This window comes from Pseudophryne corroboree, chromosome 8 (genome assembly GCF_028390025.1).
Source record: "Pseudophryne corroboree isolate aPseCor3 chromosome 8, aPseCor3.hap2, whole genome shotgun sequence".
NCBI classification, from domain to species: Eukaryota; Metazoa; Chordata; class Amphibia; order Anura; family Myobatrachidae; genus Pseudophryne; species Pseudophryne corroboree.
The window spans coordinates 24150709-24222797 of record NC_086451.1 but is presented as its reverse complement, the minus strand read 5'-3'; the positions used below and the strand labels follow the sequence as shown (position 1 = coordinate 24222797).

Genomic DNA, 72089 nt, shown 5'->3' with positions numbered 1-72089 from the left:
AGGCTGTTGCTGACATTGTGCATGCCAGGCCATGTGGTGTCTTTTTTATTGGTTGTGTTGACACACTGGTTGTGTTACATATTCTCTCAGCATGTGGCTGTGTATTGTTAATGCCGTTGGCTGGCATTCTATGGAATGCCTCGTTCTGCGGTATGTGTGTGGTGTGAGCTGGTATGACACTCACTGTGTTTAAACAATAAATACTTTCCTCAAAATGTCCGTCTCCCTGGGCACAGTTTTCTAACTGAGGTCTGGAGGAGGGGCATAGAGGGAGGAGCAAGTTCACACCCATTCAAAGTCTTTTTAGTGTGCCCAAGCTCCTGCGGATCCCGTCTATACCCCATGGTCCTTTTGGAGTCCCCAGCATCCTCTACGGACTAGGAGAGAAGGATTTACCGGTAGGTATTAAAATCCTATTTTTTTGAGCAGTGTATATATATATAGATATATATAGAGATATATATATATATATATATATATATATATATATATACAGGTTGAGTATCCCATATCCAAATATTCCGAAATACGGAATATTCCGAAATACGGGTTTTTTGGAGTGAGAGTGAGATAGTGAAACCTTTGTTTTTTGATGGCTCAATGTACACAAACTTTGCTTAATACATAAAGTTATTAAAAATATTGTATTAAATGACCTCCAGGCTGTGTGTATAAGGTGTATATGAAACATAAATGGATTCTGTGCTTAGACTTCGGTCCCATCACCTTGATATCGCATTATGGTATGCAATTATTCCAAAATACGGAAAAATCCCATATCCAAATACTTCTGGTCCCAAGCATTTTGGATAAGGGATACTCAACCTGTATATAGATATATTATAGTATAAAATTTTCTGTGTATGAATTATCGCATAGCTTCAGTCATTTGGATTACAGTTGCTTTTGGGCTTTCTTTTCAGCTATGTGTTCATTCTGGCTGCCTGTTTTGCCCCCATTTTTTAACAATGTAGGAACCAGACTTATCGCTTAACACCACATAGAGGAAAAAGCTTCATTTAATCTGTCCTACATTTAGAGCAGGGGTGGGGAACCTTTGGCCCTCCAGCTGTTGTGGAACTACATATACCAGCATGCCCTGCTACAGTTTTCCTATTTGGCCATGCTAAAACTGTTGCAGGGCATGCTGGGATATGTATTTCAACAACAGCTGGAGAGCCGCAGGTTCCCCATCCCTGATTTAGAGGATCTTCACTGATTCTCCCCCCGCCCAGGAATTGGACTCTTCTGTGCGAGCGTTTGTCATACTGAGGCCTAAACACCTATACCTGACCCAGGCAACGTCGCGCGTGTGCAATGCGTCCGCCGCGCATGTGCATTTCCGACCTGTTTGCACCGCAGCGAAGAACCGCTGCGTGCGAACGGGTCAGAATTACCCCCATAGTCTCTGTGGCTGTGGATCTGTGTCTGAGAATGCAGCCGTGACCCTTTCATAACACCCATGAGGTGGCCCTTTTTAGCATGTCACTTCAGGCCGCCGCCCAGGAATGCTCATGGTTTTCCCTCGTCCGCTCTCTACCATTGCACATGCGGGGTCCTATTCTCTTATATGTCATTACTAGGTGATTCATCGCGCCCTACGGGCGCTCTTCACACCGTCGTAACGGGCTACGCCCCCCTTAACCCCTGCACACCCTTGTGGCGTGCAGTATTTTTATTATATGGAGCATTACCTCCAATCATAATTGTGTGAGTGGTTAAATATTGCACGGACAAAGGGCGTGCAATGGTAAAGGGGTCGAAGCCCCTTGCAACGGCGTGAACAGCGCACGCAGGGCCTGATGAATCACCTAGTAGGTGCTGTGGTTGGGGGAGTGGCGGGTGCGGGGAAGACACGGATGGGATCCGGGGGTGCCGCGGGAGGGGAAGGGGTGGTTGCGGTTGAGCCGCAGGTGGGGGAGGGGCTGTTGCAGTGGGGGAGGGGGTGTGGGTGCCGCGGGTGGGGGTCCGAAGGCACCTCGGGTGGGGGAGGAGCAGTTGCGGAGGTGCCCCGGGTGGGGGAGGGGCGGATGCGGTGGTGCGGGTTTGGTGGGGGAGAGGGTCCGGAGCTACCGCAGGTGGTGGAGGTGGGGGTGCCGTGGATGGGGCCCGGAGGTAGCGCGAGTGGGGGAGGGGCGGGTAATGCTTCTCCTCCTGTCAGCAGCTAAGCTACTGTCCTCCCTTTGGCAGTGGCTCTCCCGGAGACTCGCACAGCAGCCAGTCACTATTGTTAGAGCCGGTGTCCCAACGCGCCGCATTACAGGGAAGAAGATGCACTCAATAAACTACAGCTCCCAGCAGCCCTAAGGGCCAGAATGCTTCGGCGCTAAGGGCTGCTTTGAGCTGTAGTTTATTTAGTGCGTCTTCTTCCCTGTAATGCGGCGCGTTGGGACACTGGTGCTAACAATAGAGACTGGCTGGCAGAACTGAGTGACTGGCTGAATCAATGTAAAGGGTGAGAGTGCTGTGCAGTGTCAGATGACACTGCACACAGGCCCGGTGCTAGCCGCTCAGCAAAGGGATGCAGTGCAGGGAGGCACCAGGAAGGAGAGGCGTTCTCCCTGCTCTGCATCCCTGTGCTGAGCTGCTGCTGCTATCCCGGCTGCTGCCGGCTGCTGTCACACATGCAGCGGCGTCAGCAGCACAAAACCTCCTCTCCCCCTCCCCTCCCCTGTGTCCGGACAGGAGCCAAAGGGGGTGGAGCTAGGTGGGAATAAGGGGCGGAGCTAGACGGGACCATGCTGCTGCAGGAGGATGAGCTGCTACAGCTTTGGCCAGCCAGACTTCATTAGATAAGTGTCTGGAAAGAGAGTGAGTGTGTGTGTGTGTGTGTGTGTGTGTGTGTGTATATACAGTGTCTGTGTATACTGTATATATGTGTGACTGTGTATGTGTGTAATGTATGTACAGTGTGTGTGTGTTTGTTTGTATATATATATATATATATATATATATAGAATAGCAGAGACCTAGGCGCTTCAGTACAGATGTGCAGTGTCAGTTGTTGTAAGTGACACTCCTTAGCTCTTTTAAGAGTAGCTGCTCATAATACAGAATAAGTGTAAGGTGTACACTTAGAAACAAAGATAAGTAGTGGAGAGAATAAGCGCTTGGGAGTGCAATAACAAAATTTTAAAAGGGGAACAAAATCAGATGGGTATAGTTGAAACCAAGAACACTTATCTGGTTTTACAAGAATTTCCAACGATTGTTGATCAATTGAGATTCACATGTAAAGAAAAAACATAACAAAGCATAGTGTGTACCGTTTTCACAAAGAAGTGTCATTAAACAATAAAGGGCAATAAATTAGGGAACGTGCTTATTCCCAATTGTATATATTTGACAGCCCAGACATTTTGAAGGTAAACAAATTAGCAATTTAATACAAAAGACATACAAATGGCTACACTAAAAACGTACAAGATAAAAAGGTATATTGAGGCTTATCTGTCCATCTAAAAAGGACTCCGCAGCAGACTGTCCCGATACATATAAAATAGCCAAAATACATGCGTACAGGAATTTAAATGTTCAATCGCTTATCTGTCCATTAGAGGAATTTCAGCAGCAGAATGGTCCCAACGCGTTTCGTCCATTCAAAAGCCTGGACTTGAAGAAGTCCAGGCTTTTGAACGGACGAAACGCGTTGGGGCCATTCTGCTGCTGAAATTCCTCTAATGGACAGATAAGCGATTGAACTTTTAAATTCCTGTACGCATGTATTTTGGCTATTTTATATGTATCGGGACAGTCTGCTGCTGAGTCCTTTTTAGATGGACAGATAAGCCTCAATATACCTTTTTATCTTGTACGTTTTTAGTGTAGCCATTTGTATGTCTTTTGTATTAAATTGCTAATTTGTTTACCTTCAAAATGTCTGGGCTGTCAAATATATACAATTGGGAATAAGCACGTTCCCTAATTTATTGCCCTTTATTGCTTAATGACACTTCTTTGTGAAAACGGTACACACTATGCTTTGTTATGTTTTTTCTTTACATGTGAATCTCAATTGATCAACAATCGTTGGAAATTCTTGTAAAACCAGATAAGTGTTCTTGGTTTCAACTATACCCATCTGATTTTGTTCCCCCTTTTAAAATTTTGTTATTGCACTCCCAAGCGCTTATTCTCTCCACTACTTATGTTTGTATATATATATATATATATATATATATATATATATGTGTGTCTGTTGTGTGTGTATGTGTGACTGCGGAATAATGTGTGTAAGCGTCTCTGGTACAGGGGGTGTTACGTGTGTAAGAGGCACTGGTACAGGGGGCGTTACGTGTGTAAGCGTCACTGGTACAGGGGGCGTTACGTGTGTAAGCGTCACTGGTACAGGGGGGGGGCGTTACGTGTGTAAGCATCACTGGTACAGGGGGCGATACGTGTGTAAGCGTCACTGGTACAGGGGTCGTTAGGTGTGTAAGCGCCACTGCTACAGGGGGCATTACGTGTGTAAGCGTCACTGGTACAGGGAGGCGTTACGTGTGTAAGCGGCACTGGTACAGGGGGCGTTACGTGTGTAAGCGTCACTGGTACAGGGGGCGTTACGTGTTTAAGCGTCACTGGTACAGGGGGCGTTACTTGTGTAAGCGTCACTGGTACAGGGGGCGATACGTGTGTAAGCGTCACTGGTACAGGGGGCGTTACATGTGTAAGCGTCACTGGTACAGGGGGCGTTACTTGTGTAAGCGTCACTGGTACAGGAGGCGTTACGTGTGTAAGCGGCACTGGTACAGGGGGCGCTACGTGTGTAAGCGGCACTGGTACAGGGGGCGTTACGTGTGTAAGCGTGACTGGTAAAGGGGCGATATGTATGTGTAACCATCACTGGCAGTGGCGTAAGTTCGTCCCAGTTGCCCGGAGGCAAGATAAATGTTGGTGCCCCCCTATTTCCTATATTAAGATAAATATATATGTATGTATGTATGGAGTGTTCTGTATTTATACATTTAATTGTCTTTTATTTTAAATCACACATTTCATAGCAGTCATACCCAGGATTAGAACCCATGACCTGTTACACTGGCAGCAGACACTTTACTGATGGAGCTCTTTGCTGCTGTACAGGAAGCATGAGAATTCTAACTATATGAAGTTACGTGTAATTGTCAGAGAAGTGTCTTCATATAGTTAAAATTCTCATATTTCCTATACAGGAGCAAACAGCTTCATCAGTAAGGTGTCTGCTTCCAGTGTAATAGGTTGTGGTTTCTAATCCTGGGTGTGATACTTGTAAAATATGTATATACAGTATAATAAAACAGGGTGTGATTTGTAAGGTGCAGGGACCAGTGAGGAAGTCGGCCACTGAAAAGATAGTGGCAGCTACTGTATCAATTAACTTAATTCAATGAAGTCACAGAATGGGAGGAGAGGTGCCCCCCTTCAGAGCAGGAGCCCGGCGGCAGATGACTCCGTTGCCTCCCAGAGTTCTGCCTCTGGTCACTGGTACAGGGGGCATTACTTGTGTAAGCTTAAGCTTAGAATGTAAGCTCTCACGAGTAGGGCCCTCTTCCCTCATGTGCTTATCCTTTTCTTACTTTAATAATCCTCAACTGCCCAAATCAAGCAGTTTTTTGGCCACCTGGAACTTCTCTGTCATTTACTGGTGTAGTTATGCTTAGTTACCCTGTACTTGTCCTAAATTGTCATCAACTGTAAGTCACTGTTTTCCTGTTTTGATTATGTGCATATGTACTCTGTAATTGGGCGCTGCGGAACCCTTGTGGCGCCATATAAATAAAGGATAATAATAATAATAATAATAATAAATAAGCGTCACTGGTATAGGGGGCATTATGTGTGTAAGCGGCATTGGTACAGGGGGAGCATTACGTGTGTAAGCGGCACTGGTACAGTAGGCGTTACGTGTGTAAGCGTCACTGCAAACGGGGCGTTACGTGTGTAAGCGTCATTTGTACAGTAGGCATTACGTGTGTAAGCGTCACTGCTACAGGGGGCGTTACGTGTGTAAGCGTCATTGGTACAGTAGGCATTACGTGTGTAAGCGGCACTGGTACAGGTTGCGTTACGTGTGTAAGCGTCATCGGTACAGGGGGCGTTACGTGTGTAAGCGTCATTGGTACAGGGGGCGTTACGTGTGTAAGTGTCACTGGTACAGGGGGCATTACGTGTATAAGCGTCATCGGTACAGGGGGCGTTACGTGTGTAAGCGGCACTGGTATAGGGGGTGTTACGTGTGTAAGCGGCACTGGTACAGTGGGCGATACGTGTGCAAGCGGCACTGGTACAGGGGGCGTTACGTGAGTAAGCGGCACTGCTACAGGGGGCGTTACGTGTGTAAGCGTCATTGGTACAGTAGGTGTTACGTGTGTAAGCGGCACTGGTACAGGGGGCGTTACGTGTGTAAGCGTCATTGGTACAGTAGGCGTTATGTGTGTAAGCGGCACTGGTACAGGGGGCGTTACGTGTGTAAGCGGCACTGGTACAGGGGGCAATACGTGTGTAAGCGGCACTGCTACAGGGTGCGTTACGTGTGTAAGCAGCACTGGTACAGGGGGCGTTACGTGTGTAAGCGGCACTGGTACAGGGGGGTGTTACGTGTGTAAGCGTCTCTGGTACAGGGGGCGATACGTGTGTAAGCGTCTCTGGTACGGGATCCGGTCTGAAGATCGACAGTGTCTAGGTCGACAATGTTTAGGTCGACCACTATAGGTCGACAGTCACTAGGTCGACATGGATGGAAGGTCGACAGGGTTTCTAGGTCGACATGTGCTAGGTCGACAGGTCTAAATGTCGACATGAGTTTTTCACATTTTCTCTGACGTCCTAGTGGATGCTGGGGACTCCGTAAGGACCATGGGGAATAGCGGCTCCGCAGGAGACTGGGCACAAAAGTAAAGCTTTAGAACTACCTAGTGTGCACTGGCCCCTCCCCCTATGACCCTCCTCCAAGCCTCAGTTAGATTTTTGTGCCCGAACGAGAAGGGTGCACACTAGGTGGCTCTCCTGAGCTGCTTAGTGAAAAGTTTAGTTTTAGGTTTTTTATGTTCAGTGAGACCTGCTGGCAACAGGCTCACTGCATCGAGGGACTAAGGGGAGAAGAAGCGAACTCACCTGCGTGCAGAGTGGATTGGGCTTCTTAGGCTACTGGACATTAGCTTCAGAGGGACCGATCACAGGCCCAGCCATGGATAGGTCCCAGAGCCGCGCCGCCGGCCCCCTTACAGAGCTAGAAGACAGAAGAGGTCCGGAAAATCGGCGGCAGAAGACGTCCTGTCTTCAACAAGGTAGCGCACAGCACTGCAGCTGTGCGCCATTGCTCTCAGCACACTTCACACTCCGGTCACTGAGGGTGCAGGGCGCTGGGGGGGGGGGGCGCCCTGAGACGCAATAAAAACACCTTGGATGGCAAAAAATGCATCACATATAGCTCCTGGGCTATATGGATGAATTTAACCCCTGCCAGAATACACAGAAACACGGGAGATAAGGCCGCCGAGAAGGGGGCGGAGCCTATCTCCTCAGCACACTGGCGCCATTTTCCCTCACAGCTCCGTTGGAGGGAAGCTCCCTGGCTCTCCCCTGCAGTCACTACACTACAGAAAGGGTTAAAAAAGAGAGGGGGGCACTAATTATGCGCAGTATTAAAAATACAGCAGCTATAAGGGGAAAAACACTTATATAAGGTTATCCCTGTATATATATAGCGCTCTGGTGTGTGCTGGCAAACTCTCCCTCTGTCTCCCCAAAGGGCTAGTGTGGGGTCCTGTCCTCTATCAGAGCATTCCCTGTGTGTGTGCTGTGTGTCGGTACGTTTGTGTCGACATGTATGAGGAGAAAAATGATGTGGAGACGGAGCAGATTGCCTGTAATAGTGATGTCACCCCCTAGGGGGTCGACACCTGAGTGGATGAACTGTTGGAAGGAATTACGTGACAGTGTCAGCTCTGTATAAAAGACAGTGGTTGACATGAGACAGCCGGCTACTCAGCTTGTGCCTGTCCAGACGTCTCATAGGCCGTCAGGGGCTCTAAAGCGCCCGTTACCTCAGATGGCATATATAGACGCCGACACGGATACTGACTCCAGTGTCGACGGTGAAGAGACAAATGTGACTTCCAGTAGGGCCACACGTTACATGATTGAGGCAATGAAAAATGTTTTACACATTTCTGATAATACGAGTACCACCAAAAAGGGGTATTATGTTCGGTGAGGAAAAACTACCTGTAGTTTTCCTGATTCTGAGAAATTAAATGAGGTGTGTGATGATGCGTGGGTTTCCCCCGATAACAACTGATAATTTCTAAAATGTTATTGGCATTATATCCTTTCCCGCCAGAGGTTAGGGTGCGTTGGGAAACACCCCCTAGGGTGGATAAAGCGCTCACACGCTTGTAAGAACAAGGGCTCTACCCTCTCCTGAGATGGCCGCCCTTAAGGATCCTGCTGATAGAAAGCAGGAGGGTATCCTAAAATGTATTTACACACATACTTGTGTTATACTGCGACCAGCAATCGCCTCATCCTGGATGTGCAGTGCTGGGTTGGCGTGGTCGGATTCCCTGACTGAAAATATTGATACCCTAGATAGGGACAGTATATTATTGCCTATAGATCATTTTAAAGGATGCATTTCTATATATGCGTGATGCACAGCGGAATATTTGCCGACTGGCATCAAGTCTAAGTGCGTTGTCCATTTCTGCCAGTAGAGGGTTATGGACACGACAGTGGTCAGGTGATGCGGATTCCAAACGGCATTTGGAAGTATTGCCTTATTAAGGGGAGGAGTTATTTGGGGTCGGTCTTTCAGACCTGGTGGCCACGGCAACAGCTGGGAAATCCACGTTTGTACCCCAGGTCGCCTCTCAACATAAGAAGACGCCGTATTATCAGGCGCAGTCCTTTCGTGGGCAAGCGGGCAAAAGGTTCCTCAATTCTGCCCCGTGACAGAGGGAGAGGAAAAAGGCTGCAGAAATCAGCCAGTTCCCAGGAACAGAAGCCCTCTCCCGCCTCTGCCAAGCCCTCAGTATGACGCTGGGGCTTTACAAGCAGAATCAGGCACGGTGGGGGCCCGTCTCAATGAATTTCAGCGCGCAGTGGGCTCACTCACAATTAGACCCCTGGATCCTTCAGGTGATATCTCAGGGGTACAAATTGGAATTCGAGACGTCTCCCCCTCGCCGTTTCCTAAAGTCGGCTTTACCGATGTCTCCCTCTGACAGGGAGGCAGTTTTGGAAGCCATTCACAAGCTGTATTCCCAGCAGGTGATAATCAAGGTACCCCTCCTGCAACAGGGAACGGGGTATTATTCCACACTGTTGTGATACCGAAGCCGGATAGCTCGGTGAGACCGATTCTAAATCTAAAATCTTGAACACTTACATACGGAGGTTCAAATTCAAGATTGAGTCACTCAGAGCAGTGATTGCGAACCTGGAAGAAGGGGACTACATGATGTCTCGGGACATCAAGGATGCTTACCTTCATGTCCCAATTTACCCTTCTCACCAAGGGTACCTCAGGTTTGTGGTACAGAACTGTCACTATCAGTTTCAGACGCTGCCGTATGGATGGTCCACGGCACCCCGGGTCTTTAACAAGGTAATGGCCGAAATGATGATACTCTTTCGAAGGAAGGGAATTTTAGTTATCCCTTACTTGGACGATTCCCTGATAAGGGTAAGATCCAGGGAACAGTTGGAGGTCGGTGTAGCACTATCTCAGGTAGTGTTGCGGCAGCACGATTGGATTCTCAATATTCCAAAATCGCAGCTGATTCCGACGACTCGTCTTCTGTTCCTAGGGATGATCCTGGACACAGTCCAGAAAAAGGGGTTTCTCCCGGAGGAGAAAGTCAGGGAGTTATCCGAGCTAGTCGGGAACCTCCTATAACCGAGCCAAGTCTCAGTACATCAATGAAAGGGTTCTGGGAAAAATGGTGGCTTCCTACGAAGCAATCCCATTCGGCAGATTCCACGCAAGAACTTTCCAGTGGGACCTGCTGGACAAATGGTCCGGGTCGCATCTTCAGATGCATCAGCGGATAACCCTGTCACCAAGCACAAGGGTGTCTCTCCTGTGGTGGTTGCAGAGTGCTCATCTTCTTGAGGGCCGCAGATTCGACATTCAGGACTGGGTCCTGGTGACCACGGATGCCAGCCTGCGAGGCTGGGGAGCAGTCACACAGGGAAGGAATTTCCAGAGCTTATGGTCAAGCCTGGAGACATCACTTCACATAAATATCCTGAAGCTAAGGGCCATTTACAATGCTCTAAGCTCAGCATGACCTCTGCTTCAAGGTCACCCGGAGTTGATCCATTCGGACAACATCACGGCAGTCACCCACGTAAACAGACAGGGTGACACAAGAAGCAGGAGGGCAAGGCAGAAGCTGCAAGGATTCTTCGCTGGGCGGAAAATCATGTGATAGCACTGTCAGCAGTATTCATTCCGGGAGTGGACAACTGGGAAGCAGACTTCCTCAGCAGACACGACCCCCACCCGGGAGAGTGGGGACTTCACCCAGAAGTCTTCCACATGTTTATAAAACTCGACAAGTATTGCGCCAGGTCAAGGGACCCTCAGGCAATAGCTGTAGACGCTCTGGTAACACAGTGGGTGTACCAGTCAGTGTATGTGTTCCCTCCTCTGCCTCTTATACCCAAGGTACTGAGAATTATAAGATGGAGAGGAGTAAGCACTATATTCGTGGCTCCGGATTGACCAAGAAGGACTTGGTAACCGGAACTTCAAGAGATGCTCACGGAGGATCCGTGGCCTCTACCTCTAAGAAGGGACCTGCTCCAGCAAGGACCCTGTCTGTTCCAAGACTTACCGCGGCTGCGTTTGACGGCATGGCGGTTGAACGCCGGATCCTGAAGGAGAAAGGCATTCCGGATGAAGTCATTCCTATCCTGATCAAAGCCAGGAAAGATATAACCGCAAAACATTATCACCGCATTTGGCGAAAATATGTTGCGTGGTGCGAGGCCAGTAAGGCCCCGACGGAGGAATTTTCAACTAGGTCGATTCCTACATTTCCTGCAAACAGGAGTGTCTATGGGCCTGAAATGGGGGTCCATTAAGGTTCAAATTTCGGCCCTGTCAATTTTCTTCCAAAAAGAACTAGCTTCAGTCCCTGAAGTTCAGACGTTTGTGAAAGGGGTACTGTATATACAGCCTCCTTTTGTGCCTCCAGTGGCACCTTGGGATCTAAATGTAGTTTTTGGGTTCCAAAAGTCACATTGGTTTGAACCACTTAAATATGTGGAGTTAAAATATCTCACATGGAAAGTGGTCATGCTGTTGGCCCTGGCCTGGGCCAGGTGCGTGTCAGAATTGGCGGCTTTATCCTGTAAAAGCCCGCATCTGATTTTCCATTCGGACAGGGCGGAATTGAGGACTTGTCCTCAGTTTCTCCCCAAGGTGGTTTTCAGCGTTTCACCTGAATCAACCTATTGTGGTGCCTGCGGCTACTAGGGACTTGGAGGACTCCAAGTTGCTAGACGTTGTCAGGGCCCTGGAAATATAGGTTTCCAGGACGGCTGGAGTCAGAAAATCTGACTCGTTGTTTATTCTGTATGCACCCAACAAGCTGGGTGCTCCTGCTTCTAAGCAGACTATTGCTCGTTGGATTTGTAGTACAATTCAGCTTGCACATTCTGTGGCAGGCCTGCCACAGCCAAAATCTGTAAAAGCCCATTCCACAAGGAAGGTGGGCTCATCTTGGGCGGCTGCCCGAGGGGTCTCGGCTTTACAACTTTGCCGAGCAGCTACTTGGTCAGGAGCAAATACGTTTGTAAAATTCTACAAATTTGATACCCTGGCTGAGGAGGACCTGGAGTTCTCTCATTTGGTGCTGCAGAGTCATCCGCACTCTCCCGCCCGTTTGGGAGCTTTGGTATAATCCCCATGGTCCTTACGGAGTCCCCAGCATCCACTAGGACGTCAGAGAAAATAAGAATTTACTTACCGATAATTCTATTTCTCGTAGTCCGTAGTGGATGCTGGGCGCCCATCCCAAGTGCGGATTGTCTGCAATACTGGTACATAGTTTTTGTTACCAAAAAATCGGGTTATTGCTGTAGTGAGCCATCTTTTCTAGAGGCTCCTCTGTTATCATGCTGTTAACTGGGTTTAGATCACAAGTTATATGGTGTGATTGGTGTGGCTGGTATGAGTCTTACCCGGGATTCAAAATCCTTCCTTATTGTGTACGCTCGTCCGGGCACAGTATCCTAACTGAGGCTTGGAGGAGGGTCATAGGGGGAGGGGCCAGTGCACACCAGGTAGTTCTAAAGCTTTACTTTTGTGCCCAGTCTTCTGCGGAGCCGCTATTCCCCATGGTCCTTACGGAGTCCCCAGCATCCACTACGGACTACGAGAAATAGAATTATCGGTAAGTACATTCTTATTTTTTTTTCTTTTTTTGAATTTTTTCATACTTAACGATCCACGTGGACTACGATTGGAACGGTAAAATGTGCCGAGCGAAGCGAAGGCACCATGCCCGAAGCATGGCGAGCGAACGCGGTGCACTAATTTGGGATCCCGGTCACTCTACGAAGAAAACGACACCAAAAATAAATAAAAAATCCTCATGTCGACCTTTAGACCTGTCGACCTAGCACATGTCGACCTAGAAACCCTGTCGACCTTCCATCCATGTTGACCTAGTGACTGTCGACCTATAGTGGTCGACCTAAACATTGTCGACCTAGACACTGTCGATTTGATGAACCACACCCCTCTGGTACAGGGGGCGTTACGTGTGTAAGCGTCACTGGTACAGGGGGCGTTACGTGTGTAAGCGTCTCTGGTACAGGGGGCGATACGTGTGTAAGTGGCACTGGTACAGGGGGCGTTACGTGTGTAAGCGTCACTGGTACAGGGGGCAATACGTGTGTAAGCGTCACTGGCACAGGGGGGGCGTTACGTGTGTAAGCGTCACTGGTACAGGGGGCGTTACTTGTGTAAGCATCACTGGTACAGGGGGCATTACGTGTGTAAGCGTCACTGGTACAGGGAGCGTTACTTGTGTAAGCATCACTGGTACAGGGGGCGTTACGTGTGTAAGCGTCACTGGTACAGGGGGGCGTTACGTGTGTAAGCGTCACTGGTACAGGGGGGGGGGCGTTACGTGTGTAAGCATCACTGGTACAGGGGGCATTACGTGTGTAAGCGTCTCTGGTACAGGGGGCGTTACGTGTGTAAGCGGCACTGCTACAGGGGGCGATACGTGTGTAAGCGTCTCTGGTACAGGGGGTGTTACGTGTGTAAGCGGCACTGGCACAGGGGGCGATACGTGTGTAAGCGTCTCTGGTACAGGGGGTGTTACGTGTGTAAGCGTCACTGGTACAGGGGGTGATACGTGTGTAAGCGTCACTGGTACAGGGGGGCGTTACGTGTGTAAGCATCACTGGTACAGGGGGCGTTACGCGTGTAAGCGGCACTGGTACAGGGGGTGATACGTGTGTAAGCGTCACTGGTACAGGGGGCGATACGTGTGTAAGCGGCACTGGTACAGGGGGCGTTACGTGTGTAAGCGTCACTGCTGCAGGGGGCGTTACTTGTGTGAGCATCACTGGTACAAGGGGCGTTACGTGTGTAAGCAGCACTGGTACAGGGGGTGATACGTGTGTAAGCGTCACTGGTACAGGGGGCATTACGTGTGTAAGCGGCACTGGTACAGGGGGCGATACGTGTGTAAGCGTCTCTGGTACAGGGGGCGTTACGTGTGTAAGCGGCACTGGTACAGGGGGTGATACGTGTGTAAGCGTCACTGGTACAGGGGGCGATACGTGTGTAAGCGGCACTGGTACAGGGGGCGATACGTGTGTAAGCGTGACTGGTACAGGGGGCGTTACGTGTGTAAGCGTCACTGGTACAGGGGGCACTACGTGTGTAAGCGTCACTGGTACAGGTACAGGGGGCGATACGTGTGTAAGCGGCACTGGTACAGGGGGCATAACGTGTGTAAGCGTCACTGGTACAGGGGGCGTTACTTGTGTAAGCCCCCTGTACCAGTGTATCACTGGTACAGGGGGCATTACGTGTGTAAGCGGCACTGGTACAGGGGGCGATACGTGTGTAAGCGGCACTGGTACAGGGGGGCGTTACGTGTGTAAGCGTCACTGGTACAGGGGGTGATACGTGTGTAAGCGTCTCTGGTACAGGGGGCGTTACGTGTGTAAGCGTCTCTGGTACAGGGGGCGTTACGTGTGTAAGCGTCTCTAGTACAGGGGGCGTTACGTGTGTAAGCGGCACTGGTACAGGGGGGGCGTAACGTGTGTAAGCGGCACTGGTACAGGGGGCGATACGTGTGTAAGCGTCTCTGGTACAGGGGGCGTTACGTGTGTAAGCGGCACTGGTACAGGGGGGCGTTACGTGTGTAAGCGTCACTGGTACAGGGGGCGTTACGTGTGTAAGCGTCACTGGTACAGAGGGCGTTACGTGTGTAATCGTCACTGGTACAGGGGGCGTTACGTGTGTAAGCGTCACTGGTACAGGGGGCACTACGTGTGTAAGCGTCACTGGTACAGGTACAGGGGGCGATACGCGTGTAAGCGGCACTGGTACAGGGGGCATAACGTGTGTAAGCGTCACTGGTACAGGGGGCGTTACTTGTGTAAGCCCCCTGTACCAGTGTATCACTGGTACAGGGGGCATTACGTGTGTAAGCGGCACTGGTACAGGGGGCGATACGTGTGTAAGCGGCACTGGTACAGGGGGGCGTTACGTGTGTAAGCGGCACTGGTACAGGGGGCGATACGTGTGTAAGCGTCTCTGGTACAGGGGGCGTTACGTGTGTAAGCGTCTCTGGTACAGGGGGCGTTACGTGTGTAAGCGTCTCTAGTACAGGGGGCGTTACGTGTGTAAGCGGCACTGGTACAGGGGGGGGGGGCGTAACGTGTGTAAGCGGCACTGGTACAGGGGGCGATACGTGTGTAAGCGTCTCTGGTACAGGGGGCGTTATGTGTGTAAGCGGCACTGGTACAGGGGGGCGTTACGTGTGTAAGCGTCACTGGTACAGGGGGCGTTACGTGTGTAAGCGTCACTGGTACAGGGGGCGTTACGTGTGTAAGCGTCTCTGGTACAGGGGGCGATACGTGTGTAAGCGTCTCTGGTACAGGGGGCGTTACGTGTGTAAGCGGCACTGGTACAGGGGGGGGCGTAACGTGTGTAAGCGGCACTAGTACAGGGGGCATTACGTGTGTAAGCGTCTCTGGTACAGGGGGCGTTACGTGTGTAAGCGGCACTGGTACAGGGGGGCGTTACGTGTGTAAGCGTCACTGGTACAGGGGGCGTTACGTGTGTAAGCGTCACTGGTACAGAGGGCGTTACGTGTGTAAGCGTCACTGGTACAGGGGGCGATACGTGTGTAAGCGTCTCTGGTACAGGGGGCGTTACGTGTGTAAGCGGCACTGGTACAGGGGGCGATACGTGTGTAAGCGGCACTGGTACAGGGGGTGATACGTGTGTAAGCGTCACTGGTACAGGGGGCGATACGTGTGTAAGCGGCACTGGTACAGGGGGCGATACGTGTGTAAGCGTGACTGGTACAGGGGGCGTTACGTGTGTAATCGGCACTGGTACAGGGGGCGTTACGTGTGTAAGCGGCACTGGTACAGGGGGCGTTACGTGTATAATCGGCACTGGTACAGGGGGCGTTACGTGTGTAAGCGTCACTGGTACAGGGGGCACTACGTGTGTAAGCGTCACTGGTACAGGGGGCATAACGTGTGTAAGCGTCACTGGTACAGGGGGCGATACGTGTGTAAGCGTCTCTGGTACAGGGGGCGTTACGTGTGTAAGCGGCACTGGTACAGGGGGGCGTTACGTGTGTAAGCGTCACTGGTACAGGGGGCGATACGTGTGTAAGCGTCTCTGGTACAGGGGGCGTTACGTGTGTAAGCGTCTCTGGTACAGGGGGCGTTACGTGTGTAAGCGGCACTGGTACAGGGGGCGTAACGTGTGTAAGCGGCACTGGTACAGGGGGCGTTACGTGTGTAAGCGTCTCTGGTACAGGGGGCGTTATGTGTGTAAGCGGCACTGGTACAGGGGGGGCGTAACGTGTGTAAGCGGCACTGGTACAGGGGACGATACGTGTGTAAGCGTCTCTGGTACAGGGGGCGTTACGTGTGTAAGCGGCACTGGTACAGGGGGGTGTTACGTGTGTAAGCGTCACTGGTACAGGGGGCGTTACGTGTGTAAGCGGCACTGGTACAGGGGGGGCGTAACGTGTGTAAGCGTCACTGGTACAGGGGGCGTTACGTGTGTAAGCGTCACTGGTACAGGGGGCGTTACGTGTGTAAGCAGCACTGGTACAGGGGGTGATACGTGTGTAAGCGGCACTGGTACAGGGGTGATACGTGTGTAAGCGTCTCTGGTACAGGGGGCGTTACGTGTGTAAGCGGCACTGGTACAGGGGGGTGTTACGTGTGTAAGCGTCACTGGTACAGGGGGCGTTACGTGTGTAAGCGTCTCTGGTACAGGGGGGCGTTACGTGTGTAAGCGGCACTGGTACAGGGGGGGCGTAACGTGTGTAAGCGTCACTGGTACAGGGGGCGTTACGTGTGTAAGCGTCACTGATACAGGGGGCGTTACGTGTGTAAGCAGCACTGGTACAGGGGGTGATACGTGTGTAAGCGTCACTGGTACAGGGGGCGATACGTGTGTAAGCGTCACTGGTACAGGGGGCGTTACGTGTGTAATCGTCACTGGTACAGGGGGCACTACGTGTGTAAGCGTCACTGGTACAGGTACAGGGGGCGATACGTGTGTAAGCGGCACTGGTACAGGGGGCATAACGTGTGTAAGCGTCACTGGTACAGGGGGCGTTACTTGTGTAAGCCCCCTGTACCAGTGTATCACTGGTACAGGGGGCATTACGTGTGTTAGCGTCACTGGTACAGGGGGCGATACGTGTGTAAGCGGCACTGGTACAGGGGGGCGTTACGTGTGTAAGCGTCACTGGTACAGGGGGCGATACGTGTGTAAGCGTCTCTGGTACAGGGGGCATTACGTGTGTAAGCGTCTCTGGTACAGGGGGCGTTACGTGTGTAAGCATCTCTAGTACAGGGGGCGTTACGTGTGTAAGCGGCACTGGTACAGGGGGGGCGTAACGTGTGTAAGCGGCACTGGTACAGGGGGCGATACGTGTGTAAGCGTCTCTGGTACAGGGGGCGTTACGTGTGTAAGCGGCACTGGTACAGGGGGGCGTTACGTGTGTAAGCGTCACTGGTACAGGGGGCGTTACGTGTGTAAGCGTCACTGGTACAGGGGGCGTTACGTGTGTAAGCGTCTCTGGTACAGGGGGCGATACGTGTGTAAGCGTCTCTGGTACAGGGGGCGTTACGTGTGTAAGCGGCACTGGTACAGGGGGCGATACGTGTGTAAGCGGAACTGGTACAGGGGGCGATACGTGTGTAAGCGTCTCTGGTACAGGGGGCGTTACGTGTGTAAGCGGCACTGGTACAGGGGGCGATACGTGTGTAAGCGTCTCTGGTACAGGGGGCGTTACGTGTGTAAGCGGCACTGGTACAGGGGGGCGTTACGTGTGTAAGTGTCACTGGTACAGGGGGCGTTACGTGTGTAAGCGTCACTGGTACAGGGGGCGTTACGTGTGTAAGCGTCACTGGTACAGGGGGCACTACATGTGTAAGCGGCACTGGTACAGGGGGCATAACGTGTGTAAGCGGCACTGGTACAGGGGGCGATACGTGTGTAAGCGTCTCTGGTACAGGGGGCGTTACGTGTGTAAGCGGCACTGGTACAGGGGGCGTAACGTGTGTAAGCGGCACTGGTACAGGGGGCGTTACGTGCGTAAGCGTCTCTGGTACAGGGGGCGTTACGTGTGTAAGCGGCACTGGTACAGGGGGGGCGTAACGTGTGTAAGCGGCACTGGTACAGGGGACGATATGTGTGTAAGCGTCTCTGGTACAGGGGGCGTTACGTGTGTAAGCGGCACTGGTACAGGGGGGTGTTACGTGTGTAAGCGTCACTGGTACAGGGGGCGTTACGTGTGTAAGCGTCTCTGGTACAGGGGGCGTTACGTGTGTAAGCGGCACTGGTACAGGGGGGGCGTAACGTGTGTAAGCGTCACTGGTACAGGGGGCGTTACGTGTGTAAGCGTCACTGGTACAGTGGGCGTTACGTGTGTAAGCGGCACTGGTACAGGGGGTGATACGTGTGTAAGCGGCACTGGTACAGGGGGCGATACGTGTGTAAGCGTCTCTGGTACAGGGGGCGTTACGTGTGTAAGCGTCACTGGTACAGGGGGCGTTACGCGTGTAAGCGGCACTGGTACAGGGGGGGCGTAACGTGTGTAAGCGGCACTGGTACAGGGGGCGATACGTGTGTAAGCGTCTCTGGTACAGGGGGCGTTACGTGTGTGTAAGCGGCACTGGTACAGGGGGGCGTTACGTGTGTAAGCGTCACTGGTACAGGGGGCGTTACGTGTGTAAGCGTCACTGGTACAGGGGGCGTTACGTGTGTAAGCGGCACTGGTACAGGGGGTGATACGTGTGTAAGCGGCACTGGTACAGGGGGCGATACGTGTGTAAGCGTCTCTGGTACAGGGGGCGTTACGTGTGTAAGCGTCACTGGTACAGGGGGTGTTACGTGTATAAGCGGCACTGGCACAGGGGGCGATACGTGTGTAAGCAGCACTGGTACAGGGGAATTACGTGTGTAAGCGTCACTGGTACAGGAGGTGTTACGTGTGTAAGCGGCACTGGTACAGGGGGCGAGACGTGTGTAAGCGTCTCTGGTACAGGGGGCGTTACGTGTGTAAGCAGCACTGGCACAGGGGGCGATACGTGTGTAAGCAGTACTGGTACAGGGGGCATTACGTGTGTAAGCGGCACTGGTACAGAGGGCGTTACGTGTGTAAGCGTCACTGGTACAGGGGGGTGTTACGTGTTTAAGCGTCACTGGTACAGGGGGCGTTACGTGTGTGTGTCACTGGTACAGGGGGCGTTACGTGTCTGAGCGTCACTGGTACAGGAGGCGTTACGTGTGTAAGCATCACTGGTTCAGGGGGCGTTACATGTGTAAGCGTCTCTGGTTCAGGGGGCGTTACATGTGTAAGCGTCACTGGTTCAGGGGGCGTTACATGTGTAAGCGTCTCTACTACAGGGGGTATTATATGCGCTGTGCCTTTGTAAAGTAGGCGAGGTTGCAAATTTATAGTTTACAGGGGGGCGCCGACACTATAAGTGTGATGAGGTACCAAGCTGGCACTATAAGTGTGATGAGGTACCAGGCTGACACTATAAGTGTGATGAGGTACCAGGCTGGCACTATAAGTGTGATGAGGTCCCTGGCTGGCACTGTAAGTGTGATGAGGTACCAGGCTGACACTATAAGTGTGATGAGGTCCCAGGCTGGTATTATAAGTGTGATGAGGTCCCTGGCTGACACTATAATTGTGATGAGGTACCAGGCTGGCACTGTAAGTGCGATGAGGTCCCTGGCTGGCACCATAAGTGTGATGAGGTTCCTGGCTGGCACTGTAAGTCTGATGAGGTCCCTGGCTGGCACTATAAGTGTGATGAGGTACCAGGCTGGCACTGTAAGTATGATGAGGTCCCTGGCTGACACTATAAGTGTGTTGAGGTACCAGGCTGTCACTATAAGTGTGATGAGGTCCCTGGTGCGATGAGGTACCTGGCTGGCACTGTAAGATTGATGAGGTCCCAGGCTGGCACTGTAAGTGTGATGAGGTCCCAGGCTGGCACTGTAAGTGTGATGAGGTACCAGGCTGACAGTATAAGTGTGATGAGGTACCAGGCTGACAGTATAAGTGTGATGAGGTCCTTGGCTGGCACTGTAAGTGTGATGAGGTCCCAGGCTGGCACTGTAAGTGTGATGAGGTACCAGGCTGACAGTATAAGTGTGATGAGGTCCCAGGCTGGCACTGTAAGTGTGATGAGGTCCCAGGCTGGCACTATAAGTGTGATGAGGTACCTGGCTGGCACTGTAAGTGTGATGAGGTACCAGGCTGACAGTATAAGTGTGATGAGGTCCTTGGCTGGCACTGTAAGTGTGATGAGGTCCCTGGGTGGCACTGTAAGTGTGATGAGGTCCCAGGCTGGCACTGTAAGTGTGATGAGGTCCCAGGCTGGCACTGTAAGTGTGATGAGGTCCCTGGCTGGCACTGTAAGTGTGATGAGGTACCTGGCTGGCACTGTAAGTGTGATGAGGTCCCAGGCTGGCACTATAAGTGTGATGAGGTCCCAGGCTGGCACTATAAGTGTGATGAGGTACCTGGCTGGCACTGTAAGTGTGATGAGGTCCCAAGCTGGCACTGTAAGTGTGATGAGGTACCAGGCTGGCATTGTAAGTGTGATGAGGTACCAGGCTGACAGTATGTGTGCGATGAGGTCCCTGGCTGGCACTATAAGTGTGATGAGTTCCCAGGCTGGCACTATAAGTGTGATGAGGTCCCTGGCTGGCACTATAAGTGTGATGAGGTCCCTATCTGGCACTGTAAGTGTGATGAAGTCTCAGGCTGTCACTATAAGTGTGACTATAAGCGTCACTGGTACAGAGGGTGTTACGTGTATAAGCGTCACTGGTACGGGGGGCGTTACATGTGTAAGCGTCACTGGTACGGGGGGCGTTACATGTGTAAGCGTCACTGGTACAGGGGGGCGTTATGTGTGTAAGCGTCACTGGTACAGTGGGGCGTTACGTGTGTAAGCGTCACTGGTACAGGGGGGCATTACGTGTGTAAGCGTCACTGGTACAGGGGGGGGGGCGTTACGTGTGTAAGCGTCACTGTTACATGGGGCGTTACGTGTGTAAGCGTCACTGGTAAATGGGGTGTTACGTGTGTAGGCATCACTGATACAGGAGGCGTTTCGCTTGTAAGCGTCACTGGTACAGGGGGTGTTACTTGTGTAAGCGTCACTGGTACAGGGGGGCATGACATGTGTAAGCGTCACTGGTACAGGGGGCGTTACATGTGTAAGCGTCTCTGGACTGGTACAGGGGGCGTTACGTGTGTAAGCGTCACTGGTACAGGGGGGCATGACATGTGTAAGCGTCACTGGTACAGGGGGCGTTACATGTGTAAGCGTCTCTGGACTGGTACAGGGGGTGTTACATGTGTAAGTGTCTCTACTACAGGGGGTATTATGTGCGCTGTGCCTTTGTAAAGTATGCGAGGGTGCAAATGTATAGTTTGCAGGGGGGCGCTGAACACCGTAGCACCGGCCCTGACTGCACACCCACTGCACTGCGCAGCACTGTCACCTTTTACATTGATTCAGCGTCCATACATTACCCTCTGCGATATCACCCACTCTATCCGCTACATTAGCCATGTCGAGGCTTCCAGGACGGCAGGCCTGATGCTGTGTTGCGGAGTCGTGGCCTCTGGGGATCTGGGCGCGGCTGTGGCGGGGAGGCACCTCTGTGACATCACGCGCAGAGGAGGCTCCGGGGCTCAGAGAGTATGCGGCGCAGGGAGGGCTATGAAAGCCTTCCGCTGCGCCGCTTTCATACACATCTATGCCGGTGGCCGCAGCAGCTTTTGTTCCACCTACGCCGCGGCTACGGAGTGGGGATTGTTGATGCCAGAGGGGGCAGGCGGACTGGCAGCAGGACATAGGACGCTGCAGTAAAAGGATGTTTTTCCCCCTATCTACAGTGCAGAGACTTGCTGGAGACGCAGTGGCATACCCTCTAGCTGCACCTTTTTGGCAGGTACAGGACCTTTTTTTTATGGTCTGTACTGATTTTTGGCTCTCCAAGCTTCCATTGAAAGTATAGGAAAAGGGGCGTGGCCATGCCGCTGTACCCGTGGCCACGCCCCCTTTTCACATTTGTAGCGATTTTTATGTGTACATTGTTGGAGGGTGTGTTGCTGCAGATGCAGGGGGCCTATTTTGGGGTGTGGGCCTGGAGCTGCAGCTCCATCAGCCCCATTGCTAATCCTGCTCTGTGAAAACACAGCAGCCAAAGGGCAGAGCCTCCCATTGGATGTAATCTGTGTGGGAGGGTGTTTCTCGGCCAATCAGCTGTGGACTGGGTGTGATAGACCTGCCAGTAACCCAGTGAGAGGTCCTAGCCACGCCCAGCGTTAGAGGCCCAGGCACAGAGTCACAGATCTGGGCTATTATATAGGAGATGGGCCTGATTATGAGTCGCATGCGGCAGCTTCTGTTGGTGGTCACCCATCTGCAAGTTTATGCTGTGCTGCAGCGCCGACCAGATATGTCTGTGTAAATATTTCCCCAGGGATCAGCAACGCTGTGTGTATCAGGCGCTATTCTCTGTACTAGTTATCGATGTCCCCCCACGGTGTAGAGATGACAATAGTCAAACATTTAATTAGCTTTATGTAAAGAAAAAGAAAAAAAGAAGAAAAAAAAAAAAAATATATATATATATATATATATATATATATATATATATATATATATATATATTCCCAGGATGCTTAATTACCATGACTGTATGGTCCAGGTTCATGTTCCCGGAGGAACTATGTTCTTTTGGATATCAAGGTACAGGGACGGATCTAGACTTTTCTTTAGGGGGGGGGCGGTTTACTGTTTAATCTTGACTCCTCCCCCTACAGTCTCAACTCCTCCCATCTGCAATCCTAACTCCTCCTCTCTCAATTCTGACTGAACTTTTTGAGTGAGACTGAGATAGAGCTTTGTGATGTTCTATGTACATGTGACTGTGCTATGGTGTAATTGTATTTATTAGCCCTAGTACCCACACACCAGCAAGTGAGGGGCAAATGCTCTGTAACCCTTGCTGTCCTGGCTCCTCTGTGCTGCTGTGGTATAAGCTGCAGCACATCGTTCTGCCTCAGGCTCTCCCCGGAGAGCTCTCTTCTGCTCAAAAGTGGGCGTGGCTATGACTGTGTGTGTGTGGGGGGGGGGGGGGGGGCGCCCCCTGTGTTGGGGGGGGGGGGGCGCCCCCTTCGCCCCCCTAGATCCGGCCCTGTCAAGGTATTAATATTTGAACATGAGTCAACACACAACAAGCCCAATATAACTCAATTTTATTTAAAAGGAAACATGATAATACGCAGCTTCAGAAACGGTCAAAGCAATCAATCAATGGTTGCATATACCTGTCCCTGGCTGTTGGGTTTTCTACTGCTCACACCATATAAAGTGATACGTACTGGCACATGATTGGTGCAGTACAGCAAAGCAGGACACTATGGGGGGAATTCAAATGTTTGAAAAGTCGGTTGGGTGTCTGTTTTTTCCTGTCTATTAGATAGGAAAAAACAGACACCAACTGACTTTTCAAACAATTGAATCTCCCCCCTATGTGTCCTTGTGCTTAATGCTGACTCGTCGTCACAGCTACAAAGACACACAGTAAACACACATTGGGAATCACCCCTTACGAGAATACTATTGTGTCCATAAAGGTACATATCACCAGAAAGGACACATTGACAATTCCTAAACAGCGCAAATCACTTTTTCTTGCAAGCAACAATATAAAGCATATGCTCAATATCAAACAAGTGGGTATCGAGCGTGTCAATACACTGGTCAGTATTCAAAAGGGTAAATCCCAAATCCACAAGAGCCTTTTGTATGAAGGCCTCATCAATTGAAAGGATGAAGAACTTGTGGTTATTGATGACATAATAGGACATGTTAATGGGGACGAACATGACCATATAGCCCCCGACCTTCACAAGTGACGCCGCCTTTCTTAGGTTACTAATATAGGTATCACGATCTTTGCTAATGGACTCCAGATATAAAGCAGTGAAGACGCAGTCCACCGGGCCTAAGACCACAGGGTCCAATGGATTGTCTTTTGTGAAATCACATGGCAGGATACGTTTAACCACACGTCTCACATTTTCCTCTTGCTTTTGCCACGGCTCACTGTAGAAAACAAACAAAAAGTTGGATAATTAAAAAATATTAACTTTTCACTTTTAGAGCTTTCTTCATCATTTTATATACAGGGTTAGTCAAAAGTCGCAGTACACCCTTTTGTTTCAAAAACTGTGCAGAAAATGGGAAAACTGACTTAGATTCAAGATGGCCGATTTCAAGATGGCGCCCATGTTCGGTACATAACCTAAAAGATAGCCCACCTCACCCATACCTTACTGTAGGTTTCCCGCACTGTTTTTGAAACAAAATGGTGTACTGCGATTTTTGAATCAATATATATATATATATATATATATATATATATATATATATATATATATGTAATTTAGTTAGTAATTTATCAGGGTTAGAAAGTCAATGTTGGGCCCTGTGAGAATTCGATACCAGACTTCACCTGCTGAGATGTACTTAGCCTTGGAGAGAGAAAGTTAAGAGAGATAAAGTACCAGCCAATCAGCTGCCATGTTACAGGCTGTGTTTAAAAAATGGCAGAAGCTGGTTGGCTGGTCATTTATCTCTCTCCAAGGCTTAGTACATCGGTCCCATAATACCCTAAGGAGTCTATTCATGAAGCATTAAAAAGTGTGAAGAAGTGAGCCTGTGGAGAAGTTGCCCATGGCAACCTATCAGCTGCTCCGTACAATTGTATAGTAGGCAAATTCTAAATGTTACTTCAATGCTGATTGGTTGCCATGGGCAACTTCTCCACACTTTTCACTGCTTCATGAATAGCACCTAAGTCACAATGAGCTCAGGTGGGTCACACCTTTTTTCTAACATGGTGTGGGGGCTCCACTAGTGTGCGGTTTTTCATGCCACCTGGCACCACCAAGCGTCCCCCCCTCGATGGGCCTTTCATGCCCCAGTCCGACGCTGCTTCACCTGTATAGACAAGCACCACGGAAAGGTCTAGTGATACCTGGTTAGTAATAAGCAGCCAGCACCTGATGCCTGGCATGAGTCAGCTGGTAGCTCTGCTAACGTCGGGCGCCTTTTGTTTATGAAAATGCATCATATTATTTGCATTACTATGTGGCTAGGATGCACAAGCAGCTTCTGCTGATTCAAATGATATGCAGCATGCCTATATTCTGTGTGCAACTGTGGCTGTATCTGCATACAAAATGCTACATTACAGTGATTTCCCGGAATACACTGCAATGTAGCATTTCGTATGCAGATACAGCCGCAGTCACACACAGAATATAGGCATGCCACATATCATTTTAATCAGCAGAAGCTGCTGGTGCCCCTAAGCATGCCAAATGCCCTAGGCATTTGCCTAGTTTGCCTATGCCTAAGGCCGGCTCTGGGACTGCGCACCCACAATCCTCAATGACAAATGTGGACGCTGTTTCTAAAAACAATAGTAGCTTTGCGGCCACTTCAGCTCTCATCTTCATCGGTACTGGACAGTCAGCAGACAACCCCTGCCCAGACCCCTGGACTCGTGTAAGCAATAAATTGGAAAAAGAATGCTGTTGCGAATCAATAACTCTTTTATACATTGTAGATGTTGTTGATAGTCATTATTATATGTGTTATTACTATGTGTTATTATGGTTACTGCTGCTTATTTTTTTACCTTTTTCCCGTAAGTGAACTGACAATTTTCGCCCAGGCAGACCAATCCACAGCTCCAGAGTCCTGTTTCAGCCATTTTTCGGTTTCTTGTCGATTGGTTTCAGATGAGTCCACAATAGTGATCTCCTTGAAGGTATTCGCAATTACCAATAGGTGGCCAAATAGTGGCGCGACAGAGAGATCGATCAATGTATTCCCTTTCACAAGACCTGCAGAAGATGAAGACCATGTGTAATATTGTGTATGACAAGAGAACGTGGAATTCATACAGAAATGCTATAACTTTACGTCAGCTGTTATTCCAAGGACAGAAATGTTCCGCCTGTCCGGTTGGGACCTGGGCGGCCGGTTTCTAAAACGCTCCCTGGGCTGCAGAATTTTTTTAGAACAAAGTGCTGTGGACTGATGAAACAAAAATACCCACTTTTTGGGCACACCGACAAAAGAGTAAAATTTTGAAAAACAAAAGTGACACCTTACTACATGCTGAGCAGGGGTCGGGTGTGTGCGCGCATGCGTGTGTGTGTGTGCGGGGGGGGGGGCATTTGGTGGATGAACTTGGGCAAGGATGGTGTGGGGGAATATATAAATATATTTATCTAACGTCCTAGAGGATGCTAGGGACTCCGTTAGGACCATGGGGAATAGACGGGCTCCGCAGGAGATAGGCACTTTAAGAAAGCCTTGGATTCTGGGTGTGCACTGGCTCCTCCCTCTATGTCCCTCCTCCAGACCTCAGTTTTACACTGTGCTCAGAGGAAGATGGGTGCACTGCAGGGAGCTCTCCTGAGTTCTTTGCATTAGAAAGCATTTTTGTTTGGATTTTTCTATTTTTACACTGAGCACTGCTGGCAACAGGCTCCCTGCATCGAGGGACTGGGGAGAGAGGAGCAGACCTTCTTGTCTAAGATAGGCTCTGCTTCCTCGGCTACTGGACACCATTAGCTCCAGAGGGGGTGAACACAGGTTCTTACTGGGCGTCCACCCCCGGAGCCACGCCGCCATTCTCCTCACAGAGCCAGAAGAACAGAAGCAAGAAGACGTCTCAGGCGGCAGAAGCTTTCAGCGGCTTCACTGAGGTAACGCACAGCACTGCAGCTGTGCGTCATTGCTCCCATACACCTCACATACTCCGGTCACTGTAAGGGTGCAGGGTGCAGGGCGCAGGGGGGGGCGCCCTGGGCAGCAATAATAACACCTCAAAACATGGCAAAAAGATATATACATGTACAGCTGGGCACTGTACATGTATATAAAAGAGCCCCCGCCATTTTTACACAAATTTGAGCGGGACCGAAGCCCGCCGCCGAGGGGGCGGGGCTTCTCCCTCAGCACTCACCAGCGCCATTTTTCTCTCCACAGAACGCTGAGAGGAAGCTCCCCGGACTCTCCCCTGCTTACACACTGTGAAGGGGTGTTTAAAAGAGAGGGGGGGGGGGGGGGGGGACATAATTGGCGGATAAGATATTATACAGCGCTGCTGGGGGGAAATATTTTGTGTTGGTCTCCAGGGTCATTGCGCTGGGGTGTGTGCTGGCATACTCTCTCTCTGTCTCTCCAAAGGGCCTTAAAGGGGATACTGTCTTCAAAAAGGAAAGGAGTTTCCCTGTGTGTGTGTCGACATGTTTGACGAGGAAGGCTCGCTTAATGTGGAGGGGGAGTGTTTGAATGTCAGGTCGCCGTCGGCAACGCCCACACCGGACTGGGTGGATATGCTGAATGTCTTAAATGCAAATGTGAATCTCCTGCATAAAAGGTTAGACAAGGCTGAGGCTAGGGATCAGTCAGGTAGCCAGACCGTGCCTGTCCCTGTGGCGCCAGGACCTTCAGGGTCTCAAAAGCGACCCATATCCCAGGTCGCTGACACAGATACCGACACAGATACTGACTCTAGTGTCGACTATGAGGATGCAAAATTACAGCCGAAGGTGGCAAAGGGTATTCGATACATGATTATTGCCACAAAAGAGGTTTTGCATATCACTGAGGAACCCCCTGTCCCTGACACGAGGGTTCACATGTATAAAGGGAACAAGCCTGAGGTCATGTTTCCGTCCTCATTTGAGCTAAGGGAATTGTGCGAAAAGGCTTGGGAGTCTCCGGATAGGAGACTACATGTTCCCAAAAGGATTCTTATGGCGTATCCTTTTCCACAGAAGGATAGGATACGATGGGAATCTTCGCCTAAAGTAGACAAGGCACTGACACGCTTATCCAAGAAGGTGGCACTGCCTTCTCCGGATACTGCTTCCCTCAAGGATCCTGCTGATCGCAAGTAGGAAATTACCATGAAGCACATTTACACACATTCAGGAACTATCATTAGACCGGCCATGGCGTCGGCCTGGGTTTGTAGTGCTGTCGTGGCATGGGCAGACTCCTTATCTACGGAGATTGACACCTTAGATAGGGATACCATTCTAATGACCATTGAGCATATCAGAGATGCTGCCTTGTATATGAGGGATGCTCAGAGAGACATTTGTTTACTAAGCTCCAGAATAAACGCTATGTCTATTTCTGCTAGGCGACTCTTGTGGACCCGACAGTGGACGGGAGACGCCGACTCAAAGCGGCATATGGAGTCATTGCCTTACAAGGGGGAGGAGTTGTTTGGAGAAGGCCTCTCGGACCTTGTCTCTACTGCTACGGCCGGTAAATCGAATTTTTTACCTTATGTTCCCCCGCAGCATGCTAAGAAGGTACCGCATTATCATCAAATGCAGTCCTTTCGTTCCAATAAAAGCAAGAAGGTACGAGGATCATCCTTTGTTGCCAGAGGTAAAGGCAAGGGAAAAAAGCTGCACTCGGCTAGTTCCCAAGAGCAGAAGTCCTCCGCTACTTCCGCAAAGCCCACCGCATGACGCTGGGGCTTTCCGGGGGGGGGGGGGAGGGGTCAGATCAAGTGGGGGCACGTCTTCGTCTTTTCAGCCACGTCTGGGTTCTCTCACAGGTGGATCCCTGGGCAATAGAGATTGTTTCCCAGGGATACAGACTGGAATTCGAAGACATGCCTCCTCGCCGGTTTTTCAAATCGTCTCTGCCGGCTTCCCCGTCGGAGAGGGAGCTGGTGTTAGCTGCAATTCACAAATTGTACATTCAACAGGTGATAGTCGAAGTTCCTCATCTCCAGCAAGGAGAGGGTTATTATTCATCCCTGTTTGTGGTACCGAAACCGGACGGTTCGGTCAGACCCATTTTAAATCTGAAATCCCTGAACCTGTACTTGAAGAGGTTCAAGTTCACAATGGAATCGCTCAGAGCGGTCATCGCCAGCCTGGAGGGAAGGGATTGGATGGTGTCCCTGGACATAAAGGATGCGTACCTTCATGTTCCGATTTTCCCTCCTCACCAGGCGTTCCTGAGATTTGCAGTACAGGACTGTCACTACCAATTTCAGACGTTGCCGTTTGGTCTTTCCACGGCCCCGAGAATTTTCATCAAGGTAATGGCGGAAATGATGGTGCTCCTGCGCAGGCAGGGCGTCACAATTATCCCGTACTTGGACGATCTCCTCATAAAGGCGAGATCTCGGGAGAAGTTGCTGGACAGCGTGTCTCTGTCCGTGAAGACTTTGCAGAGGCACGGCTGGATTCTCAATTTACCGAAATCCCAGCTAGTCCCTGCAACGCGTCTGACCTTTTTGGGCCTGATTCTAGACACAGACCAAAAAAGAGTTTTTCTTCCAGTGGAGAAGGCTCAGGAGCTCGTAGCTCTGGTCAGGAACCTATTGAAGCCAAAAAAGGTTTCTGTGCATCATTGCACGAGGGTTCTGGGGAAGATGGTGGCTTCATACGAGGCCATCCCCTTCGGCAGGTTCCATGCAAGGACCTTTCAATGGGACCTATTGGACAAATGGTCCGGGTCCCATCTACACATGTAAAAATGGATCACCCTGTCTCCCAGGGCCAGGGTGTTTCTCTTGTGGTGGCTGCGCAGTGCTCACCTCCTGGAGGGTCGCAGGTTCGGCATTCAGGACTGGGTCCTGGTGACCACGGACGCGAGCCTCCGAGGTTGGGGAGCTGTCGCACTCGGAAGAAATTTCCAGGGTCTCTGGTCAAGCCTAGAGACTGGTCTCCACATCAATGTCCTGGAGTTGAGGGCCATATACAACGCCCTATGCCAAGCGGAGGAATGGCTTCGGAACAAACCGGTTCTGATTCAGTCAGACAACGTCACGGCAGTGGCTCATGTAAACCGCCAAGGCGGCACAAGGAGTAGAGTGGCCATGGCAGAGGCGACCAGGATTCTACGCTGGGCGGAAGGCCATGTAAGCGCACTATCAGCAGTGTTCATCCCGGGGGTGGACAACTGGGAGGCGGACTTTCTCAGCAGGCACGACCTGCATCCGGGAGAGTGGGGACTTCATCAAGAAGTCTTCACACAGATCACGGATCGGTGGGGACTGCCTCAGATAGACATGATGGCGTCCCGCCTCAACAAAAAGCTAAAGAGGTATTGCGCCAGGTCAAGGGACCCTCAGGCGGTTGCGGTAGACCCTCTGGTGACACATTGGGTGTTCAGATCGGTCTATGTGTTTCCTCCTCTACCTCTCATACTCAAGGTGTTGAGGATAATAAGAATAAGAAGGGTCAGAACAATCCTCATTGTTCCAGATTGGCCAAGGAGGACTTGGTATCCGGATCTGCAAGAGTTGCTCACAGAAGATCCGTGGCCTCTTCCTCTAAGGCAGGATCTGCTGCAGCAGGGGCCCTGTCTGTTCCAAGACTTACCGCGGCTGCATTTGACGGCATGGCGGTTGAACGCCGGATCCTAGCGGAAAAAGGGATTTCTCCGGAGGTCATTCCTACCCTGATCAAGGCTAGGAAGGACGTGACGTCGAAACATTGTCACCGTATATGGCGAAAATATGTTTCTTGGTGTGAGGCCAGAACTGCTCCTACGGAGGAGTTCCAGTTGGGCCGTCTGCTTCACTTCCTTCAAACGGGAGTGAATTTGGGCCTAAAATTAGGGTCCATAAAGGTTCAAATTTCGGCCTTATCCATTTTCTTTTAAAGAGAATTGGCTTCTCTTCCTGAAGTACAGACTTTTGTGAAGGGCGTGCTGCATATTCAGCCTCCCTTTGTACCTCCGGTGGCGCCTTGGGACCTTAACGTGGTATTAAGTTTTCTCAAGTCACCTTGGTTTGAACCACTCAAAACAGTAGAGTTGAAATACCTCACTTGGAAAGTGGTCATGTTGTTGGCCTTGACTTCTGCAAGGCGGGTTTCGGAATTGTCGGCTTTATCATATAAAAGCCCATACCTGATTTTTCACGTGGATAGGGCAGAGTTGAGGACTCGTCCTCAATTTCTGCCCAAGGTGGTCTCATCTTTTCATATGAACCAACCTATTGTCGTGCCTGTGGCTACACGGGACTTGGAGGATTCCGAGTCCCTGGATGTGGTCAGGGCTTTGAAGATTTATGTGACCACAATGGCTAGGATCAGGAAGACCGAAGCTCTGTTTGTTCTGTATGCGGCCAATAAGGTTGGCGCTCCTGCTTCAAAGCAGACTATTGCTCGCTGGATCTGTAACACGATTCAGCAGGCGCATTCTACGGCAGGATTGCCATTGCCTAAATCGGTTAAGGCCCATTCCACTAGGAAGGTGGGCTCTTCTTGGGCGGCTGCCCGAGGGGTCTCGGCACTACAACTGTGCCGAGCTGCTACTTGGTCGGGGTCAAACACCTTTGCAAAGTTCTATAAGTTTGATACCCTGGCTGAGGAGGACCTCCTGTTTGCTCAATCGGTGCTGCAGAGTCATCCGCACTCTCCCGCCCGTTTGGGAGCTTTGGTATAATCCCCATGGTCCTTATGGAGTCCCCAGCATCCTCTAGGACGTTAGAGAAAATAAGATTTTACTTACCGGTAAATCTATTTCTCGTAGCCCGTAGAGGATGCTGGGCGTCCGTCCCAAGTGCGGACTTCTTCTGCAAGACTTGTATATAGTTATTGCTTACATAAGGGTTATGTTATAGTTGATCGGGTTTGAACCGAGGCTATGTTATTGTTCATACTGTTAACTGGGTAGTTTATCACAAGTTATACGGTGTGATTGGTATGGCTGGTATGAATCTTGCCCTAAGATTTACAAAAATCCTTTCCTCGTACTGTTCATCTCCTCTGGGCACAGTTTCTCTAACTGAGGTCTGGAGGAGGGGCATAGAGGGAGGAGCCAGTGCACACCCAGAATCCAAGGCTTTCTTAAAGTGCCCTATCTCCTGCGGAGCCCGTCTATTCCCCATGGTCCTTACGCATACTTGCCTACCCTCCCTCATTCTGCAGGAAACTCCCTGAAATAGCAGCAATCTCCCTCACTCCCTGAAAACTCCAGCAATCTCCCTGATTGCACCTTACCCCCATTATGCAGCTGTTACATTCTTGGGGGAAAAATAAATCAGAGATACATATATTCAGATGGGATCATTAGTGCCATTTCCCTGCATTGGTTATAAGGCACAATGATCCCTATGGCCACTTACAGTGGCAAACGCAGGATTTCCATGGGGGGGTTTCCAGAACTGGGTGGAGCCAAGCACGGGGGTGGGAACTGAGGTGACCCAGTATATGCTGGGTCAGTAAAACTAGTGTGTGTGTGTGTGTGTGTGTGTGTGTGTATATATATATATATATATATATACATATCTACACATATATATGCCGTATATACACCTATGTATATATTTATATACATATATACACATAGCATATTAAACATGCATATATATATATATATATATATATATATATATATATACAAACACATACAGTACACGTATATATACGCATGTATATATATATATCATATGTGTGTGTTTATATGTATGTATGTATATACATGTGTATATATGTATGTACAAATTGCACATGGATATATATGTACTATAATTAAAATAAAGTAAACTTTTATTAAGCACTTACAAGTGCCACCAGGAAGAAAGCAGGCTGCAGAGGACGCTAGATAGCCATTAATAATACTCATGCAGCAAAAAAAAAAAAAAAAAAAAAATTTTGTGGTGGAGGTTTTTTTTGGGTGCTCGGAAACCCCCCTGGGTGCGCCACTGACTTACAGTATATGGAACCTCTTGTAAAGCACAATGCACGAACACATCCTGCAAAATATCAGAGTCTTTTCTTCAACAAATAGATCTTACTAACTTTGGGGCTCATTTACATTTGGATGTCAGTAATTTTCATGACACGCCTTTTCGATGTAGCAGTACGCGCCTGCGCTGATGGGTGTTACTTTCACAATCTCCCTGAAATGCTTTTTCAAAAGTAGGCAAGTATGTCCTTATGGAGTCCCCAGCATCCTCTACGGACTACGAGAAATATATTTACCGGTAAGTAAAATCTTATTATATATATATATTTATATAGGGTGTGGTTCATCAAATCGACAGTGTCTAGGTCGACAATGTTTAGGTCGACCACTATAGGTCGACAGTCACTAGGTCGACATGGATGGAAGGTCGACAGGGTTTCTAGGTCGACATGTGCTAGGTCTAAAGGTCGACATGAGGTTTTTGGGGTTTTTTTGTGTCGTTTTCTTCGTAGAGTGCCCGGGATCCCAAATTAGTGCACCGCGTCCCCTCGCATGGCTCGCTTCGCTCGCCATGCTTTGGGCATGGTGCCTTCGCTCCGCTACCGCTTCGCTCGGCACACTTTACCGTTCCAATCGTAGTCCACGTGGATCGATAAGTATGAAAAAAAAAAAAAAAAAAAAATGTGAAAAACTCATGTCGACCTTTAGACCTGTCGACCTAGCACATGTCGACCTAGAAACCCTGTCGACCTTCCATCCATGTCGACCTAGTGACTGTCGACCTATAGTGGTCGACCTAAACATTGTCGATCTTCAGACCGGATCCCATTTATATATGTGGCAAGAAATCCCATATCCCATATGCCAGATAAAAAGCCAACACACTTTATTTTCAGCTCAGGCAGGTTACAGCGGGTTACACCAGGCTTGCAGGCAGGGCTGTCTTAACAGCATTGTGGGCCCCTGGGCACAGCAATACACTGGGGCCCCTACCCATCCTCCGTGGGTGGGGGTGCTATCAACGGCAGCTTTGATATCCCACGGGCGGTAGGGGGTGTTCTAGCTTCCACTCAGCATGTAGGACCTGGAGCAGTAATTTCTGCTAATTACTCCTTTACTGCAAAGATGGGGCGGGAGGGAGAACACTAAACTGTAGAATGTGGCATTGGGCTGAATGAAGGGGCCCCGGTACATGACTTCCAGGGTGGTAGGGGGTGTTTAATATGTAAGGGATGGGTCGATAGTGGAGTGGGCTTCATTTTCATCATTTTCTGGTGGGAGGGCAGCTTGCTTGACTGCAGATATGTCAAGTTCCTGGAAAAATATTTCTTAGCTTTGCATGGGTTAAAAAAATTAGAGTGTCTCACCTGTCAGGAGGTTCTGGGGAATTGGGGATCAGAGTTCAGAAGCCAGAACAATCCACCAACAAATATACAAAACTGCATATTAGGCGTGTGGAGCTTGAGCAGGGACCAGCTGCTTGAAGGCTGACTTCTCTGGTTCTGAGCATAGTAGAGACAAGCTGCTAGTGTCCACCGAAAGGGAAGAGTCACAGCTTTTGAAATGTACCATCAGAAAAATTCTAAGTCATACAGAGCCTGAGATATCTTGATGGTAATAGCAATTAACAGGCTTGGATGGGGACCACTGCTTTGAACTCGGATATCTCTGGTTCCCTAGGGCCGATTTTCAAAAATCTGGTACCCCTGGAAATAGGGGACCCTCAGCTATCAGCCTAGGGCCCTTATACTCCTGGGGCCCTTGGGCAAAAGCCCATTGAGCCCATACGAAAAGACGGCCCTGCTTGCAGGTCAGGTTATCAGAATAGCATACGGTTACAGCAGTACAGGATCACATCACAGAATCAGTGGCCCTGATATCTCCACACCCACTTCTGGATGCTAATCACCATCAGAAGCAAAGTCTCTGTGCCATGAACATATACTTAAAAGCAGATTACAGGTGCAGTTTTTATTGATTAGCCTAGCTCCTGGCTGACAACTGATTGAGGCAACACCTTAACTGGGCCCTTCTGTCCTGCTGTTTCTGCTCTGCTAAACCTGTGACATCTGGATGTTCCACATTAACTTCATGTGGAACTATGCTGTCTCTCCTCAGAATGTCCCGCCACTCTAAATGTCTCCTGTTTACTTGCCAGGTGCCTTCCACCAATGCCAGAATGGCTTCTGGAATATGCAGAAATAGTGCAATGGCCATGACAGCGCCATACGCAGCTGCATAACTTGCCTAATGGGCCGGCCTGGCCTGCGGGGGTAGAGTAGCAGCTGGCCAAGGAAGCCAGGCAGAGATCTCGGTGCGCCCTCAAGTCAGGAGCCCGGGACACATGACCCATTAGTCCCCCCCTAGTTGCAGCCCTGTACAGTAAAATGGATTCAGTCCAACATCAACAAAACTTTGAAGGCCTTCAGTACAGGAGTCTGAAAGATTTTAAGGAGGTTGGGTATTTCACAATCCACAATGTCTAAATCAACACTTACATGCTTACAGGAATAACAGAAAACAGTTGGGATGTTGGCGGCACCGGACAGTGCCAATAAGAGCAACCACACCAGGTACTGTATCTCCCTCCCGTTGGCAAGATGACAACTGTCACTTGAACACAGATCATTTGGTTCTGTTAACATGATGTTATGTGTAATGTTTAAACAATGTTAAAAGGTATACAATGAAGCTGTTACATAGCCCAGAGGTTCCTAAACGCGATCCTCAAGGCACCCCAACGGTCCAGGCTTTAAGTATATCCATGGCTTAGCACAGATTGTTAAATCAAATTGACTGAGGTATTAATTAAATCACCTGTGGCCAAGCATGGATATACTTTCAACCTGGACCGTTGGGGTGCCTTGAGGACCGTGTTTAAGAACCTCTGGCCTAACCTATACTTCCAGGACTATAGACTATTATATAAACCATGAGAGCAGGCCGTAAGGGTCCCTAACTGAGAAGCCCAGAGAGCAGAGCCAAAGGGCATGTACCGAGCTGAATATTATTAACAAATCTTGGTACAGATTTTAAAAACCTTTGCAGAGAATAGCATGGTACATAACACAGTGGGGGCATGGGGGGAGGGCAACCGCTTCCTTGCTTTATCAGGAAGTGGTTTCCTCCTTTCTGGACAGCACCATCTTGCCGAAGAAATCACCAGGAAGATGGCGCTGCTGACGCCGGCAACCGCACATGTATACTGGGGGGGAGTATTAGCCTTGGGGCCCCTCCAGCAGCTCTGACCCGGGAAATTTGTACCAGCCCCTTCCCTTCCCCGCACTCGGCGCCACTGGTCATGTAACAGGCTGTGTTTGAATAATGACAGGAGCTGATTGGTTGGTACTTTATCTTTCTTCAAGCTTGGATAAATTTCCCCCAAAGAGTTTTCCTGGTAAGCCGACAGCTCACGGGGTAGCGTGATGCATTTTGTTTAATTCAAATTTTATATATATTATTTTGCTCTTTTGGTTTTTTTCTCAGAAGATTTTTTTTATGAAAGAATACAGCGTACAGTGAGTACAGTGTATACCACATGCCACAAATTAGTCAATTAAAGGGGGACCTTGGGTGGCCTGCCCGACTGGGACTGGTGCTAAAAGGCAAATAAGTTCTGAACGCGTCTCGTTCCTGGTGGCTGATTCCTCCCAAGGGACTGCCAACTTATTACAATTGCGGTGGATCAGCCCTAGCTATGTGTGTTGCGTTCTTTCAATTGGAAAAGCTTATTAATTCAAACAGATCAGTGATATCACAGAGAGTGCAGCCTATCCAGTCACTAGGAACCAGTGACATCACTGAGAGAGCAGCCTGTCCAGTGACTAGGAACCAGTGACATCACTGAGAGAGCAGCCTGTCCAGTGACTAGGAACCAGTGACATCACTGAGAGAGCAGCCTGTCCAGTCACTAGGAACCAGTGACATCACTGAGAGAGCAGCCTGTCCAGTGACTAGGAACCAGTGACATCACTGAGAGAGCAGCCTGTCCAGTCACTAGGAACCAGTGACATCACTGAGAGAGCAGCCTGTCCAGTCACTAGGAACCAGTGACATCACTGAGAGAGCAGCTTATCCAGTCACTAGGAACCAGTGACATCACTGAGAGAGCAGCCTGTCCAGTCACTAGGAACCAGTGACATCACTGAGAGAGCAGCTTATCCAGTCACTAGGAACCAGTGACATCACTGAGAGAGCAGCCTATCCAGTCACTAGGAGCCAGTGACATCACGGAGAGAGGAGCCTATCTGTTCACTAGGAGCCAGTGACATCACTGAGAGTGCAGCCTATCCATTCACTAGGAACCAGTGACATCACTGGGAGAGGAGCCTATCTGTTCACTAGGAGCTAGTGACATCACTGAGAATGCAGCCTATCCATTCACTAGGAGCCAGTGACATCACTGAGAATACAGCCTATCCAGTCACTAGGAGCCAGTGACATCATTGAGCGTGCAGCCTATCCAATCACTAGGAGCCAGTAACATCACTGAGAGTGCAGCCTATCCATTCACTAGGAGCCAGTGACATCACTGAGAATACAGCCTATCCAGTCACTAGGAGCCAGTGACATCATTGAGCGTGCAGCCTATCCAATCACTAGGAGCCAGTAACATCACTGAGAGTGCAGCCTATCCATTCACTAGGAGCCAGTGACATCACTGAGAATACAGCCTATCCAGTCACTAGGAGCCAGTGACATCACTGAGAATGCAGCCTATCCAGCCACTAGGAGCCAGTGACATCACTGAGAATACAGCCTATCCAGTCACTAGGAGCCAGTGACATAACTGAGAATACAACCTATCCAGTCACTAGTAGCCAGTGACATCACTTAGAATACAGCCTATCCAGTCACTAGGAGACCAGTGACATCACAGAGAATACAGCCTTTCCAGTTACTAGGAGACCAGTGACATCCATGAGAATACAGCTTTTCCAGTCACTAGGAGACCAGTGACTGGCCGTTATACTGGTAACTAGCTACTGCATTATCAGGTACATTGGCAGATAGGCATTGTCTTCTAAATTGTGCAGTACATACCTGAAGAGAATGATTTGTTGATCAATGCTATACTGTGCTCCATAATGTACTGCCTGAACTTCTCGTTAGCAGGATCAGTATAAGTCTGTATAAACCCGACTGGATCATATTCCTCAGAATGGTAATCTTTGTGGGTTGTGGAAGCCATCAGGAAAATTCTGGAAAAAACACACATCCCGTAATGAAATGATTTGAGGGTATATATATACACAGAACCCATTGTATCACTGAGACAATATACATTTTTGACTCTCCCCTCTCAGCGGGTGTAGTATGGTATGCTGGCAGTCGGGTTCCCGGCGGCCAGCATACCGGCGCCGGAATACCGACCGCTGGCATACTGACAGCTGGGTGAGCGCAAATGAGCCCCATGCGGGCTCGCTGCTCTCACCACTCTGCGCTTGCCGGGCTGCGCTCGCCACGCTGCGGGCATGGTGGCGCTCATGCTATCTTTCTCCCTCCATGGGGGTCGTGGACCCCCAAGAGAGAGAAAAGCTGTCGGTATGACGGCGCCTGTTTGCTGGTCATCGGGAGCCCGGCCACTGGCAAACTGAAGACCACCCCACTCAGCTAGCGTAATATCTTGCGTGAAATATATGCGCACGCCTAGACAGCGAATACGCCCGTGCGCATCTACAGTGTGCAGACACTTATGACTAGTGATGGGATTTCCAGGTAAATATATATTTTTTTGTTCTAGTGTATTTTATACAGGGGTGGGGGGTTAGGTTTAGGGTTAGGCTACGGGGGTGGGGGATTAAGTTTAGGCTGCAGTAAGGGAGAGTTAGGGGGTGAGGGGTAGCAAGCTTACCTGACCCCTGATGGGATTCTAAACAGCAGGATGCCACCGTGGTATTCTGACTGCCGACATCCGCATTTCAGCCCCAACCCACTTTATCTGCCTAATTAGCTAAATATTTCACCTCGATCCGCCCACTTCGGCTTCGCCCCCCCATTATTTCCCAGGAGCACCCACTAAGATTCAAATTGTGACGCGTGCACTCTGCGACAAATGCGATTGGGCAAGAAGACACAGCACAGAATCTGGCGCTCGGTCTGAGAATGTTAGTGGGTGCTCCTGGGAGGTAACAAGAGGGTGACGAAGCCGACGTGGGCATGTCGCTGTGTGCATTTCTGCATTCAGAAATGCACAGCCACTCACACTAGCGGCCATACTCGGACAGAGAAACTGCACCTGTCCTAAGGCTCGTGTGGGTGATGGTGCGACCGTCCTAAGACTGGACTGTCCTAAGACACTGCAAGTGGGCATCGCAGTTTTTTGATGCGATAAGTAGCGTAACCACGCAGATGGGAATACGGCAAAATGCGTCGCCCTCTGAATCAGCCCCTGAGTGGATAAATGTGCTTCTGAGATGTGAAACTACCTCTATTTGATAGAATAGCGCGCACAGAATTACGCTTCTGCATTCTGCAATTAGGTAACCGGATTGCCGGTTCTAGCTATAAATTACTTTCAGATGTAGTCGTCTTCAATAATTCATAAGGGGGCGGAGACTCGGTACAGCGATTGTACTCATTAAAGGTCTTATTCTGAATTGGGCAGAATGACGATATTCAAGCGAATGATCAATGCTTTTTAGCTGCGCATACGTCTAAGTCGCTAAAACGTCGCACAGCGCATGTGTTTGCGATTGAGACGAACAGTCTCAGAAATGTACTGCTTTTACAGGGGAGAAAATAAGAATTTACTTACCGATAATTCTATTTCTCGTAGTCCGTAGTGGATGCTGGGAACTCCGTAAGGACCATGGGGAATAGCGGCTCCGCAGGAGACAGGGCACATCTAAAGAAAGCTTTAGGATCACCTGGTGTGCACTGGCTCCTCCCCCTATGACCCTCCTCCAAGCCTCAGTTAGGATACTGTGCCCGGACGAGCGTACACAATAAGGAAGGATTTTGAATCCCGGGTAAGACTCATACCAGCCACACCAATCACACTGTACAACTTGTGATCTGAACCCAGTTAACAGCATGATAATAGAGAAGCCTCTATAAAAGATGGCTCACTACAACAATAACCCGAATTTTTTGGTAACAATAATTATGTACCAGTATTGCAGACAATCCGCACTTGGGATGGGCGCCCAGCATCCACTACGGACTACGAGAAATAGAATTATCGGTAAGTAAATTCTTATTTTCTCTGACGTCCTAGTGGATGCTGGGGACTCCGTAAGGACCATGGGGATTATACCAAAGCTCCCAAACGGGCGGGAGAGTGCGGATGACTCTGCAGCACCGAATGAGAGAACTCCAGGTCCTCCTCAGCCAGGGTATCAAATTTGTAGAATTTTACAAACGTATTTGCTCCTGACCAAGTAACTGCTCGGCAAAGTTGTAAAGCCGAGACCCCTCGGGCAGCTGCCCAAGATGAGCCCACCTTCCTTGTGGAGTGGGCATTTTAAGATTTTTGGCTGTGGCAGGCCTGCCACAGAATGTGCAAGCTGAATTGTACTACAAATCCAACGAGCAATCGTCTGCTTAGAAGCAGGAGCACCCAGTTTGTTGGGTGCATACAGGATAAACAGCGAGTCAGATTTTCTGACTCCAGCCGTCCTGGAACATATATTTACAGGGCCCTGACCACGTCAAGCAACTTGGAATCCTCCAAGTCCTTAGTAGCCGCAGGTACCACAATAGGTTGCTTCATGTGAAATGCAGAAACCACCTTAGGTAGAAATTGAGGACAAGTCCTCAATTCTGCCCTGTCAGAATGAAATATTAAATAAGGGCTTTTATATGATAAAGCCGCCAATTCTGACACACGCCTGGCTGAAGCCAGGGCTAACAGCATCGTCACCTTCCATGTGAGATATTTTAAGTCCACAGTGGTGAGTGGTTCAAACCAATGTGACTTTAGGAAACTCAACACAACATTGAGATCCCAAGGTGCCACTGGAGGCACAAAAGGAGGCTGTATATGCAGTACCCCTTTTACAAATGTCTGAACTTCAGGCACTGAAGCCAGTTCCTTTTGGAAGAAAATCGACAGGGCCGAAAATTGAACCTTAATGGACCCTAATTTTAGGCCCATAGACAGTCCTGTTTGCAGGAAATGGAGGAAACGACCCAGTTGAAATTTCTCTGTAGGGGCCTTCTTGGCCTCCCACCACGCAACATATTTTCGCCAAATGCGGTGATAATGTTTTGCGGTTACGTCCTTCCTGGCCTTGACCAGGGTAGGGATGACTTCATCTGGAATGCCTTTTTCCTTCAGGATCCGGCGTTCAACCACCAAGCCGTCAAACGCAGCCGCGGTAAGTCTTGGAACAAACAAGGCCCCTGCTGGAGCAGGTCCTTTCTTAGAGGTAGAGGCCACGGTTCGTCCGTGAGCATCTCTTGAAGTTCCGGATACCAAGTTCTTCTTGGCCAATCCGGAGCCACGAGTATCGTTCTTACTCCCCTTTGCCGTATAATTCTCAGTACTTTTGGTATGAGAAGGCAGAGGAGGGAACACATACACTGACTGGAACACCCACGGTGTTACCAGAGCGTCCACAGCTATTGCCTGAGGGTCTCTTGACCTGGCGCAATACCTGTCCAGTTTTTTGTTGAGGCGGGACGCCATCATATCCACCTTTGGTTTTTCCCAACGGTTCACAATCATGTGGAAGACTTCTGGATGAAGTCCCCACTCTCCCGGGTGTAGATCGTGTCTGCTGAGGAAGTCTGCTTCCCAGTTGTCCACTCCCGGAATGAACACTGCTGACAGTGCTATCACATGATCTTCCGCCCAGCGAAGAATCCTTGCAGCTTCTGCCATTGCCCCCCTGCTTCCCGTGCCGCCCTGTCTGTTTACGTGGGCGACTGACGTGATGTTGTCCGATTGGATCAATACCGCCTGACCCTGAAGCAGGGGTATCGCTTGACTTAGGGCATTGTAAATGGCCCTTAGTTCCAGAATGTTTATATGAAGAGATGTCTCCAGGCTTGACCATAAGCCCTGGAAATTCCTTCCCTGTGTGACTGCTCCCCAGCCTCGCAGGCTGGCATCCGTGGCCACCAGGACCCAGTCCCGAATGCCGAATCTGCGGCCCTCTAGAAGATGAGCACTCTGCAACCACCACAGGAGGGATACCCTTGTCCCCGGTGACAGGGTTATCCGCTGAAGCATCTGAAGATGCGACCCGGACCATTTGTCCAGTAGGTTCCACTGGAAAGTCTTGCGTGGAATCTGCCGAATGGGATTGCTTCGTAGGAAGCCACCATTTTTACCCAGAACCCTTGTGCATTGATGCACTGAGACTTGGTTCGGTTTTAGGAGGTTCCTGACTAGCTCGGATAACTCCCTGGCTTTCTCCTCCGGGAGAAACACCTTCTTTCTGGACTGTGTCCAGGATCATCCCTAGGAACAGAAGACAAGTCGTCGGAACCAGCTGCGATTTTGGAATATTGAGAATCCAATCGTGCTGCCGCAACACTACCTGAGATAGTGCTACACCGACTTCCAAGTGTTCCCTGGATCTTACCCTTATCAGGGAATCGTCCAAGTAAGGGATAACTAAAATTTCCTTCCTTCGAAGGGATATCATTTCGGCCATTACCTTGGTAAAGACCCGGGGTGCCGTGGACCATCCCTACGGCAGCGTCCGAACTGATAGTGACAGTTCTGTACCATAACCTGAAATACCCTTGGTGAGAAGGGTAAATTTTGACATGAAGGTAAGCATCCTTGATGTCCCGAGACATCATGTAGTCCCCTTCTTCCAGGTTTGCAATCACTGCTCTGAGTGACTCAATTTTGAATTTGAACCTCTGTATGCAAGTGTTCAAAGATTTTAGATTTTAGATTTTAAAATCGGTCGCACCGAGCCGTCCGGCTTCGGTACCACAATAGTGTGGAATAATACCCCGTTCCCTGTTGCAGGAGGGGTATCTTGATTATCACCTGCTGGGAATACAGCTTGTGAATGGTTTCCAAAACTGCCTCCCTGTCAGCGGGAGACGTCGGTAAAACAGACCTTTGGAAACGGCGAGGGGGATACGTCTCGAATTCCAATTTGTACCCCTGAAATATTACCTGAAGGATCCAGGGGTCTACTTGCGAGTGAGCCCACTGCGCACTGAAATTCATTGAGAACGGGACCCCACCGTGCCTGAACTTGTAAAGCCCTAGCGTCATACTGAGGGCTTAGCAGAGGCGGAAAAGAGTTTCTGTTCCTTGGAACTGGCTGATCTCTGCAGCCATTTTCCTCTCCCTCTGTCACGAGCAGAAAAGAGGAACCCTTTTGTCCGCTTGCCAACCAGGACTGCGCCTGATAATACGGCGTCTTATTTTGAGAGGCGACCTGGGGTACATCCCCTTTTTTGTTAAGGCAATACTTCCAAATGCCGTTTGGAATCCGCATCACCTGACCACTTTACTGGTATAATTGGACAACGCACTTATACTTGATGCCAGTCGGCAAATATTCCGCTGTGCATCATGCATATATAGAAATGCATCTTTTAATTGCTCTATAGGCAATAATATACTGTCCTTATCTAGGATATCAAATTTCCAGTCAGGGAATCCGACCACGCCAACCCAGCACTGCACATCCAGGCTGAGGCGATTGCTGGTCGCAGTATAACACCAGTATGTGTGTAAATACATTTTAGGATACCCTCCTGCTTTCTATCAGCAGGATCCCTAAGGGCGGCCCTCTCCAGAGAGGGTAGAGCCCTTGTTCTTACAAGCGTGTGAGCGCCTTATCCCCCCTAGGGGGTGTTTCCCAACGCACCCTAACCTCTGGCGGGAAAAGGTATACTGCCAATAACTTTTTAGAAATTATCAATTGTTATCGGGGGGAAACCCACGCATCATCACACACCTCATTTTATTTCTCAGATTCAGGAAAACTACAGGAAGTTTTTCCTCACCAAACATAATACCCCTTGTTTTTGGTGGTATTTATATTATCAGAAGAGTGTAAACTTTTTCCATTGCCTCAATCATGCAATGTGTGGCCCTATTGGAAATCACGGTTGTCTCTTCACCGTCGACACAGGAGTCAGTATCCGTGTCGGCGTCTGTATCTGAGGTAACGGGCGCTTTAGAGCCCCTGTATGAGACGTCTGGACATGCACAAGCTGAGTAGCCGGCTGTCTCATGTCAACCACTGTCTTTTATACAAAGCTGACACTGTCACGCAATTTCAACAGTACATCCACTCAGGTGTCGACCCCCCAGGGGGTGACAACACTATTACAGACACTCTACTCCGTCTCCTCATCATTTTTCTCCTCATACATGTCGACACAAACGTACCGACACACAGCACACACACAGGGAATGCTCTGATAGAGGACAGGACCCCACTAGCCCTTTGGGGAGACAGAGGGAGAGTTTGCCAGCACACACCAGAGCGCTATATATATACAGGGATAACCTTATATAAGTGTTTTTCCCTTTATAGCTGCTGTATTGTTTATACTGCGCCTAATTTGTGCCCCCCTCTCTTTTTTAACCCCTTTCTGTAGTGTAGTGACTGCAGGGGAGAGCCAGGGAGCTTCCCTCCAACTGAGCTGTGAGGGAAAATGGCGCCAGTGTGCTGAGGAGATAGGCTCCGCCCCTTTCTCGGCGTCCTTATCATCCGTTTTCTTGTATGTTTTGGCAGGGGTTAAATGCATCCATATAGCCCAGGAGTTATATGTGATGCATTTATTTTAGCCATAAAAGGTTTTCTATCGATTTATTGCGTCTCAGGGCGCTGCCCCCCCAGCGCCCTGCACCCTCAGTGACCGGAGTGTGAAGTGTGCTGAGAGCAATGGCGCACAGCTGCGGTGCTGTGCGCCTACCTTTATCTGAAGACAGGAAAGTCTTCTGCCGCCGATTTTTCCGGACCTCTTCGCTCTTCTGGCTCTGTAAGGGGGCCGGCGGCGCGGCTCCGGTGACCCATCCAGGCTGAACCTGTGATCGTCCCTCTGGAGCTAATGTCCAGTAGCCTAAGAAGCCCAATCCACTCTGCACGCAGGTGAGTTCGCTTCTTCTCCCCTTAGTCCCACGATGCAGTGAGCCTGTTGCCAGCAGGTCTCACTGAAAATAATAAACCTAAACTAAAACTTTCACAAAGAGCTCAGGAGAGCCCCTAGTGTGCACCCTTCTCGTCGGGCACAGAAAATCTAACTGAGGCTTGGAGGAGGGTCATAGGGGGAGGAGCCAGTGCACACCAGGTGATCCTAAAGCTTTCTTTAGATGTGCCCTGTCTCCTGCGGAGCCGCTATTCCCCATGGTCCTTACGGAGTTCCCAGCATCCACTAGGACGTCAGAGAAAATGTTTTTTTTTAGTCATCGTTGACCGTGTAACATTTCTGTAAGCGCACCTTTCCACCAACAAGTATGGCGGACACCTACGGCAGGGGCATTTATACAGAAAGGCAGGTGGGCATTTGCGCCTGGTGAATCGCCATTGCTGAATGGGTGCTACAGAATGCTCTGTGATAATTTGCTCAGTATTTCTGAAGTAGTAAAAAAAACCCACAAAGACAGACAGCACAGTGTGGCGTTATGTAGAGAGCGCTGCAAACTAATTAAAACTATTTGTTACAGAATACTCCAGTGGGTCTCCTGTTGCACGGTTAGTGGTTACTGGGCTGCCACAGCAATGTCAACGTGAGAATATCAGCACGGTTCAAACTGTTAAATACTTGCCAACTGTATTGGAACACCCGGGGGGGGCTCTCGAGAATTGGGTGGCCCTCCCAGCTTCCCTGAAAAGTGGGCGAGTCTCCCAGCACCAGCCGCTACCCCTCCACTAAGCCAGATGATGATGTGATCCGTGCTGAAACGTGCCATCATAGCCACGCCCCTTGCTATGCAATGCCGGTAATTTCTGCATTGTAAGGTGGTGGTGGTGGGGGGGGGGGGGGCGTGGCCACAAAGCAGGGTCTAACCCCCTAACAGCCTCCTATGTCATGCTTCGCCACGCCCCTAAGATGTGTCATGCCCCCCCAGCACTGCTCCCTGCTGGGGGGCATGACACATCTTCTTCCGGGCTTCTCCCGGAGGGGGCAGCCAGACAGTCGGCAAATATGAACTATCGACAGGCACCATGTCATCGTCCTCACAATTAAATGTTTAAATGTCTCCTGAGGAAGCCATGGGGAAGGTCAGGTGCTGCTGGGATGGTCAGGGTGAAAGGTTAGGAGTAGGGTTAGGGATAGGGGAGAAATACTAACAAAAAATTCAGTTTCCTCAGAGGTCTGTCCCAGAAGTGATGGCCACATCACCACCGGGACCTGGAAGCCGTGCTAGAGCCTCTGGAATAAGCTACGGGACCACTAAATCACCAGGGACCATCACCACCGGCATGCTAAGATTAAGATATTCAATGCCACTTACAGTTTGGATGTACAGACAGCAGAGGCAACAACAGCCATTTAAGCCAATATAATAATAATAATAATAATAAGAAGAAAAAGAATTAGAAGAAGAAGAGGAAAAAGAAGAGGAAGAAGCAGTCATAAAGGTGGAGTATCACAGGTGCCATTATTTGCTGGTTATTAACCTGTGTGCCGGTTGCGTCTCGCAGCTGATTCGCTCTCTCGTATTCTGATCTGTTAATCTCCTCGGGTCTCCCTCTTAAATGTCTGCAAGATTTATGCATGAATGATTAAACAGCGTCTGATGCTTCATTAGCAGACGAGTACAGTATAAGCAGCATCGTTCCATGCCTATAGCCCTAAGCAAGTTATGTCATTATCTGAATAAATGCTCAATTTCCTATGCCAAATCTGAGTCACATGCTGGCAGGGATACCGCTGCGTCTTTGGTGGTCACTTCCTTATGGTAATGCCCCTACAAAGCCTTTCCCTGGTGTGCGTCCATCTGAACACGGCCTCCAATGCGAACGATTGAGCGTCTGAGTACGAAGCCACTTCAGTGGCAAGCCTGTGACTCTCCCATAACACGTCCATTAGATGGACCATTTCTGTGCTTCTGAGTAGCCGCCTCCAAGCAGGGCCATGGATCATTGTATATTATAAGGCCTAATGATAAACGCCCATACAGAAATATGTCCAAATTGAGGGCTGGCTTATCCAGGAGCCACCCCTGGGATCTACAAGTAGCACTGCAGGAACCAACATGCCTTCCAAATGCTGTTCCCATAACATGAGACCTTACAATAGACAATGACATGGCCCTAAGTGGGCACTGTTACTATGCAGTGTAGGGGACTGCCAGGAATCAGAGAAGCCATGAAGAGGCCTAGCAGCATACTACGTATTTGCAAATATATGCAACAAATATCTCTGAATTTCTATTACCATATAGCTTTCAAGTAATGTTGCAAGTACTATTTAATGTGCATGGGAATAGGGAATACTAGGGGGAGGGGGGGAAGCACCCCATCTTTCTGTTTTCAGTATATATGTTCCTATTCATCGTAAACAATACACAGGACATAACAAAATAGGTAGCCCTTTGCTGGTTAAATGCCCCAAGCATCCTTTGCAGGTTAGATGAGTTCCCGCATCTTACCAATGAGTAAGCACTTAAAGCAACAACAGAAGAATCTAGAATAACTGTCTTCAGAGATGCCAGAAACAAATTGCCATGATATCGAACCCTTGAATATGTTATGTTATAATCCGCAATTCTTGCGCTCAGGTTGTTTCATAGACAGGTGTGAAGGACCGTACCAAGTTTTGATGACCAGCACTACATCCTTGAGTGGTCAAAAGAGATTCTTGGATACACACCACCCACTGCAAGAAAGTCAGTAACCCGGAGAAGATTCCTGGGAAGGCACTTGTGAATCTGTTCCGTGAGACTTAATAAAACAATTGCCATTGCATGCCTGTGTCGGGATCCAGCATATGATCTACTTCCGCAGAATGAAACAACAGTTTGTCGTATTTTAATTTTTTCTTTTTCCATCCTTATTTTTTTCAGGACAATCTATTTTTGCAGAGGTAACCAGGTGACGGAGAATGGTTCTGGTTAGTGGTGCGGAATGCGGTCAAGATGGAGGCTGTCGGGATCCCGGTAGGGTCAGAAAACCGATGCTGGTATTCTGAACATAAGTATAGTGAGCAGTTTAGGGCCAGGAGGGAGAGGGATTTAGATTTAGTCTCCACTGCTTTGGGGAGGGGGGGCTTGGGAGGCAGGGGGGTGGGGGTGGTGTTAGGCTGTGGGAGGGGGGGAGGCACGGTTAAGGCTGCGGGTAAGGTGGGCACCACCAGAGGAGGTTAGTTATAGGCACTAAGTGGGGAGGGTTAGGGTCAGGCTACGGGGCAGCGGGGTTTAGGTTTAGGCACCACCTGGGGAAGTTAGGGTCAGGCACTAACAGGGGAGGTTAGATTTAAGCTGCAGGAAGGTAGAGTTAGGAGGTAACACTCTTACCTCCCCCCCTGTTAGGATTACAACTATCGGGATGCAGCGTCGGGATTCTGACTGCCAGCATTCCGCGTGCCGGCAAATCATACTGAACCCAGTGGTGCTAAGGGTGTGGAATCAGAGGAGACATTTATAGAGCATTCGGTCCATCCTAAAACGATGTTCATTCCTGGTATAAAGAAACGGTCTACTAGCTTTAGCGTTCAGAGACATTGTGAGGGGATGTTGTCTGAGGAATATTATCTGGAGATAGTGTGACCCCATAATTGAGGAGAAATGCCTCCAGTGATGTCAGGCAAACAGTCATTTGAATATTGGCGGACATCCTTTAGATGATTATCATTCATTGGTGGGTAAGGTCTTAAACCAGACGGAATGCTGGATTTCTTCCCATGTTCCTCAGGGTCAAAATAATGTAGGATTAGTTCCATTCCCGTTACACATCTCTGAGGTGCCAATACTCAAATCATTACTTGCCTAAATGTCACACCTCAAATGGAATGAGTATTGGGAAGCTGAACAGAACGACCACACAATGTCCTGTTCCAGAAGGTTTGATGAAAGATCCATTAGTGTCAGGAAAAAGTGGTAGTTGGGAAAGTTCCTCTAGGCTACTACTAAACTCTCGTTCAGGCTGAAATTGGCTTGTAACAAATTAAAATACTTGGGGGTATATTTACTAAGCTCACGATTTTTTTCGATTTTGACCGATTTGGTGTTTTTTCATCAAAGTGTCATCTCGGGAATTTACTTAACTCAAATCTCGGCAGTGATGAGGGCATTCGTATTTTTTTAGAAGTTCAATTTTAAAAATACGAATGAATATACCATCGGTCAAACGCGGCTGTTTAGGTATAGAACTCGGTAATTTACTATGTATTTGTATTTGAAATCTCTACCGTGAAAGTGCATTTTCGGCCGGGAAAAAACGAATCGTAAAAGAAGGCTGGAAAAAAATAGACCTGCTTTTGAGAAGCGTGTTTACATGTGTTTAAAATTCTACATTAATCACACCTTCATTTTTGGTCCTTTAAAAGGCAAACAAGCACATTTTTAACATCTCTCACTCTGAAATGGCTGCTGCCGTGTGTAGTACTTGTTTTTTTTTGCCTGTGGGATACCTGAGAGTGCTCCAGCAGGCTACAATAAACCAGGGCCAGGAAACTGAACATGGTCAGTAGGTTGTCCAGGTTCCGCGGAGGCTGCGCAGGGCTCGTTTTTTTAGGGGCCGTTTAAACTTTAACGCATTGGCCGATGACCAGCTCATACAGATGTTCTGGCTACATACAAACATCATTTCCCGTCTGTATGACCTTGTCAAACTGGACCTAGACCCTGAGACAGCACGCTCTCGCTCTGTCTCAGGCCTGGACAAATTCCTGGCTGTGTTGCACTTTATGGCTACTGGCAGCTTTCACGCTGTGACTGGCGATGTAATTGCTATCTCACAGGCCACCTTTTCTACATTTCCTAATCAGGTAAGTTAACACATACATACTCCTCTATGTCTTAGTTGTGCTTCTGTTATGTAATATAACACAGTATTGTATTTTTAATGGTTCCGGTATGAATGGTTGACCATGTTATGGTCGACAGTCATTAGGTCGACCACTATTGGTCGACATTGACATGGTCGACATAGACACATGGTCGACACATGAAAGGTCGACATATGAAAAGGTCGACATGAGTTTTTTTTTTTACTTTTTTTGTGTCGTTTTTTGCGTAAAGTAACTGGGAACCCCAATTAGTGCACCGCGTCCCCTCGCATGGCTCGCTTCACTCGCCATGCTTCGGGCATGGTGCCTTCGCTCCGCTACCGCTTCGCTCGGCACACTTTACCGTTCCAATCGTAGTCCATGTGGATCGTAAAGTATGGAAAAGTTCCCCAAAAGAAAAAAAAGTTAAAAAACTCATGTCGACCTTTTCATGTGTCGACCTTTCATGTGTCTACCATTTTCATGTGTCCATGTCGACCATGTCAATGTCGACCAATAGTGGTCGACCTAATGACTGTCGACCATAACATGGTCGACCATGTGAACAGATACCATTTTTAATACGTCATGACACTCACCTTATATTTTGTAATGTACACTCAGGTTTGGGATGCTTTGTATCCACACATAGATGCCTCTATCTGCTTCCCTACCCAGGAGTGGCAGTGGCATGCAGTCAGGGTATCTTTCTATGAGCTTGCTGGCATGCCCAATGTGCTGGGTGCCATAGATTGCACACATGAAGTAAACAGTCAGCAAGTAGAGGAGATAGAAACAGAGTACAGATGTAGGTAGGCAGGTAAGCCAGTAACTGATTATGTGTCATTTTACAGGTAAGTCTTTTTTTTATTTTTTATATTTGTTTATTAGGCAGATGAGATACAAACAGGAACAGACAATAGCATTGTATCAGGTTATACGTACAGAGTCATGAATACATGTTAAACATACCCTTAAGGGTGATCAAGAACTGACATAGACAAAGTAGTGTGAGCCTAATTTCTATCTAGACAAAACTTATACTCATCAATTTTTTATTTAAGACATTATGAAACAATATAAGAATGAAAAAATCAGCAGAGGGAGAAAAATAAGAGGGAAGAAACAGAGACGCACGATTAGAAACCAGGGGTGGGAAAGAAAAGTATGAACGGTGAGGGGTAGGGTGACTCGGCCGGTCTCGTCCAGAGGAAAGAAACCGAAAAAGAATACGGTATATGAGAATGCACATTGTTTGGAGCTTACGATAGGGTCAAGCCCCATTAGCAAAAAGGGGGAGAGGTCTCAAAAAAGGACGTCCACGGGTCCCAGGTCCTAATAAAGGCCTCCGAAGAGCCCTTCAAGATACTAGTGATATGTTCCATAGTATAGATGTGCCATATTTTCCCCACAATTTCTCCCTGAGTAGGAGCCTCTGTGGATTTCCAAGTCGATGCAATGGCACATCTACATCTAGTTGCCAGGACCATATGGGTGAACAATTTTGACTGACATCGCGAGGCCCCAGGGATTGACACAGAGAGGAGGAAGTGCTTAGGGTAAAAGGGGATGTTGATCTCCAGGATCGAACTGAAAAGAGATCCCAATTCCCTCCAGAGAGGGAGGAGTCTAGGACATTCCCACCAAATATGCAAGAACGTACCATCCATTGTTTTACATCTCCAACGGAGTGGAGAAGTGTCTGGAAACATCTTGGCAAGTCGGGTGGGAACATAATTCCATCTATAGAAGAGCTTGCATGCATTTTCCTTCGCTCGCACACAAATAGAGCTCGACGCTAAGCTAGTGTAGATATCCGTCCACTCCTCAGAGTCAAATATTTCTCCCAGATCCGATTCCCACGCCCTTTCATGCGGCTCCTTATCTAATTGTCCTGGGGGAACCAGTGATCTATAGATAGTGGAAATCAGTCCCTTAGTCGAATTTGTGCGCGTTGCATGAACTTCCAAAGAAGTCAACGGCCTATGATTAATCTGTGTAAGAAGCGTGGAGTGGAAGTGACGAAGGTACTGGAAGAAGAGTGAATGAGGCAGCGCATATTTAGATTGTAGTTCTGCAAAGGTTGGGAACACTGAATCTGAGGTCAGATCATTTAATAACATGATCCCCTCCTCTCGCCAACGGGGCAAGGCATTGGGCTGACGGCCTGGCTGAAACAAAGGATTATCAAATATCGGGACCAGAGGACTAGGGGGCGGTGCCAACTGGAATTTACGATTAGCTAAATCCCAGACGTCTAGGGAGTGAGATACTACTGGGTGTGATTTGACGGAGCGGGAGCGTGTCGAAGGGGGAAGCCACAATAAAGAGGAAAGATAATTCAAATTAAGAGAGTCAGCCTCTATTGAGACTCATACCCTCTCCACTTTTGGAGTATTCCATAGAGTACATTGTGCTAGGGTGGCCGCTATATAATAGGCCTTGAAGTCTGGGACTCCTAGGCCGCCCTCCGAGGTGTGTTTTTGTAGTGTAACGCGTTTCACTCTGGGCTTCTTTTTGGACCAGATGAATTGGGACGAGGCGTGTTGGAGGTTTTTAAAGACTGTAAAGGGTTTGGGGTTTTGGAATCTGCACTGGACCGGATTGTAAGTAATGACAAATAATTTTTATATCATAGTGGTATAAATAGTAACCAACATAGGGCTACCAACTTTGCCTATAAGGCTTTTGAGGTAGAGCTGGGTTGGCGGTGCTCCCGGACATTAGTTCAGAGCAAACCATTGTAGGGTGTTTTTTGCACAGAGGGCAAAAAAAAGGACTGTTTTATTGTCTCTCTGGGGCACACTTTCTGTAAATCAATTGCTGATAGGGTTATAATATGGAGTACACTTAGGGTGTAAGTATAAAATGTAACTTTTATTAATAAAGACAGACGAAAAAAGAATATATATATATATATATATATATATATATGTAGATTTCGTTGTGTAAATCCACAACAATAGCTTAAAATAGTATTAAATAACAATGTAACAGAATGTCACTCACTTTTTATGTGGGGTGGGTGGCAGAGAGTTTATCTGCCCACACGATATCATAAGTGAGTATTAATATTGGACGTTCGTCAAAGCGAAAATTTGAAATCCCTTGTTTGCTCGATCAGCTTATGAATTATTATACATAAGAGCATTCATAGGAGAGAAGCAAGGGATCCGGCTTTTCCAACTACGGACTCTTTCCAAACGAGTAAGTGTGAGCACATGTACTGTGATATGAAATTAAGAGTGGCTGATAATTCCTGGGTGCATGAATTGAAGGTGTAAATGGTGAGTTCCTTAAAACTACAGTACCCGGTATTCCCAGAGGGTCACCCCTTCTGGTACTGACCAGGCCCAATGCTGCTTGGCTTCCAAGATCAGACGAGATCGGGCATGTCCTGCATGGTATGACTGTAGACAATTGGTTGAACGGTCATGAGTGTATGTAACTGCCCAATGGAAGGAGAAGTACTGGAATGAATCTGTAAATTAGTACATACATGAGAGGCAGACAAGGTTTTGAGGGAATGATAAATCTATTTCCCTCAGTCTGTCCTGGCAGTGTATAGCATTAATAGTCGATGTGAAAAAAATATAAATATTGCATAAACCATGATGCACGTGATATCTCTGAAACATGAAAAAGCATAGATAATAGCCGGAGATAATTAGGTGCTGAAACAAGTCGTTATCAGGTAACCAATTAAGAACCCTGACTGTACATGCTGATGCAGTGGTACTAAAATAAACCAATCACACTGTTATCTATTGCTGTCCCTTTGTAACCCAAGAAGCATGGAAACAACAAAGCATGGAAGAAATCACATGGATTATCAAAGAACCAGTACTGTACTGGGGACACGCGACAAATGCGAATAAGAATTATTTTCCCCCGTTGGAGGAACAGGCGTGTAACAGAACCACGGACAAAAATGAGTCTGGTGAGATAGTGCTAGGGTGGAAATTACACATAGCTGTTACCAGAAAAGATAGGAATAATGGTAATAATTAGTTGCTATACAAATCACAGTAATACCATATGCTAATTGTTTTAAAACATCCAAGAATGCAATTTCATAAAAATAGTGTCTCACTGCTTATTGGGTATACCCTATTGCTGTCACGATTGATAAGTGTCTGTCTCTAGCAAGGGGATATAATTCTCCTTGTGACAATCTGTGAGAACAGACAAATGTCGAGATAAATCCACATATATTGTTATTAACTCAGCAAGCTCTCCATATGCAGGGATTCCTATCAGCTGATTGGCTCCTTAGCATAGCTGAATGAAACTGTTAGCACCTGATAAAAGATTAAATGCACAGAATTCTGAATGTATACATGCACACAATAATAAATAGAAAGATAAACAGCAGGTGCTAAAATTGCAGGGGCTATTTGCTGAGATGGGGAATCGCTGTCTGTGCAGCATGCAAGGAGAGAGTGAGAGAGATTCTCCCCGCCAGAGGCGGATTGGCCATAGGGTCCACAGGGAAGATTCCCGGTGGGCCGGCGCACCCGCGGGGCCTGTTTTGTTTGAGGACATGTGCAGACCCTCCAACATGACCCGCCCCACTAGGTACAAAATGCTCTGTTTCTGGACTTCCCTCTTAATTTATGATTTCCATCACCTGTGTTGAACTAGTAAAATGATAAGAAAGCTGTTTCTTCACAGGTGATGACAATAATAAATTAAGAGGGAAGTCCAGAAACAGAGCATTTTGTACCTAGTGGGGCGGGTCATGTTGGAGGGTATGCATGTGGTCCTATTTATAATGAATAAGATGCCAAACAATTTGCATATATGAAAATGACTTTGCCACTTAGCCTGTGATTGCAGATGATCTAGTGTATGCTCTGTCTGCCTGCTTGGCTGACATATAAGATTGAGTGAATAGTGATTGGGTTACGGTTGGTGTAATAAGCAAGAAAACATATCTTTCTAAAGAATGATATAGTTTCCTAAATTCTAAGGGTGTATCATATAATGTGCTCATAATATCTGGAAAGTCTTGGGGAGGGTGCTGCTGCCATGGCCCATGGCTAGACCTTACACCTCTCGTACTGCCCATGTGGGGCCACTAGTACAAATTTTTCCAGGGCCGCTTTTTGTTCCCAATCCGCCCCTGCTCCCCGCTGCCGTGATGTGATCTTGTTTGGAAGCTGGGGGTAAGGAGCCTGCAGGGAGAGCTGGTGGGAGCAATAGGGAGCGGGTTTAGATACCTCGAGCAAGCAGCGTGTGTGAAGTTACTTCCGGTCCGGCGCCCGACTTCCGGGATCTCCGTAACGGAGCCCCGGCGGGCGGACTCTTCATCCATCACATACGCTGCTTGCTCGAGGTATCTAAACCCGCTCCCTATTGCTCCCACCAGCTCTCCCTGCAGGCTCCTTACCCCCAGCTTCCAAACAAGATCACATCACGGCAGCGGGGAGAATATCTCTCACTCTCTCTGTGCATGCTGCACAGACAGCGATTCCCCATCTCAGCAAATAGCCCCTGCAATTTTATCACCTGCTGTTTATCTTCCTATTTATTATTGTGTGCATGTATACATTCAGAATTCTGTGCATTTAATCTTTTATCAGGTGCACTGCTAACAGTTTCATTCAGCTATGCTAAGGAGCCAATCAGCTGATCGGAATCCCTGCATACGGAGAGCTTGCTGAGTTAATAACAATATATGTGGATTTATCTCGACATTTGTCTGTTCTCACAGATTGTCACAAGGAGAATTATATCCCCTTGCTAGAGACAGACACTTATCAATCGTGACAGCAATAGGGTATACCCAATAAGCAGTGAGACACTATTTTTATGAAATTGCATTCTTGGATGTTTTAAAACAATTAGCATATGGTATTACTGTGATTTGTATAGCAACTAATTATTACCATTATTCCTATCTTTTCTGGTAACAGCTATGTGTAATTTCCACCCTAGCACTATCTCACCAGACTCATTTTTATCCGTGGTTCTGTTACACGCCTGTTCCTCCAACGGGGGAAAATAATTCTTTTTCGCATTTGTTGCGTGTCCCCGGTACAGTACTGGTTCTTTGATAATCCATGTGATTTCTTCCATGCTTTGTTGTTTCCATGCTTCTTGGGTTACAAAGGGACAGCAATAGATAACAGTGTGATTGGTTTATTTTAGTACCACTGCATCAGCATGTACAGTCAGGGTTCTTAATTGGTTACCTGATAACGACTTGTTTCAGCACCTAATTATCTCCGGCTATTATCTATGCTTTTTCATGTTTCAGAGATATCACGTGCATCTTGGTTTATGCAATATTTGTATTTTTTTCACATCGACTATTAATGCTATACACTGCCAGGACAGACTGAGGGAAATAGATTTATCATTCCCTCAAAACCTTGTCTGCCTCTCATGTATGTACTAATTTACAGATTCATTCCAGTACTTCTCCTTCCATTGGGCAGTTACATACACTCATGACCGTTCAACCAATTGTCTACAGTCATACCATGCTGGACATGCCCGATCTCGTCTGATCTTGGAAGCCAAGCAGCATTGGGCCTGGTCAGTACCAGAAGGGGTGACCCTCTGGGAATACCGGGTACTGTAGTTTTAAGGAACTCACCATTTACACCTTCGGTTCATGCACCCAGGAATTATCAGCCACTCTTAATTCCAAATCACAGTACATGTGCTCACACTTACTCGTTTGGAAAGAGTCCGTAGTTGGAAAAGCCGGATCCCTTGCTTCTCTCCTATGAATGCTCTTATGTATAATAATTCATAAGCTGATCGAGCAAACAAGGGATTTCAAATTTTCGCTTTGACGAACGTCCAATATTAATACTCACTTATGATATCGTGTGTGGACAGATAAACTCTCTGCCACCCACCCCACATAAAAAGTGAGTGACATTCTGTTACATTGTTATTTAATACTATTTTAAGCTATTGTTGTGGATTTACACAACGAAATCTACATATATATATATATATATATATATATATATTCTTTTTTCGTCTGTCTTTATTAATAAAAGTTACGTTTTATACTCACACCCTAAGTGTACTCCATATTATAACCCTATCAGCAATTGATTTACATACAGTGTGCCCCAGAGAGACAATAAAACAGTCCTTTTTTTTTGCCCTCTGTGCAAAAAACACCCTACAATAGGTTTTTAAAGACATAAGGCGGTACTCGGACGGGGAGAGTTTGAAACAAATAGAGGAGTCTGGGCAACAGGTTCATTTTAACGGCGTTGATACGACCGATCCAAGATATATACTGGCTACCCCAGTTTTCAAAGTCTTTTTGAAGTCGGGCGATCAGGTTAGGGAAATTGGCCTGAAAAAGGTGAGAGTAATTTTTGGTTATAGCAACTCCCAGGTACGTAATTTTCTTTGCATTCCAGCGAAAATTGAACCTGTGTGTTAAATTATCCTTCATATCTTGCGGGATGTAAAAGTCTAAGACCTCAGTCTTATCAGTATTAATTTATTTTATAGCCAGAGTGTGCACCAAACTCCTCTATTTCACGAAAGAGATGGGGCAATGAATGTACAGGGTCAGAGATCGTAAGCAACATATCATCTGCATATAATGCAATTTTGTGCTCAACAGCACCCACCTTTATCCCTTTAATGAGTGGATTGGCTCGAATCCGCGCAGCAAGGGGTTCTATAGTTAAAGCGAATATCAAAGGAGAGAGCGGACAGCCTTGCCGCGTGCCATTAGCTATTCGAAAAGGAGAAGACATCACTCCATTGGCAAGTACAGCCGCCCTGGGGTTGTTATATAATGCTGTCACTCCCTGAAAAAACCGGCCCGAAATCCCCACCTGTTGTATCGCGTGGAACATAAACGGCCATTGAATCCGATCGAATGCCTTTTCGGCATCTAAACCTAGGACCATAGCCGGCTGTTTTTGTTTGTATATTTCGTGTATCAGATCCACCGTTCTACGCGTGTTATCTAAGGCTTGGCGCCCAGGTATAAAACCGACTTGATCAGGATGGATCAGTTGAGGGAGTAAGGGCCCCAGCCTATTAGCCAGTAATTTTGCGTAGATCTTAATGTCAACATTTAAGAGTGATATGGGTCTATAATTAGTAACCAGCTCAGGATCTCGACCGGGTTTAGGGATCACAACTATACTCGCCAAAGAAGTCAAGACATTAAAAGAAGCACCGCGCAATATATCGTTAAAAAATTTAGAGAGAAAGGGAGTAAGTTCCGTCGCACACTTTTTATAGTATATAGGGGAAAAACCGTCCGGGCCTGGGACAGCAGACACTTTAAGATTCTTAATGGCACTTAGAATTTCTATATTCGTAAAGTCAGCGTTTAGGTCCAAGAGGTGCTGGTCAGAAACACGAGGGATTATAATATTATTGAAAAAAGAGTAAAGAGAAGGAGTATCCCGCATGTCGTGTTGGGGTGTGGTAGTAGGGAGGTATAAAGTGTTTCATAGTAGGTTTGAAATTCCCTAACAATTGTCTCTGGGTCATATGTGACGGCCCCTGTGTGAAGAGACCTCAATTTATTAATTAAATTCGAGGCCTTTTTTTCCCGAAGCTTGTTAGCTAAAACAGAATCAGCTTTATCTGCCTTATCGTAGTATTTCTGTTGCAGCCGTCGTAGAATAAAGGCCGATCTACGGGACAATATAGTGTTGAGTCTGCCTCTTAGCGTGTTTATTTGAGAAAGTAAGGTAGAGGAGGGGTGTAATTGATGTTTGAGCAATAGAGATGTTATTTCAGTTTCTAAAGAAGAAATTTCACTTTGGGTCTGCTTTCGGCGATGAGAAGCTGCGCTAATGAGCTTACCTCGAATCGTGGCTTTATGAGCCTCCCAAACAATACTATTAGCTATCTCATCAGATACGTTGATCTCAAAGTATTCCGATATGGCAGATCTAACGTCTCAGAGAGTAGACGGATCTAATAATAGGCTATCATCCAACCTCCAGGACCCAGACCTACCACCAGAGCTACCGAGTTCAAACAGGAGGATAGTTCCCGAGTGGTCCGTCCAAGAGATGGGCTTTATACCTGCATAAGTGACCATCGGTGCCAAGGAGCGGGAGACTAGTATCATATAGATTCTGGCATATATTTGGTAAGGAGCAGAGTAATGGGTATAGTCCCTAGCCATAGAATTTTTGAGGCGCCAGGAATCTAGCAACATCATCCTATTAATACCGTCTCCCAAGACCTGCACCGTTCGCAGTACCTCAGGGGAGTGTTTAATTAGAGTGGGGGCCTTTTTATCAAGGGACGGGTCGAGCACTGCATTAAAATCCCCACCAATAAGAATATGGCCTTGTGAGAACCGCTCAATATGCCGAAATGTACTCCGGAAGAAGCGGGCTTGGCCAGTATTTGGAGCATACAGATTAACTAGGGTGAACAGCTCAGCTCCAATGGTGCCCAACAGCATAAGAAATCTGCCTTCCGGGTCTATCAGGGATTTAGAGAGAGTAAAGGGAACCTTATTAGAAATCAAAATTGCAACCCCCCTTTTTTTGCATGGGGCAGAAGCAAAATAGGATTGTGGAAAGCGCTTACCTCGTAACTGAGAATGAGTGCCAGTCATGTGGGTTTCCTGGAGCATCACAATGTCAGCTTTCTCTCGCCTACAAGTATCCAGGTTCATTGTACGCCGCCTAGGGGAATTGAGGCCATTGACATTCAAAGAGAAGACCTTCAGACCCATGGGGGAGGTCAGACACGAAAAGCTCTTACGCTCTGCTGAAAGAACCTTGAAAAATTGAACAGGGCCGGTCGAGTCAGGGGAAGAAAGGAGGAAGAGGGAAAAAAGGAAAGGAGAGAAAGGAGGAGAAAGGAAAAGGACAGGAGAACAAGAAAAAGAGGAAAAACAAGAACAGAAGGCCTGAACAGGCCAAAACCCCTTATAAAGTAAGCCCGAACAATAGGGCCATTCATAATGACAGGAAGACACACACTAGAATAAAGAAGGGGAAAAAAGAGAACACTAGATAAACAGGTACTATAACAATATCCTCCAGAGGTGTTGGGGAGAAAATCTAGGGCCGGTGAGACACCGTGGGCTCCCAAACCAGTCAAAAGACCTCCCAGAAGGGGAGGAGTAAAGGAGGTGGATCCGTGATGTACACACCATAATATAAAATGGCTAATGACACCTAAAACAAACAAACAGGGTTATCCAAAAATCAGGATATTATACAAAAATATGCAACTAACAGAAAAAAAAAGGGGGGGGGGGAGGGGGGGCAATGTCAAACAACCCTTAACATGCAATGGAAAAGAAGCTACGCTTAACAAGGTATCTTATCAAAGAAGGACAGCAACTTATAAGTAAATTGTCCCGTGTCCGTCTCCGGACGGAATATCAGACCAGGCGAACAGGAGTCCCAACTCAAGGCGGGGCCGAATCATTTTTCGAGCCATTCCGAACTTGCTGCCAAGACACCTGAGGGGGTTGAGTACGTTGCGGTTTAGGAGAACTCGGTGGGCCAGGGCCAGTATTAGGATCAGGAAGCAAATCTAAGTCCTCAAGTAACTTCTGTCCTTGCTCCAGTGTCTTGGCCGTGCGCACCATGTTATCTGCTAAAACGTGTAGTTGGAAGGGAAAGTTCCATCTATATTTTATATTATGCTGGCGCAGGTTTCTAGTGATAGGCTGGAGGTCCCTCGTTTTGTGTCTGGTAGAAAGGTGCCAAATCCTGGAATAATTGGACCTGTGTGTCTCGAAATGTAATGGTCGGTGTATCTCTAGTCGCAACAACAAGCCTCTCCTTCGTCTGGTAGTAGTGCAGGCGGGTGATAATATCTCGAGGCTGTTGGCCCGGAGGGGGCCTGGCTCTGAGCGCCCGATGCGCCCTATCGAGGAGAAGGTCGTTATCTTTGAGACCGGGGAGAATGTGTCTGAAGAGGTCCTTGAGAAATGCAGGTATAGACGGAGCAGAAATAGTCTCAGGGACACCCCGGATCCGCAGGTTATTCCTACGCGACCTGTTCTCCATATCCTCTTGTTTCTCCTTAAGGTCGGCAATTTCAGATCTGAGGAGGGAAAGCTCCCGCTCCACTGAGCCTTGGTATTGGCATATTTCGTCCGTTTTGGACTCCAGGGCGTCTGTTCTTGTACCAAGAGATGTCAATTCAGACTTGAAGTCGTCCACCGCCCGCTTGAGTTCTTGTTGAAATGTCAGCTTAATAACATCTACCAGAGTAGTAAGGACTGAGTGTATGCAGAGCCGGATTAACAATGGGGCGGATGGAGCTGCAGCTCCAGGCCCCCCATTGAAAATAGGCCCAAGGAGACTGACAGTGGTGACAGGAAACAATGTTTTCCTGTCACAAGCTGCCAGCGACCACCGTGCTAACCTCCGCCCCAGCGGCGGACTCAGGGACACCCAGGCACGCGTCGTCGCTTGTCCGCCCACTCTCCTCCTCCCCTTCCCCCTGTGATTTTACATTTGCAGCAGTAGGCTCCTCCCCCGCACCGGCAGTAGGCTCCTCCCCGTGCATCCAGGGTTGAGGGTGTCCAAGTTCTGCCTCCAGCTTTCTGCTCCGTGCTGGAGCCGGGCTAGGCATCATAGTGTTTGGTTGGACGAGGGGCAGGAGGTCAGGCTGCAAATATGTCACACATGGCCATCCGCGGCCACATGTGCATGGCTGCGGACTGCACTCGTACCCGGCCGCTTTGTATTGTGGCCGAGCAGCTCCGCCTCCCTTTTCTCCCCTCTTCCTCTGCAGCGTTACGTCAGGCCAGGCTGCCGGGGGACCTACTGCAGGCGCAGCCTCAGGGGCTTTTAGAAGGTAATGTTATTATTTCCTGTGGGGAGAACACTGTGTGAAGTATGCAGTGAAGTACCACTGTGATGTGGTGGAGAATACTGAAGGGGGGGTTAGCAATGGGAGGTGAATATTAGGGGGTGGAGGTTGCTATAAGAAGACAACATGGAAGGGGGGGGGGGGGGCGCTGTGCCCAGACCTGCCTGCACAGATCTCTCACTCTGAGCCCCTACCAGATCTGTACCCGCACCCTCTCCCTGTCCTCGACCTGACCAGACCTGTCCCAGCACCCTCACCCTGTCTCCTACCAGACCTGTCCCCGCACCCTGTCCCTGACCAGACTTGTCCCACTTCCAGCATCCTCACCCTGTCCCCGGCCAGACCTGTCCCAGCACCCTCACCCTGTCTCCTACCAGACCTGTCCCCGCACCCTGTCCCTGACCAGACTTGTCCCACTTCCAGCATCCTCACCCTGTCCCCGACCAGACCTGTCCCAGCACCCTCACCCTGTCTCCTACCAGACCTGTCCCCACACCCTGTCCCTGACCAGACCTGTCCCAGCACGGTTGATGCTAGATCCAAGTGGCGTAAGGGACCTTTTCCGTCAGGGGGAGGAGCCACGACACAAAGGGGAGGAGCTAGGCCAGCGGGACAGTTGCTCTACTATCCATGCCACCAACTATTACCTTTAGTAATCAGGTGGCGAGCGGAGCGGAGCGAGCCACCGAACCCAAAGCGTGGCGAGCGTGCTTTTCGGGTACCTGTCCCAGCACCCTCACCCTGTCCCCTACCAGACCGGTTCCCGCACCCACACCCTATCCCCTACCAGACCTGTCCTCTCACCCTGTACCCGCACCCTCTCCCTGTCCTCGACCTGACCAGACCTGTCCCAGCACCCTCACCCTGTCTCCTACCAGACCTGTCCCCGCACCCTGTCCCTGACCAGACTTGTCCCACTTCCAGCATCCTCACCCTGTCCCCGGCCAGGGTGAGGGTCCTGTCCCAGCACCCTCACCCTGTCCCTGACCAGACCTGTCCCCGCACCCTCACCCTGTCCCTGACCAGACCTGTCCCAGCACCCTCACCCTGTCCCCTACCAGACCGGTCCCTGCACCAACACCCTATCCCCTACCAGACCTGTCCTCTCACCCTGTCCCTGACCAGACCTGTCCCAGCACCCTCACCCTGTCCCCTACCAGACCGGTCCCCGCACCCACACCCTATCCCCTAGCAGACCTGTCCTCTCACCCTGTCCCTGACCAGACCTGTCCCAGCACCCTCACCCTGTCCCCTACCAGACCTGTCCCCGCACCAACACCCTATCCCCTACCAGACCTGTCCTCTCACCCTGTCCCCTACCAGACCTGTCCCAGCACCCTGTCCCTGACCAGACCTGTCCCAGCACCCTCACCCTGTCTCCTACCAGACCTGTCCCCGCACCCTGTCCCTGACCAGACTTGTCCCACTTCCAGCATCCTCACCCTGTCCCCGGCCAGGATGAGGGTCCTGTCCCAGCACCCTCACCCTGTCCCTGACCAGACCTGTCCCCGCACCCTCACCCTGTCCCTGACCAGACCTGTCCCAGCACCCTCACCCTGTCCCCTACCAGACCGGTCCCTGCACCAACACCCTATCCCCTACCAGACCTGTCCTCTCACCCTGTCCCTGACCAGACCTGTCCCAGCACCCTCACCCTGTCCCCTACCAGACCGGTCCCCGCACCCACACCCTATCCCCTACCAGACCTGTCCTCTCACCCTGTCCCTGACCAGACCTGTCCCAGCACCCTCACCCTGTCCCCTACCAGACCTGTCCCCGCACCAACACCCTATCCCCTACCAGACCTGTCCTCTCACCCTGTCCCCTACCAGACCTGTCCCAGCACCCTGTCCCTGACCAGACCTGTCCCAGCACCCTCACCCTGTCCCCTACCAGACCTGTCCCCGCACCCACACCCTATCCCCTACCAGACCAGTCCTCTCACCCTGTCACCTGCCAGACCTGTCCCCGCACTCTCACTCTGTCCCTGACCAGACCTGTCCCAGCACCCTCACTCTATCCCCTACCAGACCTGTCCTCTTACCCTGTCCCCTACCAGACCTGTCCTCTTACCCTGTTCCCTACCAGACCTGGCACAGCACCCTCTCCCTGTCCCCTACCAGACCTGTCCTCTTACCCTGTCCCCTACCAGACCTGTCCTCTTACCCTGTCCCCTACCAGACCTGTCCCAGCACCCTCTCCCTGTCCCCTACCAGAACTGTCCTCTTACCCTGTCCCCTACCAGACCTGTCCCCTCACCCTGTCCCTACCCAGACCTGTCTCAGCACCCTCAACCTATCCCCTACCAGACCTGTCCGCTCACCCTGTCCCTGACCAGACCTGTCTCAGCACCCTCACCCTGTCCCCTTCCAGACCTGTTCCCGCATCTCAGGGTAACAGTATGAGATAACCATAGACCATCACCAGTCCACATCCACAGTGGGGCCCACACACCATTGGACATGCCCCCACAACCCCCCCATCCCACGCAGAATTGGCCACACCCCATGCAGCGGCACACATTAGGCCCCTCATGAATTTCAGCTCCAGGCCCATGTGTACCTTAATCTGGCACTGAGTGTATGGACGGGTCTATGTCCAGGTCTGCCGGGGAATCGGGGGGAGATGACCCCGCACGATATGTATTCTGCGGTGGCGCCTTAGATTTAGGTGTAAACATAGAAGGAGTGGCCGCAGCTGACGCCTTCCGGTTCTTGTTAGACATAATAAAAAAAGAATGTTGATAGTTAGAAAATACTCAATATACACGGATCCACGGATCGAATGAAAGAATCTGGGTGAGGGGGCCACACTATGACGTTGTTAGAGCATCTCTTGGTTGGCTGGGATGAGGGCCATCCCCAGGTGGCGCAATATCACTCTTGAAACCGGGAGGGCTTATATCACAGGGCAGGGGTGTCGGGGAGGGCAGGGGTGTCAGGGAGGGATGAGAGGTGAATCTATTACCTCAGGTAGCTACCAGGTTCGAGGGGGGGGGGGGGGGGGAAGGAATGAGCCCCTGGACACAGAGAGATATCCCCTGCAGCAGAGCAGCGTACCCACCGGGAGGTCCAGAGAAGAACCAGGAACCATCTCCCACCGTTCCACTAGTGCAGCAATCAGATTATGGCATCAGATAGAAGATGGTGACCTTCGCAGCTGGGCTAAGGTGAGCACAGACAGCTTACCCCTCCAGGCTTCCAGGTCCGGGCCGTGCGGCAAGCCTTCACCTCCACCACCAGCAGGCTCTCTCTCAGTAAGCAGAGACCGGGGGTGCCGTGGACGCTGACCCGGGGACCAGCCGCGGCTCTCACTTCCGGCGGGGGATGCAGGTGCCGCTCGCAGGGACGAGCGATATCCTCTCCGGGGCTCTCCTGTTCTGTACTGCGGCGGCAGGCCGTGCAGTGCTCCGGGCACCTCAGGCAGGGCTCCGTACGGTCGCGATCCCCCGGAACCAGCGCGTCCGGGCCCCTCGCGATGACTTCCAGTGCGGACCTCGGGACACTCGAGACCCCGGCTTCCAACCCGGCGCAGGCCACAACCCACACGGGCACCTAGAGTGTCCGCCGGCTCCGCAGCAGGCACCGGGCGGTCGCCAAGGGGTATGAGAGGCAGGGAGCCGAGCTGTAGGGTCGCGTAGGGTAGCCTAAAGGGGATTAACAGCTTTAAAAAGCAGGAGCTGTGTGGCCACACGTCCGGCACTGTCTTTACAGGTAAGCCTTAATTTATCTGACTGAACATTGGCTAACCCCAAACATAAAATATATGTATTTATGAATTATGTTTGTGAAGCGTTTTTGTTTGATATTAGGCATGTTGTTTACAGTTACTCAATAACATTTTCATATTACACTGTCAGTCAATAACAAATTAAACATTACACATATAGCATTTGAGTAATTTATTATCTAAAACACTATAATTGGGTTGGCCACAAATCTACAAACGTAAGTAATATTTGACAATACTTTAATATTTTTTTTTGGCTTGCTCATTTTCTTGTTGTTTTTTATGGTGGCTGCAGAGGAATCTGTTGGCACATTGGGCTGTGTTCTGCTTGATCGCCTAACTGGGGAGGTAACTGGGGTCTGGCTAGGTGTGGTTGTCCCTGAGCTTGAGCCTTGTTGCTGGGCTGCCAACAAATTGATGTTTTGGCTCAAGTTGTTGAGGCTTGCTGTCAGTTGTGTTGTTGCGGCTGTGTTGTTGGCGACTATTCTGGACAGACTTTCTGTGAGTAGCTGATTGTTCTGGATTATTTGTATGAGGGCTTGTTGCTGGCGGTTTTGTTCGTCAATGATGCGTTGAAAGCTTCCTATCAGTTGGCTGATGTCTGCTCTCATTTGCTCCATGGTATTGGCCACTCTGCCAAGTTGTACAATCAGTCTGCCTGAGTTTCTACTCAGTCTCGGTAGATGATGTGGCAGACTGGCAAGATATTGGCTGTGTTTTTGCAGACTGGCATAGGGTTGGGCCTGTTGTGTGGCCCAACTGGACCAAAAGTCTTGTCCCATTTCTGGCTGGGGTGGTGTTGCCCTCAATTGTTGGGTGGGGGTTGTTTGGGGTGGTGGATTAATGTCAGCCGGCGTGGTTGGCTGGTTCGGATCAACTGCTTGCAGGTGTAGTGTGAAAGTTTGCTGCAAGTCAGTTTCCTGCTGAGTATCCTGGGGCATGATGTCTCGATCTGTATGGGGTTGAAGACAGCCACAATTTAGTTACTGTTGGGCTTCTGCTTTTATTGTGCTTTACGACAACATGCATTACTTCTTAATATGCATGTAGAAAAATATAGATAGAGTGTGGCCTAAACTTATGATTATATTGGACATTAGATTAAAAAATGTGGCTTCTTTGGTTCCCTACTCATTACAACAATCTTTAAGGTAAATGTTGGGCTATGAGCTTAACGTAATGGCCAAACACGTAGAACTGAAAATAATCTACATTACACCCTTTACATATTATGTTTAAAGCTTCCTTTTGGCCAAAAAACAGAATACATGAAATGTGTACAACAATGCACTCATACATTGTTACAGGATGTCAGTCTTTCCCAGTAAACATTTTCAATTATAGTGAAAAAACATATACTTACAAATATGGTTGGCAGAAGTGGCCACACCTATGTAGCGCATATTGTTAATTTGAGATGTGCACCACGAAATAATGCTTACCATGGGGTCAAATTACTAAGATTTAATTTGTATTTAAGATGGGATGTTGTCCATAGCAACCAATAACATTGCAGGGATTATATTCGAGAAGGTGCTGTATTAATGTTACGGAGAATAGGATTGGTTGCTATGGGCAACATCACATCTTAAATAGAAGTTCCATCTTAGTAAAGTTACCCACATGTGTTTGCTGGTGTTGCTTACTACAAGGATGAGTGTGTGCTTTTGTATTTCTCTGACGTCCTAGTGGATGCTGGGAACTCCGTAAGGACCATGGGGAATAGCGGCTCCGCAGGAGACTGGGCACAAAAAGTAAAAGCTTTAGACTAGCTGGTGTGCACTGGCTCCTCCCCCTATGACCCTCCTCCAAGCCTCAGTTAGATTTTTGTGCCCGAACGAGAAGGGTGCAAGCTAGGTGGCTCTCCTGAGCTGCTTAGAAGTAAAAGTTTAAATAGGTTTTTTATTTTCAGTGAGTCCTGCTGGCAACAGGCTCACTGCATCGTGAGAAAGCGGCGTCAGAAGACGTTCCTGTCTTCAGATAAGGTAGCGCACAGCACTGCAGCTGTGCGCCATTGCTCTCCGCACACTTCACACTCCGGTCACTGAGGGTGCAGGGCGCTGGGGGGGAGCGCCCTGAGACGCAATAAAAACGATATAAAAACCTTATATGGCTAAAAAAAATGCATCACATATAGCTCCTGGGCTATATGGATGCATTTATCCCCTGCCAGTTTCCTGAAAAAAGCGGGAGAAAAGGCCGCCGTGAAGGGGGCGGAGCCTTTCTCCTCAGCACACAAGCGCCATTTTCTTTCACAGCTCCGCTGGAAGGACGGCTCCCTGACTCTCCCCTGCAGTCCTGCACTACAGAAACAGGGTAAAACAGAGAGGGGGGCACTATTGGCAGCTAATATATAAATACAGCAGCTATAACAGGGAGTAACACTTATATAAGGTTATCCCTGTATATATATAGCGCTCTGGTGTGTGCTGGCAAACTCTCCCTCTGTCTCCCCAAAGGGCTAGTGGGGTCCTGTCCTCTATCAGAGCATTCCCTGTGTGTGTGCTGGGTGTCGGTACGATTGTGTCGACATGTATGAGGAGGAAAATGATGTGGAAGCAGAGCAATTGCCTGTGTTAGTGATGTCACCCCCTAGGGAGTCGACACCTGACTGGATGGTAGTAATTAAAGAATTACGTGACAATGTCAGCACTTTGCAAAAAACTGTTGACGACATGAGACAGCCGACAAATCAATTAGTGCCTGTTCAGGCGTCTCAGACACCGTCAGGGGCGCTAAAACGCCCGTTACCTCAGATGGTCGACACAGACCCTGACACGGATACTGAATCCAGTGTCGACGGTGACGAGACAAACGTAATGTCCAGTAGGGCCACACGTTACATGATCACGGCAATGAAGGAGGCATTGAACATTTCTGACACTACAAGTACCACAAAAAAGGGTATTATGTGGGGTGTGAAAAAACTACCAGTGGTTTTTCCTGAGTCAGATGAATTAAATGAGGTGTGTGATAAAGCGTGGGTTTCCCCCGATAAAAAACTGCTGATTTCTAATAAATTATTGGCACTATACCCTTTCCCGCCAGAGGTTAGGGCACGTTGGGAAACACCCCCTAGGGTAGATAAGGCGCTCACACGCTTATCAAAACAAGTGGCGTTACCGTCTCCTGATAATATACACACATACCGGTGTTATACTGCGACCAGCAATCGCCTCAGCCTGGATGTGCAGCGCTGGAGTGGCTTGGTCGGATTCCCTGACTGAAAATATTGATACCCTGGATAGGGACAGTATATTATTAACTATAGAGCATTTAAAGGATGCATTACTATATATGCGAGATGCACAGAGGGATATTTGCACCCTGGCATCTAGAGTAAGTGCGATGTCCATTTCTGCCAGAAGAACGTTATGGACGCGACAGTGGTCAGGTGATGCGGATTCCAAACGACATATGGAAGTATTGCCGTATAAAGGGGAGGAGTTATTTGGGGTCGGTCTATCGGACCTGGTGGCCACAGCAACGGCTGGAAAATCCACCTTTTTACCCCAGGTCACCTCTCAGCAGAAAAAGACACCGTCTTTTCAAACCCAGTCCTTTCGTCCCTATAAGGGCAAGAGGGAAAAAGGCCGCTCGTTCCTGCCCCGGGGCAGAGGAAGGGGAAAAAGACTGCACCATGCAGCCTCTTCCCAGGAGCAGAAGCCCTCCCCCGCTTCTGCCAAGTCCTCAGCATGACGCTGGGGCTCTGCAAGCAGACCTCGGGCACGGTGGGGGGCCGTCTCAAGAATTTCAGCGCGCAGTGGGCTCACTCGCAAGTGGACCCCTGGATCCTGCAGGTAGTATCACAGGGGTACAAATTGGAATTCGAGACGTCTCCCCCTCGCCGGTTCCTGAAGTCTGCTCTACCAACGTCTCCCTCCGACAGGGAGGCAGTATTGGAAGCTATTCACAAGCTGTATTCCCAGCAGGTGATAATCAAGGTACCCCTCCTACAACAGGGAAAGGGGTATTATTCCACGCTGTTTGTGGTACCGAAGCCGGACGGCTCGGTGAGACCAATTTTAAATCTAAAATCTTTGAACACTTACATAAAAAGGTTCAAATTCAAGATGGAGTCACTCAGAGCAGTGATAGCGAACCTGGAAGAAGGGGACTATATGGTATCTCTAGACATCAAGGATGCTTATCTCCATGTCCCAATCTACCCTTCTCACCAAGGGTACCTCAGGTTTGTGATACAAAACTGTCATTATCAGTTTCAGACGCTGCCGTTTGGATTGTCCACGGCATCACGGGTCTTTACCAAGGTAATGGCCGAAATGATGATTCTTCTTCGAAGAAAAGGCGTACTAATTATCCCTTACTTGGACGATCTCCTGATAAGGGCAAGGTCCAGGGAACAGTTAGAGGTCGGAGTAGCACTATCTCAGGTAGTGCTACGTCAGCACGGGTGGATTCTAAATATCCCAAAATCACAGCTGATTCCAACAACACGTCTACTGTTCCTAGGGATGATTCTGGACACAGTCCAGAAAAAGGTGTTTCTCCCGGAGGAGAAGGCCAGGGAGTTGTCCGAGCTAGTCAGGAACCTCCTAAAACCAGGACAAGTGTCAGTGCATCAGTGCACGAGAGTCCTGGGAAAAATGGTGGCTGCTTACGAAGCGATTCCATTCGGAAGATTCCATGCAAGAACTTTTCAGTGGGATCTGCTGGACAAATGGTCCGGATCGCATCTTCAGATGCATCAAGCGGATAACCCTATCTCCAAGGACAAGGGTATCTCTCCTGTGGTGGTTACAGAAGGCTCATCTTCTAGAGGGCCGCAGATTCGGCATTCAGGATTGGATGCTGGTAACCACGGATGCCAGCCTGAGAGGCTGGGGAGCAGTCACACAGGGAAGAAATTTCCAGGGCTTGTGGTCAAGCATGGAAACGTCTCTTCACATAAATATCCTAGAGCTAAGGGCCATTTACAATGCCCTAAGTCAAGCAAGGCCTCTGCTTCAGGGTCAACCGGTATTGATCCAGTCGGACAACATCACGGCTGTCGCCCACGTAAACAGACAGGGCGGCACAAGAAGCAGGAGGGCAATGGCAGAAGCTGCAAGGATTCTCCGCTGGGCGGAAAATCATGTGATAGCACTGTCAGCAGTGTTCATTCCGGGAGTGGACAACTGGGAAGCAGACTTCCTCAGCAGACACGACCTCCACCCGGGGGAGTGGGGACTTCATCCAGAAGTCTTCCAAGTGATTGTAAACCGTTGGGAAAAACCAAAGGTGGACATGATGGCGTCCCGTCTCAACAAGAAACTGGACAGATATTGCGCCAGGTCAAGGGACCCTCAGGCAATAGCGGTGGACGCTCTGGTAACTCCGTGGGTGTTCCAGTCGGTATATGTGTTCCCTCCTCTTCCTCTCATACCAAAAGTACTGAGAATCATAAGAAGGAGAGGAGTAAGAACGATACTCGTGGCTCCGGATTGGCCAAGAAGAACTTGGTACCCGGAGCTGCAAGAGATGCTCACGGAGGACCCGTGGCCTCTACCTCTAAGGAAGGACCTGCTCCAGCAGGGACCTTGTCTGTTCCAAGACTTACCGCGGCTGCGTTTGACGGCATGGCGGTTGAACGCCGGATCCTGAAGGAAAAAGGCATTCCAGATGAAGTCATCCCTACCCTGATCAAGGCCAGGAAGGATGTAACTGCAAAACATTATCATCGTATTTGGCGAAAATATGTTGCGTGGTGTGAGGCCAAGAAGGCCCCTACGGAGGAATTTCAACTGGGTCGTTTCCTACATTTCCTGCAAGCAGGATTGTCTATGGGCCTAAAATTAGGATCCATTAAGGTTCAAATTTCGGCCCTGTCGATCTTCTTCCAGAAAGAACTGGCTTCAGTGCCTGAAGTTCAGACGTTTGTCAAAGGGGTCCTGCATATACAGCCTCCTTTTGTGCCTCCAGTGGCACCTTGGGATCTCAATGTAGTTTTAGGGTTCCTAAAATCACATTGGTTTGAACCACTTGCCACAGAGGATTTGAAATATCTCACATGGAAAGTGGTAATGCTGTTGGCCCTGGCTTCAGCCAGGCGCGTATCAGAATTGGCGGCTTTATCCTATAAAAGCCCTTACCTGATATTTCATTCGGATAGGGCGGAATTGAGGACTCGTCCTCAATTTCTCCCTAAGGTGGTTTCAGCGTTTCACATGAATCAACCTATTGTGGTACCTGTGGCTACTAGGGACTTGGAGGACTCCAAGTTGCTGGACGTAGCCAGGGCCCTGAAAATATATGTTTCCAGGACGGCTGGAGTCAGAAAATCTGACTCGCTGTTTATACTGTATGCACCCAACAAGCTGGGTGCTCCTGCTTCTAAGCAGACGATTGCTCGTTGGATTTGTAGTACAATTCAACTTGCACATTCTGTGGCAGGCCTGCCACAGCCAAAATCTGTAAAAGCCCATTCCACAAGGAAGGTGGGCTCATCTTGGGCGGCTGCCCGAGGGGTCTCGGCTTTACAACTTTGCCGAGCAGCTACTTGGTCAGGGGCAAACACGTTTGCTAAATTCTACAAATTTGATACCATGGCTGAGGAGGACCTGGAGTTCTCTCATTCGGTGCTGCAGAGTCATCCGCACTCTCCCGCCCGTTTGGGAGCTTTGGTATAATCCCCATGGTCCTTATGGAGTTCCCAGCATCCACTAGGACGTCAGAGAAAATAAGAATTTACTTACCGATAATTCTATTTCTCATAGTCCGTAGTGGATGCTGGGCGCCCATCCCAAGTGCGGATTGTCTGCAATACTTGTATATAGTTATTGTTACAAACAAATCGGGTTGTTTATTGTTGGAAGCCATCTTTTCAGAGGCTCCTACGGTTATCATACTGTTAACTGGGTTCAGATCACGAGTTGTACGGTGTGATTGGTGTGGCTGGTATGAGTCTTACCCGGGATTCAAGATCCTTCCTTATTATGTACGCTCGTCCGGGCACAGTATCTTAACTGAGGCTTGGAGGAGGGTCATAGGGGGAGGAGCCAGTGCACACCAGCTAGTCTAAAGCTTTTACTTTTTGTGCCCAGTCTCCTGCGGAGCCGCTATTCCCCATGGTCCTTACGGAGTTCCCAGCATCCACTACGGACTATGAGAAATAGAATTATCGGTAAGTAAATTCTTATTTTTTTTGGAAAAACACTGTAAAATGCATTTAATTTTAATAAATAAGGTTT

At 49.0% G+C, this 72089-nt stretch overlaps 1 protein-coding gene and 2 pseudogenes across 1 annotated transcript; 1 reads left to right on the top strand and 2 right to left on the bottom strand.

Moving 5' to 3' along the window:
* Window positions 1–23001: 23001 nt before the first annotated feature.
* Window positions 23002–46095, bottom strand: LOC134947431 (indolethylamine N-methyltransferase-like). Its single transcript, XM_063935526.1, has 4 exons — window positions 46062–46095; window positions 37552–37709; window positions 25463–25670; window positions 23002–23862 (listed from the first exon to the last, which is right to left on the bottom strand). Exons 2-4 carry the CDS (start codon window positions 37697–37699, stop codon window positions 23439–23441), a joined length of 780 nt encoding a protein of 259 aa, XP_063791596.1. The 5' UTR covers window positions 37700–37709; window positions 46062–46095; the 3' UTR covers window positions 23002–23438.
* A 6575-nt stretch (window positions 46096–52670) lies between these two features.
* On the bottom strand, window positions 52671–52789 carry LOC134950162 (5S ribosomal RNA; annotated as a pseudogene).
* Window positions 52790–55844: 3055 nt separating this feature from the next.
* Window positions 55845–55963, top strand: LOC134951700 (5S ribosomal RNA; annotated as a pseudogene).
* The last annotated feature ends 16126 nt before the right edge of the window (window positions 55964–72089 follow it).

What these genes read in the sequence shown, in the direction of transcription:
- LOC134947431 (XM_063935526.1), bottom strand. Translation starts at nt 37,699, where the DNA reads ATGGCTTCCACAACCCACAAAGATTACCATTCTGAGGAATATGATCCA. An exon ending in CAACAAATCATTCTCTTCAG is followed by an intron (nt 25,671 to 37,551) that starts GTATGTACTGCA and finishes CATCTTCTGCAG; the next exon opens with GTCTTGTGAAAGGGAATACA. An exon ending in AGTTCACTTACGGGAAAAAG is followed by an intron (nt 23,863 to 25,462) that starts GTAAAAAAATAA and finishes TGTTTTCTACAG; the next exon opens with TGAGCCGTGGCAAAAGCAAG.